Source organism: Globicephala melas, chromosome 3 (assembly GCF_963455315.2).
Source record: "Globicephala melas chromosome 3, mGloMel1.2, whole genome shotgun sequence".
NCBI classification, from domain to species: Eukaryota; Metazoa; Chordata; class Mammalia; order Artiodactyla; family Delphinidae; genus Globicephala; species Globicephala melas.
Window position 1 is genome coordinate 153103802 of NC_083316.1, and position 69946 is coordinate 153173747.

At 49.6% G+C, this 69946-nt stretch overlaps 1 protein-coding gene across 1 annotated transcript; it reads left to right on the top strand.

The window, feature by feature from the left end:
- Positions 1-21962: 21962 nt before the first annotated feature.
- Positions 21963-60259, top strand: FLT4 (fms related receptor tyrosine kinase 4). The gene is made up of 30 exons (XM_030844751.3): positions 21963-22037; positions 35864-35960; positions 36658-36902; positions 37098-37210; positions 37335-37497; positions 37704-37843; positions 38139-38307; positions 38596-38713; positions 41472-41626; positions 41716-41878; positions 43341-43467; positions 44573-44681; positions 45696-46058; positions 46335-46481; positions 46582-46713; positions 46882-46988; positions 47276-47411; positions 47886-47990; positions 48339-48452; positions 48651-48739; positions 48881-49031; positions 49515-49609; positions 50002-50124; positions 51250-51361; positions 52636-52735; positions 53095-53200; positions 53836-53987; positions 54938-55058; positions 56132-56217; positions 58401-60259. Exons 1-30 carry the CDS (start codon positions 21971-21973, stop codon positions 58594-58596), a joined length of 4101 nt encoding a protein of 1366 aa, XP_030700611.2. The 5' UTR covers positions 21963-21970; the 3' UTR covers positions 58597-60259.
- The last annotated feature ends 9687 nt before the right edge of the window (positions 60260-69946 follow it).

Here is a 69946-nt window from a genome sequence, read left to right on the forward strand (position 1 = left end):
AGCTCCTCCAGGCCATACCTGCTGGGTATGTGCTATGGTAACCAGTTCCGGGACCTCTGTTTTGCCCTCCTGGCATGCACCGTACAAAGCTATCTCTGGGAGGCTACCTTGGGCCTGTTATTGCAGGCATCTCCCTTGGGCCTCGCTTGTCTACTCTGCACAGGCTGGGGTGTCCAGCACTGTGCTGGACATGGGCATCTCTGTGGTGTCCACATTATTCCTGGGCCAGCCCCAAGCAAACAAGGCACTGCCTCTGTGCCCTGAGATATCCCCCCAATAATCATCTCGTGACCCCTTCCTGGGGTATGGCCCAAGTATTGGGGACATCAAGTCCCTCTGAGGACCCAGGACTCAGGAGACTCCTACTCCAGTCCCTCCTCTTCCTCCTGTCTACCTATGACACACAGACCTTCCCAGGACAGTGAAACTACCCTGTAATGGTGGATACATGTCATTATACGTTTGTCTAAGCCCATAGAATGTACACCACCACAAGTGAACCCTAAAGTAAGCTATGGACTTTGTGTGATAATAATGTGTCAATGTATGTTCATCCATTGTAAGAAATGTGCCACTCTGGTGGGTAATACTGATTATAGGGAAGGCTATGCAGTGCGGGAGCTGGAGGTATAAGGGAAATCTCTGTACCTTCCACTCAATTTTGCTGTGATCCTAAAATTCCTCTTCAAAAGTCGATTTTTTAAAAAATTAATCCATAAAAAGAAAGAAGAAATAAATCAACAGTAAAAAGATTAAACAAATAGAAAACAAATAGCAAGGTGGTGGACATAAACCTAAATATATTAGTTATTATATTAAATGTAAATGAACTAAAGTCAAAGATTGTCAGTCTAGTTTTTTGTTTTTTGTTTTTGTTTTTGTTTTTTTTGGTACGCGGGCCCTCACTGTTGTGGCCTCTACCATTGCGGAGAACAGGCTCCGGACGCGCAAGCTCAGCGACCATGGCTCATGGGCCCAGCCACTCCGCGGCATGTGGGATCTTCCCGGACCGGGGCACGAATCCGTGTCCCCTGCATCAGCAGGCGGACTCTCAACCACAGTGCCACCAGTCTAGTTTTTTTTAAGCTAACTATATGATTACCAAAGACATTTTATCTTTTACTTTTTTCACATCTTTATTGGAGTATAAATGCTTTACAATATTGTGTAAGTTTCTGCTGTACAACAAAATGAATCAGCTATATGTATATATATATCCCCATATCCTCTCCCTCTTGAGCCTCCCTCCCACCCTCCCTATCCCACCCCTCTAGGTCGTCACAAAGCATCAAGCTGATTTCCCTGTGCTATGCAGCAGCTTCCCACTAGCCATCCATTTTACATTTGGTAGTGTATATACGTCAATACTACTCTCTCACTTCATCCCAGCTTCCCCTTCCCCCCAAGCCCTCAAGTCTGTTCTCTACGTCTGCATCTTTATTCCTGCCCTGCCACTAGGTTCATCAGTACTGCTTTTTAAAATTCCATATATACGTGTTAACATACGGTATTTGGTTTTCTCTTTCTGACTTAACTTCACTCTGTATGACAGATTCTAGGTCCATCCACCTCACTACAAATAACTCAATTTCGTTCCTTTTTATGGCTAATATTCCATTGTATATATGTGCCATATCTTCTTTATCCAATCATCTGTTGATGGATATTTAGGTTGTGTCCATGTCCTGGCTATTGTAAATAGTGCTGCAATGAACATTGTGATACATGCCTCTTTTTGAATTATGGTTTTCTCAGGGTATATGCCGAGTAGTGGAATTGCTGGGTCATATGATAGTTCAATTTTTAGTTTTTTAAGGAACCTCCATATAGTGGCTATATCAATTTACATTTCCACCAACAGTGCAGGAAAGTTCCCTTTTCTCCACACTCTCTCCAACATTTATTGTTTGTAGATTTTTTGATGACGGCCATTCTGACTGGTGCAGGTGATACCTCATTGTGGTTTTGATTTGCATTTCTCTAATGATTAGTGATGATGAGCATCTTTTCCTGCATTTGTTGGCCATCTGTATGTCTTCTTTGGAGAAATGTCTATTTAGGTCTTCTGCCCATTTTTGGACTGTGTTGTTTGTGATATTGAGCTGCATGAGCTGCTTGTATATTTTGGAGATTAATCCTTTGTCAGTTGCTTCATTTGCAAATATTTTCTCCCATTCTGAGGGTTATCTTTTCATCTTGTTTATGGTTTCCCTTGCTGTGCAAAAGCTTTTAAGTTTCATTAGGCTCCATTTGTTTATTTTGTTTTTATTTCCCTTACTCTAGGAGGTGGGTCAAAAAGAATCTTGCTGTGATTTATGTCATAGAGTGTTCTACCTATGTTTTCCTCTAAGAGTTTTATAGTGTCTGGTCTTACATTTAGGTCTTTAATCCATTTTGAGTTTATTTACCAAAGACATTTTAAATATAAGGGAATAGCTACAGTCAATTGTGTTATAATGCTTGCTGTAAATATTTGACTTTGATCCAACACAATTGATATATTAGGGAAAAATTTGAGTATAACATGAATTTTGCATTTGCCCATGTATGATTTCATCTGCAAGAAACAAAAGTGAATGCAGAAAAGTATACCCAGTTTCAGCTGATTCAGTCATGTAGAAGTGCACAAAAAGCACAAATGCACATACCTCCATTGCCCACCAGCTGTGTTATGTGTATGTGTTATGAACTACAGCCATCCACATTTGGTATAACAACTCTCCATCCCATCTTATTTCAGATAACCTTCCTTCAACCACTTCCAGAAGCAACCTTAAAATTTTGTTCATGGTAAAATGCCATATTTATTATACTGTTACTTAACCATTTATTTCTTAACCATTCAATGTGTGTAAAACTGTGCTATTAATTCACATATCATACAGTTCATCCATTTAAAGTATATAATTCAATGGCATTTGTATATTCAGACAATTATACAACCATCACTACAGCCAATTTTAGAATATTTTCATCACTTTGAAAAGAAACCATGTAGTCTTTAGCTATCACTCTCCTATGCTCCCAACCCCCAGCCGTAAGCAACCTCTACTGTACTTTCTGCTGTTATATATTTGTCTACTCTGGACATTTTGTATACAAAGAGTTATATAATATGTGGTCTTTTGTGATTAGCTTTTTTCATAGAATAATGTTTCAAGGTTCATCCATGTTGCAGCATGTATCAGTACTTCATTCCATTTTAGAGCAGAATAACATTCCATTGTATGGATATACCACATTTCACTTATCCATTCATCAGTTGAATATTTGAGTTGTTTCCATCTTTGAGCTTTTCTGAATAATACTGCTCTGAACATTTGTTTACACAGTTTTGTGTGGACATATATTTTCATTTCTTTTGGATATACATCTAAGAGTAAAATTGTTGGGTCATATGGTAACTCTATGTTTAACTTTTTGAGGCACTGCCCAACTGTTTCCAAAGTGGCTGCACCATTTAATGTTCCCACTAGCAGGGTATAAGGATTCCAACTTGTCCACTTTCTCACCAAAACTTATTTTCCATTGTTTTGATTATGGCCATCTTAATAGGCATGACTTTGATTTGCATTACCTTGATGGCTAGTTATGTTCAGCACCTTTTCATGTTCTTAATGGCCTTTTGTAGCTCTTTTTTGGAATAGTGTCTATTCAGATCCTTTGCCATGTTTAATTAAATTATATGTCTTTTTATTATTGAGTTATGAGGTCTTTATAGATTCTAGATACAAGTCCCTTATCAGATAGATATATGATTTGCAAATATTTCCTCCCATTCAGTGGTTTGTCTTTTCACTTTCTTGGTAGTGTCTTTTGATGCACAAAATTTCTTAATTTTAATGAAGCCCAATTTGTCCATGTTTTTCTTCTATTGCTTATGCTTTTGGTGTTATAACTAAGAATCCATTGCCAAATCTAAGATTTATCCCTATGTTTTCTTCTAAGAGTTTTATAGTTTTGGTTGTTATATTTTAGTCTTGGTACGTTTTGAGTTAATTTTTGTATATGATGTGAGGTAAAGGTTCATTCTTTTGCATGTGGCTATCCAGTTATCTGAGCACCATTTGCTGAAGGGATTACTCCTCCCTGCATTGAATGTCTTGACTACCTTATCAAAAATCCACTGACCATGGATAAATGTTTATTTCTGACTCTCAATTCTATACCATTGATCCTTATATCTACCTTATGCCAGTGCCACACTGTCTGGATTACTGTTGCTTTGTAGTAAGTTTTGAAAACAAAGTTGTGAGTAGTCCAACTTCGTTCTCTTTCAAAATTGTTTGGCAATTTTGGGTACCCTGGGTTTTCATGTAAACTTTAATGTCAGCCTGTCCATATATTCAAAAGGGCCATTTGAATTTTGACAAGGATTACATTACAGTTTGCGGAGTACTGTCATTTTAACAATTTAAGCCTTCCAATCCCAGAACATGAAATATCTTTCTTTCCACTTATCTAGATCTTTTTTAAAGTTTCAACAATGTCTTGTAGTTTTCAGAGTATAAGTTTTCCACTTCTTTTGTTAAATTTATCCCTAAGTATTTTGTTTATTTTAATGCTATTGTAAATATAATTGTTTTCTTAATTTCATTTTCAATTGGTTATTGGTAGTTGATTTTTGTAGAGTGAACTTATAATCCCTTGTACCTTATAACCTTGCTGAACTTGCTTTTGGTTCTAATACTTTTTTTTTTTAGAAGAGTACTTAGGCTTTTCTATGTACAAGGTCATATCATCTGTGAATAAAGAAAATTTACATCTTCCTTTACAATCTGGATGCCTGTTATTTCATTTTTGCCTAATTTCCCTGGCTAGAACCTCCAGTACAATGTTGAATAAAAGTGGCAAGAGCAGACATCTTTCTCTTATTTCTGATTTAAGGGAGAAATTATCCAGCATTTCACCATTAAGAACAATGTTAGTTGAGGGATTTTCATAGATGCTGTTTATTAGGTTGTGGAAGTTCACATCTATTCCTATTTTTTTAGTGTTTTTATTATGAAAAGGTGTTGTATTTTGTCAAATGTGCATTCTGCATCTATTAAGGTGATATTGTGGATTTTGATTTTTAGTCTCTTTATATGTATACTACAACAATTGATTTTCAGATGTTACACTTTGCATTGCTAGAATTAATATCTCTTGTCATGGTATATAGTTATTTTAATACATTGATGGAGATGATTTGCTAGTATTTTGTTGAGTATTTTTGCATCTATATTTGTAAAAGACATTGGGGCATAGTTTTCTTTCTTTGTGATGTTTTTGTTGTTTGGGTACCAGGATAATAATGGCCCAATAAAATGAGTTGGTAAGTGTTCCTTCCTCTTCTATATTCAGAAGAGTTTCTGAACTATTGGTATTAATTCTTCTTTAAATGTTTAATTGAACTTACTAGTGAAGCCATCTGGGCTTGAGTTTTTTCTTTGTGGGTAGTTTTTTATTCCTCATTCAATCTCTTTACTTATTATAGGTTCTGAAGTCAGTTTTGATAGTTTGTGTCTTTCTGGGAAATTTTCCATTTCATCTCAATTATCTAATGGCATACAATTATTCATAATATTCCTTCATAATCCTTTTTTTCTTGTAAGTTCAGTGGTTATGGCCCATCTTTCTTTTCTGATTCTACTAATTTGCATTATCTCCTTTTTTCTTAGTCTAGCTAAAAGTTTGTCAATATTGTTGATCTTTTCAAAGAATCAACTTTGGTTTCATTAATTTTCTGTTGTTTTTCTGGTCTTAATTTTATTAATTTCCACCATAATCTTTATTATTTCTTTTCATCTTCTTGCTTTAGGCTTAGTGTATTCTTATTCTAGTGTCTTAGGGTAGAAGGTTAGGTTACAGGTGAGATCTTTCTTCTTTTCTAATATGGGCATTAACAGCTATAAATTTCTTTCTAAGCATTCCCTTAGCTGCACCCCATAAGTTTTGGTGTGTTGTGTCTTCACTTTCAATCATTTAAAATTAGTTTCTAATTTCCCTTTTGATTTCTTCTCTGACCCATTGGGTATTTAGGAATGTGTTGTTTAATTTCCACGTTTGTGAGCTTCCCAAATTTCTCTCTGTGATTGATTTTTAATTTCATTTTATTGTGGTTAGAGAACATACTTTGTATAATTTAAATCATTAAAAATTTTATTAGCATATCATCTCTTCTAAAGACTCTTACATCTGATCTTGAGAAGAATGCATGATTCTGCTGTTGTTGGGTAGAGTGTTCTATATGTTTTATGGGTCTACTAGGTTTATAGTGTTGTTCAGGTCTTTTATTTCCTTGTCGATCTTGTGCTTACTGGTTCTACTCATTATTGAAAGTAAGTTATTAAAATCATTAACTTTGCCATTAATAGTCCCTTTATTGCTGCCAGTTTTTTATTTATATATTTTGATGTTCTGATGTTAAGGGCATCTATGTCTGTGATTGCTATATCTTCCTGATGGATTGATTCTTTTTTTAAAAATTAATTAATTAATTAATTAGGCTGTGTTGGGTCTTCATTGCTGTGGCTTTCTCTAGTTGTGGCGAGTGGGGGTTACTCTTCATTGCAGTGTGCAGGCTTCACATTGCAGCAGCTTCTCTTGTTGCAGAGCATGGGCTTTAGGTACGCGGGCTCAGTAGTTGTGGTGCCCAGGCTTAGTTGCTCGGCAGCATGTGGGATCCTCCCAGACCAGGGCTCGAACCTGTGTCCTCTGCATTGGCAGGAGGACTCTGAACTACTACACCACCAGGGAAGTGCCTGGATTGATTCTTTAATCATTTTAAAATGTTCCTCTTTATCTCTGGAGACATTATTTATTGATATTTTAAAGTATGTTTTGTCTATTAGCATAGCCAGTTCAGCTTTCTTATGGCTGCTATTTACATGATATATCTTTTTCTATCCTTTACTTTTAATCTATTTGTATCTTTGAATTTAAAGCATGTCTCCTATAGATAGCATACAAGTGAATCTTATCTTTTTATATAGCCTGACAATCTCTGCTTTTGGCTGGATCATTTAATCCATTCACAATTAACATTATTATTTATACAATTGGATCATGTCTGCCATCTATTTTTTTCTATATGTCTCATGTCTTTTTTGTTCTTCTATGCGTCCTCTACTTTCTCTTACATTACGTGACTATGTTACGTTATGTAATATTTAAGTTACATGCTTATATATGTTACATAATTATGTAACATTTTAAGTTCTTTAATGATTTTTTACACTATATTTTTATTTCCTTAGTGATTGCCCTTGGGCTTACATATACATCTTAGTCAATCAGAATCTATTCAGATATATAGCAACTTAATTCCAATGAGATATAGAAATGTTACTATTATATAGCTCTATTCCTTTTCCCCTTTTTTATGGTATTATTTTTATACACAATTTCATCTATAAATATTAAAAATATAACAATATATTGTATAATTATTACCTTATATAATTTTATGTCTTTTAAACAAGCTGAGAAAAGAAAGGAGATCAAAGATGATATAGTTAATAGGGCTTCCCTGGTGGCACAGTGGTTGAGAATCTGCCTGCTAATGCAGGGGACACAGGTTCGAGCCCTGGTCTGGGAGGATCCCACATGCCGCAGAGCAACTAGGCCCATGAGCCACAACTACTGAGCCCGCGCGTCTGGAGCCCATGCTGCGCAACAAGGGAGGCTGCGATAGCAAGAGACCCGTGCACCGCGATGAAGAGTGGCCCCCGCTTGCCACAACTAGAGAAAGCCCTCGCACAGAAACGAAGACCCAACACAGCAAAAATAAATAATAAAATTAATTAATAAACTCCTACCCCAACATCTTCTAAAAATAATAATGATAAAAAGATATAGTTAATAGCTTTTGTCATATTAGCCTTCTAATTTACCACTTCTGGTTCTCTTATTTGTTCCTGTGGCTTCAAGTTAACATCTGCAGTCATTTCCTTAGCCCAACACAGATTTGTTCCCATACTCCTCCTGTGAGCTATTGTTTCTATATGCTAAAGGACCAAAACACAAATATATACACATTATTTTATACAAGTTTTTTAGTTCTGCTAGGAGTAGAAAGAAAAGGAAATATGCATTTATACTATCTTCAATATAATTACCTTTACCGGTGTTCTTTGTTTTTTCATGTGGAATTAAATTACTGTCTGAGATTACTTGCTTCCAGCCTGAGGAAATTCCTTTGGTATTTCTTGTAAGATGGGTTTTCAGGAAACAAATTCTCTCAATTTTGTTTATATGAGAATGTCTTTGTTATGTCTTCATTTTTGAAACATAACATTCTTGGGTATATGATTCTTGGTTGACAATTTTTTTTTTAATTGAACACTTTGACTATGTTATCCAAATGTCTTCTGGCATCCATTGTTTCTGCTGAGAAGTAAAGAAATCTTACTGAGGTTACCTTGTAAGTGATGATTTATTTTTCTCTTCTTGATTTAAAGATTTTCTCTTTGTCTTTGGCTTTCAGCATTTTTCCTATGATGTGTCTGCTTGTGAATCTCTTTGTGTTTATCCTACTAACAATTCATTGAGCTTCTCAAATGTGTAAAGTTTTTCCTCAAATCTGGGAAATTTTCAGCCATTTTTTCTTCAAATATTTTTTCTGCTTTCACTATCTCCTATCCTTCCAGCACTCTCATTACACATATGTTGATGAACTTAATGTGGTCCCACATTTCTATGGGCTCTATTCATTTTTATTCTTTTTTATCTCTATTCTTCAGCTGATATAATTTCTGTTGATCTATCTTCAAGCTCACTAATTTTTCTTCTGATAGTTCAGATCTGCTGTTGAGCCTACTATGGTGAATTTTTCATTTCAGTTATTATACTTTGCTCTAGAATTTCCATTGATTCTTTTTAATCATTTCTACCTCTTATTGATATTTTCTGTTTGATGAGATATTGTCAACATACCTCCTTTACTTTAAGCATGGTTTTCTTTAGTTCTCTGAAGATATTTATAATGGCTACTATGAAGTATATGTCTGTTAAATCAGACATCTGTCCTTTCTCCAAGCAGTTTCTGTTGCCTGCATTTTTCTCCATGTAATGGTCAGATTTTCCTGGTTGTTTTTTTCCATTTCATGAAATATTTTTTGTTGGAAACCAGACATTTTAGGTAATATATTATAGCAATTCTGGGTACTGATCTCTGTCCTCCGTGTCCCCAGGACTTGTTGTCATTACTTGCTGTTTATTTGTTTAGTGACTCACAATTATTTTAGTGAAAATTTCTCCCCTTCAGTGTGAAGACTTGGAGGGTGCAGCCTTAGGCATGTGCAGACTCACCCTGGGAAGATAATGATTTTAGCCTCTTTGTCTCTCTCCCTGCCCATACCCAGATGTTGAGCTACACTAATTGCTGACTGATTGCTCTGTTGTTTTTAATAATGCCCTGGGGTTTAAATTGCTGCACAGTCTGATCAAATTAAATTTGGGTTCCTGAACAGGGATAGATTTTGAAGTCGGTGTTTGAGATTTGTTCTGACAACAAAGAACCTAAGGAGAGCTATTCTTAGTGGTCTCATTTCCTGGTTGTCTCTGTTAAACTAGGCACCCTATGGCTTAGCTTATAGTTCTAATAAATCTAGCAGTGTCCCCTTTTATTGTTTTTCACCACAAGCTCTATTATTTTTTAGCATAATGCTAAACAGTCTTTAGACTTGAATAATCCTACTTTCTATTGCAAATAAGCTCAGTTCCTTTTGGACAAGCTTCAAAGTATTCTGTTTGACACCTACCTCTCCCTCTGAGAAAAATCTTTGAGCCTCAGCTCTAGAGCTGGGAGTGGGGACAGTGGCATGCTTTTCTCTGAGAAAAACATCTGCTTTAAGAAGAGGGTACTCCGTGGAAGAGGAGGGCAAGCTGCAGCCTCTGGTCTTGGTTTGCCTCTCCTGGTATGGAATCTGCACTTCACATGCTAGCTGGGGTGAGGGCCATTAGGGCCATTGTAATCTCAGTGGACCACACTCAAGGTAGAGCCCCTCTTGTACAAGTAGAGACTAAACAGAATATGGGAGCCCCCACCTCTTGACCACATTCACCAGGAACTTAGCTTCTACAATGGACAGCCAAGGGCAAGAAGAGAAATGTTGATGCCCTGCCCCTCCCGGGCCTCCAACTGGGGGATGAGGAAGAGGATGCCATGTGTTCTTGGCTGCACTGTCTGGAGTGGAGTTTCCACTGGGGGAAGGGAGCTGGGGGAAGGGAGGGAGGGAGCAGGTTGTGCTTCAGTTGCCATAGACTCTCACTGTTTTTACCAAATTTTAGCAGGTTTTCTTGAATAAATATTTCTTCCTTTTCTGTATGCTTCAGGCCATTTCTAAAGAATTTAAATATTTGTTTTAAAATAATTTTCAATAGTGTCCATAGAGCTCCTCATACTGCCATAACAGTGGAATCTGTGCTACCATTTTTACTAGGTTCCTATCTTTTGTATGTATCCCTGATGAAGTTTTTGAGTGTTATGCCCCTGTCCCATTTCCCCCATACACTCTATGGTTTCAATTGTGGAATTTTTGTATGGAATGATGAATTTTAAGAACCCATATGTTGAATTAAAACAGAGTTGATTGTGGGTTGGAAGTAAAAGATAAACCACACAAATTAAAACCAACAGAAAGCAGGTGTGGCTATAACAATGTCAGACAAATTATACTTAGTTAAGATGTATTTCAAGAGTTAAAAGTTACAAATATTATACACAGCTAAAAGGGTAAATTCAATAAGAAGATATAAACAATCTTAAATTTGTATGTCTCTAATAATATTCTTTCAAAATACGTAAAATTGACGATAGGTGCTACCAAGTCACATTGTAAAGGGCATGGATAGAGAAGTAGAGGATGGTGACCACCCTTGCCATCTATCACATTAATAGAAGAGAAAAAAAATAATAAAAAATACTTGATTAATCCATTAAAAAGCAAAAAAAACTTCATTAACTCATAGAAAACAAATACATATACATGTAATAATATAAATTGAAATTATGTAAAGCAAAAATTAACAAAACTAAAAGGAAAATTGACAAATCCTAATTATACTTAGAATTTTAGCATACCTCTTTCAGTAATTGAAAAGAACAAGAAAACAAATAGAAAGTTAAGGAGATAGAAGATTTGGACAGCATGATTAAACAACTTGATCTAGGAACGTGTATAGTGTCATGCTACACAAACAACCTTTTCAAGGTTGGTAAGTTTACCAAGATACACCACATACCGAGCCTAAAGGCAAGTTTCAACAAATTTCATAGTATTGAACTCAGTGAGAATACATTCTCTGATCACATAAAATTAAACTAGAAATAAAAAGTCCCCAAGTATTTGTAAATTAAACAACATACTTCTACATAACCCATAGTTCAATGAAGAAATAACACTGGAAATTAGAAAATTGTATGATCTGATTTACAATAAAATAAAGGAAAACTACAAGACATTATAGATATAAATAAAAGAAAAACTAGATAAATGCATGGGCATACCATATTCATAAGTGAAAACTGTTAAGATGACAATTCCTCAAAATTCCTCAATGTAATTCCAATCAAAGTTCTAGCATATTTTTCATTTTTTAAAATTGACAAGGTGATTCTATAGTTAATACAGAAATGCAAAAAGCCAATAAAAAGTAAGACACTCTGGGAAAAAAAGCATGTATTTCAAGGACCAACACTACTACATATTAAAAGTTATTATAAAACCACAGTAATTACAACTGTGTGGTACTGGGCAAGACAGGTAAGCAGACAAATGAAACATAACAGTCCAGAAACAGATTAATCCATATAAGGTGACATGGTTTATAATAAATGTGCATCTGCAATGCAGTGAGAAAAGGCTGGTTATTTCCAAAAAATAATCTAAATCAACTAAATAGCAATACAAAAAACTCTTGATACCAATCTTACACCATACACAAATCAATTCTAGATGAGTTGTCAATATAAATGTAAAAAAAGAAAACTAACACATTGAGGAAAAAAGTTGAAGAAAATACCTTTATGAGTTTGGAGTAAGCAGAAAATTTTTAGAATAGAACACACAAAAGTGCACAACAGAAAAAATTTTAAAATGTACTACATTAAAAATAACTTCCATACGCCAATAAAAATTAATTTAATAATAACTTCCATTTACCAAAGGTAATGTTAAAGTAATGCAAAGGCAAATCACTGAGTAGATAATATTTGCAATGTAAATGCTTAACAAAGCATTTGTATCCAGAATACATAAAGAAGTTCTACAGATTAAAAACAAAAAGACAACTACATAAGAAAATATTCCAAAGAACTGAACAGAAACTTCAAAACAGAGAGTATCCAAATAACCAATATACACATAAATGCAAATTCAGCTAAAATGAGAAGACTTCCAATTCCACCATGACAAATTATCCCTCTGACTATAAGCAATTAGAAAACCATACAAAATGTATCAAACAATGCTTTTCAAATATTGGACAACAAACCAGGTGAGTTCTACAAATAGTCCAACTGTCTGACTGGATGAGTCATGCAAAATTTTCAACTTTCTAGATCATGGCACAAGGAGAAGAAACCCAAATAAAGCACAGTAGACCTGCTGAGTTAAGACAACATACCTTAGAATTAGGGAGGCCAAGGCAGCTTGAATTTGTGGTACAGGGTTCAGGACAAGATTAAGTTATGCATAAGAAGTACTCCTTAAATCTGTAAATGAGTCACCTCAAGTTTTTTGCTGAGTGTTAAGCTGCTTTGCCTTTGCATAGGCAAAAATCCAAGAGGCTGGGAAGAGGGCTATGGGCCAAGCATTTCCAAGAACACACAAAGGGCTGGAAGCAACAGCCAGAAGAGACCTTTTTGAACACTTGAGACATTCAGTAGAAACCAGAAAATAATAAAGCCTTAGTAAGAGAATACTACATCTCCATAACAAAGCTTAAAAATAAGTGTCAAAAGAAACAAGATGATCTACAAATAACTTGACTGTCTACCAGAACAAATATTAATACCCTCAGAAGGAACATAACAAGCCCAGACATTCATAAGTATAATATATAAAATGTAAAACATCCAATAAAAATTACTAGACATGCAAAGAAGCAGAAAAATGTGACACAAAACCAAGAGAAAAACAGTCAACAGAATACAAACTCTTAAATGAGAGCAATGATGGAATTAGCAGACAGTGGCTTTAAAAGTTATAAATAGAGAGGAACCAAGATGGCAGAGTAGAAAGATGTGCTCTCACTCCCTCTTGCGAGAACACCTGAATCACAACTAGCTGCTGGACAATCATCGACAGGAAGACACTGGAACTCACCAAAAAAGATACCCCAGGGCTTCCCTGGTGGTGCAGTGGTTGAGAGTCTGCCTGCTGGTGCAGGGGACACAGGTTCGTGCCCCGGTCCGGGAAGATCCCACGTGCCGCGGAGCGGCTGGGCCCGTGGGCCATGGATGCTGAGCCTGCGCGTCTGGAGCCTGTGCTCTGCAACAGGAGAGGCCACAACAGTGAGAGGCCCGCATACCACAAACAACAACAAAAAAAAAACCGATACCCGACATCCAAAGACAAAGGAGAAGCCACAATGAGATGGTAGGAGGGGTGCAATCACAGTAAAATCAAATCCCATAACTGCTGGGTGGGTGACTCAAAAACTGGAGAACAATTATACCGCAGAAGTCCACCCACTAAAGTGAAGGTTCTGAGCCCCACGTCAGGCTTCCCAACCTGGGGGACTGTCAATGGGAGGAGGAATTCCTAGAGAATCAGACTTTGAAGCCTAGTGGGAATTGATTTCCCCCAGGACTTTGACAGGACTGGGGGAAACAGAGACTCCACGCTTGGAGGGCACACACAAAGTAGTGTGCACATCGGGACCCAGGGGAAGAAGCAGTGACCCCAGGGGAGACTGAACCAGACCTACCTGCTAGTGTTGGAGGGTCTCCTGCAGAGGCGGGGGGCGGGGAGGCTGTGGCTCACCGTGGGGACAAGGACACTGGCAGCAGAAGTTCTGGGAAGTACTCCTTGGCGTGAGCCCTCCCAGAGTCTGTCATTAGCCCCACCAAAGAGCCCAGGCAGGCTCCAGTGTTGGGTTGCCACAGGCAAAACAACCAACAGGGAGGGAACCCAGCCCCACCCATCAACAGTCAAGTGGATTAAAGTTTTACTGAGCTCTGTCCACCAGAGCAACAGTCAGCTCTACCCACCACCAGTCCCTCCCATCAGGAAACTTACACAAGCCTCTTAGATAGCCTCATCCACCAGAGGGCACATACACAGCAGAAGCAAGAAGAACTACAATCCTGCAGCCTGGGGAACAAAAACCACATTCACAGAAAGACAGACAAGATGAAAAGGCAGAGGGCTATGTACCAGATGAAGGAACAAGATAAAACCCCAGAAAAACTACTAAATGAAGTGGAGATAGACAACCTTCCAGAAAAAGAATTCAGAAAAATGATAGTGAAGATGATCCAGGACCTCGGAAAAAGAATGGAGACAAAGATCGAGAAGATGTTAGAAATGATTAACAAAGACCTAGAAGAATTAAAGAACAAACAAACAGAGATGAACAATACAATAACTGAAATGAAAACTATACTAGAAGGAATCAATAGCATAATAACTGAGGCAGAAGGACGGATAAGTGACCTAGAAGACAGAATGGTGGAATTCACTGCTGCGGAGAAGAATAAAGAAAAAAGAATGAAAAGAAATGAAGACAGCCTAAGAGACCTCTGGGACAATATTAAACTCAATAACATTTGCATTATAGGGGTCCCAGAGGAGAAGAGAGAGAGAAAGGACTAGAGAAAATATTTGAAGAGATTATGGTCGAAAACTTCCCTAACATGGGAAAGGAAATAGCCACCCGACTCCAGGAAGCGCAGCGAGTCACATACAGAATAAACCAAGGAGAAACACGCCGAGACACATAGTAATCCAACTGGCAAAAATTAATGACAAAGAAAAATTATTGAAAGCAACAAGGGAAAAACGAAAAATAACATACAAGGGAACTCCCATAAGGTTAACAGCTGATTTCTCAGCAGAAACTCTACAAGCCAGAAGGGAGTGGCATGATATACTTAAAGTGATGAAAAGGAAGAACTTACAACCAAGATTACTCTACCCAGCAAGGATCTCATTCAGATTTGATGGGGAAATCAAAAGTTTTACAGACAAGCAAAAGCTAAGAGAATTCAGCACCACCAAACCAGCTCTACAACAAATGCTAAAGGAACTAGAACAAATCATCTCAAAATTTGTATGGAGACACAAAAGACCCCGAATAGCCAATGTAGTCTTGAGGGGAAAAAACGGAGCTGGAGGAATCAGACTCCCTGACTTCAGACTATACTATAAAGCTACAGTAATCAAGAAAATATGGTACTGGCGCAAAAATAGAAACATAGATCAATGGAACAAGATAGAAAGCTCACAGATTAACTCATGCACCTATGGTCGACTAATCTATGACAAAGGAGGCAAAGATATACAATGGAGAAAAGACAGTCTCTTCAATATGTGGTGCTGGGAAAACTGGACAGCTACATGTAAAAGAATGAAATTAGAACACTCCCTAACACCATACACAAAAATAAATTCAAAATGGATTCTAGACCTAATGTAAGACTATAAAACTGTTAGAGGAAAACATAGGAAGAACACTCTTTGTCATAAATCACAGCAAGATCTTTTAGACTCACCTCTAGAGTAATGGAAATAAAAATAAAAATAAACAAACGGGACCTAATGAAACTTCAAAGCTTTTCCACGGCAAAGGAAACCATAAACAAGATGAAAAGACAACCCTCAGAATGGGAGAAAATCTATCTATCTATATATATATATTTTTTTGTGGTACCTGGGCCTCTCACTGTTGTGGCCGGAGCACAGGCTCCGGACGTGCAGGCCCAGCGTCCATGGCCCACGGGCCCAGCCGCTCTGCAGCATGTGGGATCCTCCCGGATGGGGGCACGAACCTGTGTCCCCTGCACTGGCAGGCGGACTCTCAACCACTGTGCCACCAGGGAAGCCCGAGAAAATATTTTTAAATGAATCAACAGACAAAGGATTAATCTCCAAAATATATAAACAGCTCATGCAGCTCAATATTAAAGAAACAAACAAACAAATCCAAAAATGAGCAGAAGACCTAAATAGACATTTCTCTAAGGAAGACATACAGATGGCCAAGAAACAAATGAAAAGCTGCTCAACATCACTAATCATTAGAGAAATGCAAATCAAAACTACAATGAGGTATCACCTCACACCAGTTAGAATGGGCATCATCAGAAAATCTACAAACAACAAATGCTGGAGAGGGTGTGGAGAAAAGGGAACCCTCTTGCACTGTTGGTGGGAATATAAATTGATACAGCCACTATGGAGAACAATATGGAGGTTCCTTAAAAAACTAAAAATAGAACTACCATATGACCCAGCAATCCCACTACTGGGCATATACCCAGAGAAAACCATAATTCAAAAAGACACATACACCCCAATGTTCATTGCAGCACAATTTACAATAGCCAGGTTATGGAAGCAACCTAAATGCCCATCGACAGACAAATGGATAAAGAAGGTGTGGTACATATATACAATGGAATATTTCTCAGCCATAAAAAGGAACGAAATTGAGTCATTTGTTGAGATGTGGTTGGACCTAGAGTCTGTCATACATAGTGAAGTAAGTCAGAAAGAGAAAAACAAATATCGTATATTAATGCATGTATGTGGAACCCAGAAAAATGGTACAGATGAACCAGTTTGCAGGGCAGAAGTTGAGACACAGATGTAGAGAACAAACGTATGGACACCAAGGGGGGAAAACTGTGGTGGGGTGGAGATGGTGGTGTGCTGAATTGGGCCATTGGGATTGACATGTATACCCTGATGTGTATAAAATTGATGACTAATAAGAACCTGCAGTATGAAAAAACAAACAAACAAACAAACAAACAACTAATACTAAAGTATCTTTGGGTTATTTGTATGGAAATATGTTAATATAAATGTTTCAGACATTACATGAAATTTCTAAAAATCTTACTTGTTCTGATATAATGTTATAAGTCTTAATTCTAGTTATTATGTTAAAATGCATATCTCAGAAATAACTAAATTTCCTTGACAAGGAAAGATATATTGACCATTACATTATTAATAACTTTCATGAATTCTTTAACCATGGTCATTTTTAAGTCTTTTGGCATTTACAGACAGTTCTGGGTGTATTCTGATGCTTTTGCAAAAATGTTCCTATAAAAGGGACAAGGAATTCATGGAAAAGACTCTTGACAAGTACAGGTGTCTGTTAACTGACTATACTGCTGAACTGCATGAATAAGCATTTTCAGAACTCTAATGGAAAACTGATGAATTCATAAAAGTGCTAACAAAAGATCAAGATGAAAAAGAAATTAATTACATGGGACTGAGTGAACTGATGAGGATGATTACAATTTCTGTGACTTTCTGGGTTTTTTTGTTTTTGTTTTTGTTTTTGCGGTACGTGGGCCTCTCACTTTTGTGGCCTCTCCCGTTGCGGAGCACAGGCTCTGGACGCGCAGGCTCAGCGACCATGGCTCACAGGCCTAGCCGCTCTGCGGCATATGGGATCTTCCTGGACCGGGGCACGAACCTGTGTCCCCTGCATCAGCAGGCAGACACTCAACCACTGCGCCACCAGGGAAGCCCTGTGACTTTCTGTTTGAAAAAAAAAAAAAATCCCACAAGGACTCATGAGGCAAAAAATATACAAATCAATTTTCACTGCAAAGTAAAGGAGCTGTTACAGTGGAGGATTACTGGACTGAATGTCAATATTATGACATAGTGTGAGCGTGTTTCATGATTGGTAATTGCAATCATTGTTGCTTTTGTTGTGGTCATCCATTTACAATGCTTGGTGTCAGTTTATTTATCTCTTGTAAAAATAAAACACAGTGTGTGTGTGTGAAAAAATAAATATACAAAATAAATTAATTTAAAAAAAGTTATAAATATGTTGAAGAATTTTAAAAGAAAAACAAACACAATGAGCATGGAACTCGAAGATATATAAAAATATCAATTGGAATTCTGGAGCTAATAATTATAATATCAGAAATGAAAAATTCGTTGGAAGGGTTAAATAGAAAATTAGCAGAAGGAAAAAACAGGGATCTTGAAAAACAACAATAGAAACTATCCAACTGAAACACTCTAGAAAAAAAAGGCTAAAGGAAAAACACACAACCCCAATTTTTAAGGTGGGCAAAAGACTTGAATAGACATTTCTCCAAAGATGTACAAATGGCCACTAAGTACAAGAAAAGATGCTCAGCATCACTAACCATGAGGGAACTGCAAATCACAATGACAAGAAGATAACTATCTCACACCCGTTAAGGATGGATACTATCAGGGGAAAAAAAAAGAAATAATAAGTATAGACGAGGATGCAGAGAAATTGGAAGCCTTGTACACTGTTGGTAGGTGTGTAAAATGGTGCAGCTGCTATGGAAACAGTATGAGGGTTCCTTTAAAAATTAAAAATAGAATTATCATAGGATCTAGCAATTCCTTTAGGAATTTAAAACAGGGACTCAAAGATATATATATATATATAAAATATATATCTTTGATATATATGTTCCAGTGATCCCACTCCTGGGCATATATCTGGACAAAACTATAATCCAAAAAGATACATGAACCCCAATGTTCATAACAGCACTATTTACAACAGCCAAGACATGGAAGCAACCTAAGTATGCATCAGCAGGTGAATGGTAGCAACAGGTAAAGAAGATGTGGTATATATATACAGTGAAATATTACTCAGCCATAAAAAAGAACAAAGTAATTCCATTTTCAGCAACATGGATGAACCTAGAGATTATCATACTAAGTGAAGTAAGTCAGGCCGAGAAAGACAAATATCATATGATATCGCTTATAAAGGGAATCTAAAAAAATGATGCAAATGAACTTATTTACAAAACAGAAATAGACTCACAGACATAGAAAACAATATTAAGGTTACCAAGGGGAAAGGGGGGAGGGATAAATTAGGAGTTTAGGATTAAAATATACACACTACTATATATAAAATAAATAACCAACAAGGACCTACTGTACAACACAGGGAACTATACTCAATATCTTGTAGTAACCTATAATGGAAAAGAATCTAAAAAAGAAAAAAAAATATAGATCACTTTGCTGTACACCTGAAACTAACACAACATGGTAAATCAACTGTATTTCAATAAAAAAATTTTTAAATAAAAATTGAAAAAAATTCTAAATTTTCTCTTTAGTGTATTTTACCACAATTAAAAAAAATAAAATGGTTAGAAAATAATGAAGAGACTCTCAGGAAACTATGGGATAATATCAAGTTATTAACATTCATAATATTCATATCATCAAAGTCCCAGAATATAGAAGAAGAAATACTTTTCAGACATACCAAAGCTGAAAGAATTCATCACTAGCAAACCCAGAGTAAAAGAAATGTTAAAAGAAGTCCTCCAGGCAGAAGGAAATTGATACCTGATGATACCTGATGAAAATATGAGATCATAAATAATAAATATATAATACTTTTCTTTTTATTTAAATGTCTTTAAAAGATAAGTAACTAGCTTATACAAAAGTAATGACACTATATTGTGGGGTTTATGATACGTACAAATAAAATGAATGACAACAATAGCATAAGGGCTGGCAGGGAAGAATGGAGGTAAACTGTTGTAAGGTTTTTATATTATACATGAAGTGGTATATCTATCAGTTTAAGGTAGACCACTATGAGTTAAAGATGTATACCATAAACCCTAAAGTCAGAAAACAAAGAGATGCACAGCAATGATAACCAGAACAATAATAATGAGAAGTGGCAAAAGACTCATATCCAGAATATATAAAGAACTACAAATAAATAAGAAAAAGGTAGTACTAAGAAGCAAAAGACTTGAAATCCAAATGGACCATTATAAAAATGTGCTCAAACTCAACATTAATTAAGGAAAAGCTAGCGAAAATCATAAAGAGATGCCACTACAAACCAACTAGAATGGCTAAATTTAAAAATTAAAACTGACAGTAAGTGTCAGCAAAGATGTGGAGCACAGGGAGCTAGTTATACTGCTGTGGAGTGCAAAATGATACAAATAATGAAAAAGATAGTTGGTACCATCTACAAAGTTGAAGATACATATACTACGACCTAATAGTGTCACTCCTAGACACATAACTTAGAGAAGAGGGCACATGTACACCAAAAAACATATAAAAGCATGTTTGTAGCAGCAAAAGTTGGAAACTGGTAACAACTCAAACTTCCATCAACAGTAGATGGACAAGTGAACTATGCTGTATCACACAGAAGACTATGCAGCAATGAAAATGAGTGAAGTATAGGTTTTCATAGCAGTACACATTAATCTCACAAAAGATGCTGAGCAAAAGAATATATGTGTGATGAATCCATTTAAGTAAGGTTAAAAAACAAGTAAAACATATTTGGGCAATAAAATGATAAAGAAAAGCAGGGAAAAGATAAAGCCAGGATTTGGGGGTTAGGGAGGGCTTCTGGAAAGCTAGTGCCATTCTATATACCTTGATCTGGAGGGTTGAAACATAGGTGTTTGCTTTAAAATTTACATTTATAATACATTGATATATACTTTCGGTATATTAAAACTAGACAAAAATTGAAAGAAAATCAATATATGGTTGAGAAAAAAAATCTAACTTCGTTTATTTGGTTGCCTACTTTCCCCAACATTACTTATTAAACCATCTATATGTGATTACAACTTAATATATTCCATTCTTACTTGCACTTGAGATTTGGTAACTGTTGTTATCAACAATAGTTTTTGGCAAGGATGAATGGACTTTTGCGAGGGGTGGGTAAAGGGGAGGGATAGTAAAAGTGTAAATAAAAAAGCAGGAGTGGGAGATAGTCATCCTCATGGGATTTGTTTTTAAATAGGAAAATTCTAGAGACAGAACCGAAAAGAGAGAGGAAGTCTGTGAGAGGTTTGCCAAGTCAGAGAGCAAAGTGTCACCTGATAACAGGACTTATGAATGAGCTCAGAGCAAAACTATTTGGAGGAAATCTAAAGAGGACATGCCTGCAGGATGGAGGTTGGTTATACTGGGTGCCTGGCTCAAGGGTACAGCCTCCATCTACACCACGTAGACGGTAACATAAAGTTTGCTGAATGTTCTCAAATATTTGATATATTGCTATTTTAAAATATGTTTATTGCTCATTTTTCTTACTTTAAACATAGTATTTATTTTTTAACATCTTTATTGGAGTATAATTGCCCTACAGTGGTGTGTTAGTTTCTGCTTTATAACAAAGTGAATCAGCTATACATATACATATGTCCCCATATCTCTTCCCTCTTGCGTCTCCCTCCGTCCCACCCTCCCCATCCCACCCCTCCAGGTGGTCACAAAGCACGGCGCTGATCTCCCTGTGCTGTGCGGCTGCGAGTGGCATGTACATATATACACTACCAAACGTAAAATAGATAGCTAGTGGTAAACATAGCATTTATTGATGGAAGAAAATCACAGAAAAATACGTAGTGCCACATCTTGTCCAACCTTGACAGCGGGATTCATTCCCTTTTTAGCGCACAATTTAAGACTGGTCGGAGCAGCCCCAGGGCCGGCATGAAGGGCTGCGGTTGATTTGGAAGTGGGGCACGGACCAGCCTTCCCTCCACAGTGCAAAGCCAGCAACCCTCCTGTCTAGGCGGGATTCTCCCTAGGCTGCAGGGCGGGACTGAGAGGTGCGAGGGCTGCTTTAGATGCCAGGCCCTTTCCCGGGAGCCCCGCCCAGGCCCCGCCCAGGCCCGGCCGCAGCCCCGCCCCGGCCCCGCCCGCGCCTTGCCCCGCGCCCACACTCAGAGCCCGAGCCGCGGTCGCTCATCTGACCCGAGCCACAGCGGCCGGAGATGCAGCGGGGTGCCGCGCTGTGCCTGTGCCTGTGGCTCTGCCTCGGACTGCTCGACAGCGAGCGTGGTGAGCCCTCCGCCTGCCCCAGTGTACAGCTGGCCACGAGGGGGGACATTTTCCCTGGGCAAACGGTGGGACCTCACCGATGGGAGACGGGCGGGGGACAGGGCCCGCGGGACCCTCCGGCACGAGACAGGGTCGGGAGCCAGGGATTCAGACACCGGAAGGAGCACGGCGAGTCGGGCCGGGCTTGCCGGGATGAGGAAAGGGCGGGGACGGGGCGCGGGGCTGCACCGCAGCTTAGAGGTGGTGCTCAGTCCCCGACTGCGCTCCACAGTCTGTGGCTCAGCTCCCTTGGACCTGGGCCCCTTCGCGCTGCACCCTCAGCCTGGATCCTTCGCTTGCTTACACGCTTTCCCGCGAAGTCCAGGCACCGTACTGTTCTGTCCTCGAACCCGAGAGCACTGGGGATTGTACCCCCGCGCAGAGGCTGCAATCCCCGCCGAGTCGTAGACCTGGGTGCGCACTTCCCGACACCTCTAGTCTGCGCTCGAGATTGGTCCTCCAGAGGGAACTCTGGTTGGTGTCTACCTTCCCCAGGCCAAGGACTGCGGGGGCAGGGGCTCGGGATCGTGGGAGATAGGCGCTGTGTGGCGGATTGGGCGCAGGTGCCTGTTGGAACTTGAGGAGAATCTTGAGTCGGCAACTCGTAAGTGATCAGCATGGCAGAAGAGGCAGAAGGCCGGCCCTCGCCGTGTTTGAGGGGTAGGACCTCGGAAGGCCAATCTAAGGATCTTGGATCATAAGGCAGGGGCCGACAAGGACGGGTCTTAAACACAGGAGAGGCAAGGTCTGGTTTGTGATGGGAACATGACTGGAGGTTGCTGCTGAGGGATTGGAGGGAAGAGAGTGTGGGGGATGACGGAGGGAGCAGAGGGGTATGGTTGTTCGGAGATGTCAGGATAAAGCAGCAGGAATAAGGGGAGGATGAGCTGGAAGCCCATGCAAGATCTGGTGACCGTGGAAATCAGAGGGTGGAGGAGGGGTAATGGGTCCCCAGTGGTTGAGGGAGGAGTTCTGGGAGGTCTGAAGGGAAAGATGGGGACCTCGCTATTTTTAAACACCATGGGCATTGAATAGTGGCTTTACATGCTTCATTTCTTTTAATCCTCACAAGGGAGTGTTAGACCCGTTTTACAGATGGGAACACTTAGACGAAGGACACTTATAACTTCTCCCAAAGTCCCCGGGAAGCCAGTAGTAAGGGAAATTGTCAACCCAGGTCTTTGGAATAACAGAGCTCTGTTCTCTGTGCCTATATGGGCTGAAGAGCTGAGGATAGTGGAGGTGAGGAAGGCGTGGGTGAACCTAGAGGGAGGAGGAGGGAGGAAGACATCTATCTGGCCTCCAAGTCAGGGCAGGTCTGAGCAGAGGGGCTGCCACTTGGCCCTTCCTCGCTTCCCTGCACCCTGCCCAGGACCAGGCTCTCACAGGTGCTCAGCATGTGTTAAGTGACTGAATGAGTGTGGGGAAAGAGTTGAATGGTGCCATGGCTGGGCTTTGGGGCAGAGGAGTGGGAGATCCCACCTTGAGGTGACATCCAGCAAGCACTGGGTGTAGTGTCCAAGGCTCAGGAGAGAGGCTGGGCTGGAGAGCTGGAGAGGAAGCAGACCAAAGGGTCTAGGATGGGAACCTCTCCCCCAAGGAGGGGACCAGAGAGGGAGAGGCTTCCAGGGAGACGGGAAACATTCGGCATGCAGGGTTTGAGGAAAACCAGGAGAGGCTTGTGTCTTGGTGCTCCTGAGTGGAGCAGAGTGGAAGGTGGAGGAGGGAGCGGGGATGAGGTCAGTCTTGCAGTGAGTGCAGGTGATTCTTACCAAAGTTGGGCAATGAAGGGGAAGAGAGAGAATGAAGCTAAGTGGCCCTTGGAAGGGGGGTGGACTAGGTCATGGCTCGTGGGGAGATGTCCCATGGAAAACAGACCATTGCCGCTGTCCCTGAGCCTTGCATTTGCACCACCCATTTCTGGGCTGAGGAGGGCCCTAAGAGCTGCCAGCCTGATGGGGGATACTGGAGCAGAAGCATAAACACTCCAGTGCAGCCAAGTGTCAGTGCAGCCAGAGTAGGAGGCCAAGTGCTGGCAGGTGAGCAGCCTGGCCGTGAAGCTGACTTCAAAGGTGTGATGTTGGTCCCAGAACGAGACTCTTGTCCTAACTCTACCCCTAAATTCCTTGCTATATCACCTGGGCTCCTCTCTTCCTTTCCTTGTGCGTCAGTTTCCCCATGCATAGGAGTGCAAGAAGCTGGCAAGCACTGAGGGGCTGTGCTTGGGGTTGGGCTTTTTGCCCCAGTAGTGTCCCTGTAGAGAAGGTAGAGGTGGCAGAGGTCACCTCCAACAGACTTTGTCTCTTGGAGCTTAGTCTAGAGTGAGGCTATTTGTGCCTCTGAACAGTGGGCAGTCAGCTCAGGGACATGGTGGGGAAGGAGGCAACTGCTGGGAAGCTTGGTTGGCCCAGCCTGAGGCTGCTGGCTCCTGCCATGGGCTGAGGCACACATGACCATCCCAGCTCTTCGCTCTCCCTGCTCCTCAGCCCTGAGCCAGACCCAGGTGTGGGGGTGGGGGTTGTGGATGCAAGTCAGTGCAGGCAGAATGTGGGGGCTGGGCCCATCTTACTTGGTGCCTGTGGATCAGTGGCTCAGTGCTCTGGGGACTCAAGTGTAGGTGCTGCTCACATCCCCAGCATGCCGGAGGCACCAGGTCAGTGTGGCTGAAGGCTCTCTGCCTCCCCAGAGCCCAGTGCCCACATGGCCAGGCACCAGACTGGGCATGAGGTATAACAAGGGGACTGTCTGGCCAGCTCCTTGCTGTGCCATCCCCACCCTGACCCCCAGGCAGTGGCACCCCAACCTGGGGAAGGGGACTGCAGTTCTGTGCAAGTTGAAAGGTATAGTGTCTGCTCTAGGCAGTCTAGGGAGGATTGGACCAAGCACATCCTGCAGGGGTTTCCTGAGCGCCAGACTAGCAGGAACACAAACATGGTATCGTAGCCCAGGGGCGAAAGTGCTCAGTGACCCAGTGGGGCCCAGCTGGTGGCTGTGGGCTGCTTCTAGCTTGGGGCTTCCTGGAGGGGTCTGCAGACTCCAGGGAAAGGGATTCCAGGTAGGGCAAAGACCCCCTCAAAGGCCCAGAGGCAGAAGAGTCAGATGGTGATCAGATGAAGCTAGACTCCTAGGGGCGGAGAGATGAGATGGAGGAGACAGGCAAGTGGAGGTGGCAGGAGCCAGCAGCACACCTGGAAAGGGCAGGTCTGAGCAGGGAGTCACCTGGTCAGATTCCCCTGAAGGCATCACCGGAGGGGTAAAACCAGATGCAAGCCCACAGCAAGGAGGCTGTGGGTGAACCCAGGAGATACGCCAGGGAAGGAGGTAGCAGGGGATGGTGGAGAGAAAGGGACAAGTGCCAGTCTCTGGCTTAAGCAACAGAACAGGTCATGAAATTGTTTACCAGATGGGGACCCTGAGAAGAGGAGGAAATGTGGGGAAAGATGAGACACTCCACTAGGGAGGCAGGGCCTCAAGTCGAAGGCAGGGAGGAGGAAAGTTGGGAGCACTTGAGTGTGATGAGGCAGAGGGGAGTCGGGGAACCCAGGGAAATTAAGTGGGGTCTCAGCCATTAGGGGAAGTTCTTCTCTATGTCTAGCTTACACCCCTCCTGCTGCCGCTTGGGTGTCCCCCCACCGCCCCGCCATTGTAGATTTCTCTCCACTAGGGCCTAGCCTGTGCCCCACAGCCCTGAGATACCCCTCAGAGAGGGGGGATGCGTAGGGAGAGGGGTCCGGAGAGCCTCTCACACTCCTTGCACCGACCTCTGAGCAAGACACAGCCGACGTGTCCAGCTGGAGCCAGGGATTCCTGAGTTTCGATCCTTTTCAGACACTGGCTTCCTCTGGGATCTCGGTTTTCCGGTCACGCCAAAGGGAGAAGCCTGGGAGCAGGAAGATGCGGGCTTTGGCGCTGGCTGCCGCTGAGGCTGGGTGTGGCTGACAGCAGGCACGCTGCTGCCTGGCTCTGGTGCCCCAGGCCACCCCCATCCCCGAGGCCTGGCTGGGGTGTGGGTGGCCCAGTGAGCAGGCACAGGTTTCAGGGTGGCAAGTGGGGGAGCCCCGCCACGTGGCCAGCGAGGTCAGCATGGGTTCATGGGAAAGGACTTGTCAGCCACAGGAGAGGACATCCTGCCTGCATTTCCCTCTTCCTGCAGCAGGAGCCCATGGCCCAGATTTAGCAGCGCTGGGGGGCCACCTCTGAGCCAGCTGGGCTGTCTGATAACACCACCCGTCCCGCTGCCACAGAGCAGAGCCCTGATCCCAGAAAGGCCAGGGCAACTGCCTGGCACAGTTGGCTGCACCCACAGCTGTGCTGCACTGGGAGCTCCACATCTACCAGGGTGCCCTTCCTCCCCATCTCACCCCCAGGGGGTACTCAGGCAGCCCACGGTCCCACTCAGCCTCTCCAACACTCCCTGCTTCCCAAAATTGCCTCTAGGCTGCTTCAGCAGGACCACTCTAAAACAAAGATCTGAGCCTTCCTTGGGCCACCCGCCCCCGCCGGCCCCTCTTGAGCTGATAGTACAGGCCCTCCTGCTAGGGTCCCAAGGGCAGCCGTATGTAGCCTGACATCCACCTAGCCTGCACCCATCACATACCCCAGCCTCAGCACATGACCTTTCTCCTGCTCCAGATACATGCAGAAGGCTACTGAGAATTCCAGGCAGAAGGTTATGCCGCTCCAAGTGGGAGGGGTCTACTAGGGCGGGAGGGGGGCTTCATTCCCACTCCCTGTGTGCCCCAGGAGCACAGAATCTAGGCTTTCAGGTAGGTTCAGGGGAAGCTCTTATCCTTATCCAACCTAAAGCACCATCCTCAAAGCTATCCTGAATTCTACCAAATGGAGTTTTGTTTGTATGAAGCAGCACTTATGTGCACACATACACGCACACACACTTGGAGTGTCTACCAGTGAAATGGTTAATCAAATTTCTTCACACTAGCATGTGTGAAGATTTTAACCTTGTGACATAGGCTATTGTGCCCATTTTAAAGATTAGAAAATTAAGGCCAGAGGAATGAAATGGCTCATTAGATGCTAGAGCAGCTTTGAGGGAAGTGACAAGTGTCTGGTGCCTGGTGCCAGATGGCATAGGGGCTGAGGGGCAAGAAGGGGCAGGCATGGCAGGTGTTGTCCACATTCTCCAGGGAAAGCACTAGAGAGGTGGGCATGTGGGGTCCTAAATTTCTGACCACCTCATGGACATTTTCACCTTGATGTCCTGTACAGCTTTCAAAAGCAGCATGCCACTAGACACATTGCTTTCCCCCAGGCCTACCCCTGGCAGATGTGCCTACTTCAGGGCAGGACATCTGCACCTCCATCCCTCGCCTCCACACCTGCCCACACACTGTGTGCTGTTGCTTTGTTCCCTGGATCCTCAAAGCCAGTCAAGAACAATCCAGGGTCAAGTCCATGCTGGGGATGCCACCCTGGAAAGGCTCTCATCCTTGCACTGAGGAACTGTCAAGTGCAGTGAGTCAAGCCGCTGCATGAAGCTGTGGAAACATGCAGAGAAGCTCCCAGGAGGGGACCTAAAATTGCGACCCTGGGGCTAGAGCAGGCACCAGGCAGGTGACGAGAGTGACTGGTGAGTCCCTTGAGAAGATCAGATTCCATCCCTAAGTAGCGGAGAGGCAGGAAATTGTTTTAGGCAGAAGAGTGATTTGTGTTCTAGAAGACTCCTTTGACCACTGGGAAAGGCCTGGACCAGTGGGGAGACACTGGTGTGGTGAGCCAGAGGAGGGATTTTGAGGCTGGCCAGGCAGTGGGGTGGCAAAGAAGGGGACTGGAAAAGGCAGCCCCAGAATGTCTAGGTGTGGCACTCGGGCCGGAAGGCATCTACTGCTAAGCGTCTGAGCTCTGCGAGTGCAAAGCACTTTGCCAAGTGGCAGGGAGAGGAGAGGGGCAGGCCTGGTGCTTCCAGCCACGCTGCTGTTGGTGCTGGTTCTGAGGAAGTATAGAGTAAATAGCAGCTTCCCATAATCCTGTCCCCCAAAGATAACCTCTGACTAGCAAGTTAACCTCTGTGCCTTCGTTTTCTCATCCGCAAAATGGTAAGAATAGTACCCAGGGGGGCAATAGAGGGGTGTGGTATGCACAAGTGCATAGGCTGTGCTGGCATACAGAAAATGTTTGCTCTTGTTGTCTGTTGTTGTAACAGGGTATATTGAGGTAAGCAGAATTTGGGGGTCAAAGTATATGAGCATTTTTTTTTAATTACTGTGAGTGCCTGTTTGTCCACATCCTTGCCAACACTGGGAATCCTCTATAGTTTTAACACTTGCTCATCTGGGTCGGGGATACTTCTGTGCCCTTTGGCTCATTGTTCTCCTCAGTGGGTGGTGTGGTATGAGGGCTGGGGGCGCCTGGCAGGAGACATCTGGGAAGCAGAGTCCTCTGGGGCTGGAGCTCAGGAGAGCTGCCAGGGAGGGTGGGGGGCTCAGAGGTAGGCTTGAAGCCATGGGGTTGTGCCACCTCCGGGAGGAAGGAGCGCACCTTGAGCAGCTCCAGTTAAATGAGCCACCAAGAGCCTAAGGCTGGGCCTGTAACCCGGGGCCTTTCTCTGGGGCCTCATTCCTCCACACCATGCTCCATCTGTTGCACCTACCTGACAGTCCAAGGTCACCTGCACTCTGGTCTTTGCACATGTCCCTCTGCCCTCTGTGCCCTCCTCCTGGGCCAGCAAGCTCCTGTTCAGTCTACAAAGCCTATTTCAACTCACAGGAGCACTCCCTCCCACTGGCAAGGCTTTCTCTGACCGTCCCCCACCTTGGCACTTTGACCAAAGCACAGAGTCACAGTGAGATGCAACTGCTGTGACATACAAAACAGTGGACAGACAGTGATAGTGAAGGTCTCAGTGTGCCTGAGCCAGCAACAGTTTATCCTTACAATGGTTCTTAGTGTGGTATTATGGTGGTCTGTGGTTCCCAATAATCTTGGGGACAATTCTCATTTCATAAGTTTGGAGCAGGGGAAGTGACTTGCCTGAGGTCATAGTCAGAATGACATTGTAGGGTGTGCAGCTGGGCTCACGGGGCTTCGGGCACTCTCTCTCAGTACAGCCCCTCCCATCTCAGCCCTGCAGGGTGGGAGGTAGGAGGACTGATGGACTATTGACCTCACCCTTGACCTCTGGAGGCACAGAGGCTGCCATCCAGGTGGTGGTGGGGGGGGACTCCAAGACAGAACACCCCTGAGCCTTCTTCCAAGGTCTATGCACAAGCCTGGCCCCAAGAATGAAGGGAGAGGGCCTTAGAGCCGGCTCTCCAACTCGGCCCACCCCTGGGACTGATGCATGGAGACCCCAACCTGGCCTCACCTGCCCCCAGTGCTTTCCCCTCAGCTTGCCTTCAATCTGCAGCCATGGGCCTGGCCCTGGCTGCCTCTGTCCTCCAGGGCACAGATGCTAAGGAGAGTGTGGACCAGACTAGCAGGACTGCAGTACAGCGCCTGTCACCCACCAGGTGACCATGACATTTCCTTGAAATAAGGAATTGCAAATGCAAAACCCACTACTGCTACACTCTGCCAGAGTATGTAGGGGCACCCCTGAGCTTACACACCATCCTGACATCATCCCTGGGTTGGTTGTGCTGAACCTGAGGACAGAGCCATGGGCCAATGACATCCTGGCCCCCAGGAGCCACACAAAGGTACAAACCTTCCCCATGTGGTGGGTGAGGGCCTGGTGTGCTCAGCAGGTGGATACTGGGTGTGGCTGGTGTCTTGACTGTGTGGCAGAAGAATTGGGAGGTGAAGCTGGTTAGAAGGGGGGGCCTGTTGGGCAGGGCATCACCCTGGAGGCCGGGCCAAGGGCATTCACAGCTCCAGAGGGCCACAAGGAGCCAGTGAAGGTGTCCGCTGGGCTGAGCAACAAATTGGAGGCCAGGAAGGAGACTGCTAGGGAGCAGAGAGGTAGGGAGACTGGCACTCGGGGTGGCAGTGGGAGAGAAGGAGATGGAGAGATGTGAGGGCTGAGTCCCAGGCAGGGATGGGCCTGGACTTGGTCAGACTTGGGCTCCTGCACAGCTGCTGGTTATCACTGATGTGGAGCCTGGAGCCTCAGTTTCCTCATTGCTGACTGGACTCGTGATCCCTCCCTCCCTCCCAGGCTACGTGAGGATCAAATGAGGCAGTGACTGCTGGGCTGTGGTTCAGTGCCTAACCCACAGGACTTCCCACCCCTCCTGCCTGCCCCTCACCCAGGATCCTGGTGTGCTGCTTCCACAGCCAGCGCCTGTGGCTGACCCCAGGGTCCCACTGCCCAAGGCTGCTGACAGCACAGAGAAGAGGAGGTATGCTCTCTGGCCTCCCTAACCTCGGCCTGGCGCCTGCCCGGATTGCTCTGCTCAGGCTAGGGGGCCAAGGCTGCTGGCCAGGGGAAGGAAGAAGCCAGTTCCTGGGTCAGGAACAGGAAGGCAGGGGGAGTGCGGCAGAAGCCAGGATGACAGTGCTTCCTGCTTCGGGAAGGGAAGGACAGCGGGGACAGACAACAGCCAGGCAGGAAGGATGCGCCTTCTTTGGGGTTTCAGGTGGGGGCTGGGCAGCACGGAGCCTCTGGGCATGGCAAACTAGGCCTGAATCTGCCCCAGCTGCTGAGCAGCCTGTACAGATGGTCACCAGGGAGCCTGGCCTTTAAAACCAGAAACATCTTTTCCAAAGGAACAACAAGGTTTGACAAAGCTCCAACCCAAAGAAAGACCTCAGAGGTTTGTTAGGCCAACCAGTCAGCCATTCATCCCTCCTTCCATCCACCCATTCTTCCATCCATCCATCCATTCATCCATCTATCCATCTGCCTGTCCATCCATCTAGCCATTCTTTCTTTTTTCCACCTTTCCATCCTTCCATCCATCCATCCGTCTGTCCATTCAGCTAACCATCTTTCCTTCCATATTTCCACCCATCCATCCATCCACTCAACCTTCCATTCACCCACTCATCCATCCATCCATCCATTCGTCCATCTGTCCATTCGTTTATTCATTCAACAAGGATCTATGGAGCCTTGACTCTCTGTCAGTGCTAGGCATGGAGTGGGGTAGAAAAGAGGACTGTTTGGGTCCCCACAGCCTGGAGGCCATGGTGGCTGGAGGACAAGAATAGGACGTGAGAGTGGACCAAGAGGGTGTGGAGGGGGGGCGGGGGCCAGGCCACGGTCAGAAGTTTGGATTTTCTTTAAAGTGTAGTGGAAAGTCACTGACGAAATTTAAGCAGGAGCATGATTTGTCTCCTTTGCGTTAACTATCACTGTCAACTGTGTGAAGGATTGGAGGAGGGCAAGAGTGGGCCAGGGGCTACTGTGGGGGTGAGTGCAGTTGGTTAGGCTCCAGCAGGAGAGTGGGGGCTGGCTCTGGGATGCTTTGGTGGTGGGTGAATGGGCCAGGGTGGGAGAGGTGGGCATCCACAGGAGCTCCCATCTGGGGAGATGGGAGCTATCAAGGAGATAGCTTTGGCAGGGGTGGAGAGGATGTGAGTCTGCAGTTCAGCAACAGAAATGTGGAACTCAAGGTGTCTGTGGGATGGCCAAGTGAAGTGGCAGCTGGATACTTAAGGCTGGAGTTGAGCAAAGGGGTCTGGGCTAGAGGTAGAGATTTCGCAAGTATATGGACGCTTAGGAGAGAGACTGGTACAGAAGAGAAAGTGAGGAGCTGCAGCACTTGGTGTTGGACAGAGGGGACGGAGGACGAGGGGAGAGTGAGCTCACAGAAGCTAGCAGAAGAGGGAACAGCTCTGCTCTCTGCCCTGGAGGGCCTCCCACAGCAGCATGGAAGTCACAGGATACCTTGACCAGTGGCTCCATGAAGCAGGGGAGGGGGCTGCACCCTGTGGGAAGATGAGCAAATGTGAGAGCAAGGAGTCAGCGAGCAGAGTTTTTGCTAGGAATGGGAATAGAAAAGAGGAAGGGAATATAGGATCAAGGAATTGAGGAGTTTTTGTTTGTTTATAAGATGCGGGATGATTCCATAGAGAAAAATTGGTAATCAGGAAAGAAAGAAATTATCTACAGTGGTCAGATCTGGGGGGTTGGGATCCCTAGCTCAATGGAGGGCTTTGCCTTGGGAGCAGGAATGTCAGAGAGTTTCCAGGGCCTAGGGCAAGGGTGTGGGATTTAGATGTGGGAAGATGAGGTGTCTCCATCTGATGGCTCTACTTCATTAGTGCTGAGAGTGAGAGAGAAGGGAACACCCTGAACTGCAGCCCGGGGGTCATTTAGGGTCTGCCAAAAGGAAAAGAAAGGGGAGGCAGCAGCATGGGGCTCTGGCTTTGTGCTGCAAGCCGAGCCACTGAGGGACATGGGTGCTGCAGGGTTGCGGTGGAGAGCAGGGGCAAGGGAGCATTCAGAATGATGGGCCATGGGACATGCAGTGCCAAAAGAGAGGTGAGGCCAGGAGGAGGTAGCAATGCAGAGGGGTCCTTGGCCTCAGAGTTTTGATGAGGTTGAAGAACTTAGCAGTGGTGGGACAGTGGCACCTGGCAGGAGGCAAGGAGAGAAGTGCAAGAAGATAGGCACTCAGTGATGGCACAGCTTCTGGTGGGGACCAAGTCCAGGGTATGCCCAGGAAGTGAGGGGCTGAAGGGAGGAGGGAGGACAATGGAGATGAGGACTGCAAAGGCCAGGGTGCTGGTGACTCACCCGTGTGGATGTCGAAGTTATGAGGAATGGCCTGAGTTGGGGTGGAGGGGCCTGAAGAACTCGGAGCAGAGAATGAGGGGAAGTGACCAGGACAGCAGCTGATGACAGCTTTAGTGGGGAGTGGCTGGTGCTGCTGGAAAAGGGGAAGTGACTGCAAGGAGTTCTCTGATGTGTGCAATGGGAGCAATAATCACCCCAGGGGCAGTGGTGTCCTCAGAAAGCCAGGTTTCAGTTAAGGCAGGAAGGATGGAGGAGGACAGTGATGTCTGCAGTGAAGACTACTGATCACACAGGGTCCAGTGGAAGTGACTGAAGAAAGAGAAGCACTGGGGAAATTCAGGGCACGTGGCAACAAAGGAAAGGCTCTCTCAGATGGGTGAAATGGTTGGCAAACACTATGGATCTTCCCGTTTAGCACACTGATGGAGATGCTTCCTTTGGTGGTATGGTGGCCTCTAGGGAGGAAACTCCTATAGGCTCCATCCCCCATCCATCCACTCAACCCACCCACCCTCCCACATATCCATCCATTTATTCATCTGATCATCCATCTTCCATCCGACCATCCTTCTATCCATACCCTCAATCTTTGGTGTGCACCTCTTTTGTATTAAGGTTAGAAAGATGAATAACATACAGCCTCTGTTCGGATGTGACCAGAAAACCACAGTTCAGTCCAATAAGTGTTCTAACACCATGAGCCTAGGAGGCCAACACTGCCTGAGTAACAGTGACTGCCCCATAGAGAAGGGACGCATGAACTAGACCCTAAAGAGGGAGCTCCACAGGAGGGAAGGAAGTACAAATGTCCAGGGCAAAAAAAATTAGCAGACAGAGACTTCAAGATATGAAAAACCTGGCACTTTGGGACAATGGTGAGAGGTCTGTTCCTCTCAGATGTGTCAGGAGTTGAAGCTGGAGAGAAGGGGAGTAGGCAGAAGGGAGAGGGCTGGGGTCCCCCACTTTATCTTAGAAGCAAAGAGGAGTTGCACAAGGAAGCTGGGCTGACAAATGCCATAGCTCTGTTGCCAGGGTGCCAGGTGTGTGCCCTGGAGGAGCACCCCAGAGAAGGGGACCCTTGCTTGGCCTCCCCAGGGGCCCCAGGGCAATGCTGCAGGCCTCACCATGCAGGCATACATAACCCAGGGCAGGTGGGTCCTGGCCGCTGCACCTCTCCTCTGGTGCCCACATGCCAGCCTCAGGCCGGACTCCTGACTGGTCCACAGGGACAGCCAGTTCTTTCATCCCCTCACAAGTCCAAACCCAAGTCCATCATTCCCCTCTCCCCCCACTTATGTAGCTCAGAGGCCAGTTTGCCTGGCATGGCTTTATTCACTTTCCACTGCCTGGAAAATCCTACTTCTCTTTCAAAGCCCATCTTAGTGGTGTCCGCCTCGGATTCCTTCCTGGCCCCTCAACACCAGAGCAGAGCCTACCCACTGTGGGGCTCCTACACCCCAGCAGCCCTGGGGGTACATGGTGGGGAGATGTGATGAGGGGGCTGGTACCACCCTGGGGAGGAGTGGACCTGGTGGCAGAGCCCAGGGCTACTTTCCCATCTCGGGGCCCCAGGGTGGGGCCACTGTCCTGAGTGCCAGGAGTGGGTGCACTGGATTCGAGTTAAGGAGAGACTTCAGTGTTCACAGCATCCGGCTAGATGAAGGGCTGCCTTCTTAGGGCTGTGGTGTAGTCCAGCTGGAGGGTCTCAGTTTCCCTGGCTGTACTAGATACTAGTGGGATTAGATGCTGGATGAGGGCCTTCTGCCTCTGACCTACGGTGGTGGGGTACCTAGAAAAGTTTGGCCAGCAGGAGGCACAGAGGGAGAGGCCAGCCAGGCCCTGGCAGCCAACTTGTCCAGGTGATGCTGAAATGAGACCTTGGGGTGCAGAGTGTGCCGTCCTGGTGCCTCTTCCTAGGGCAGCTTGGGGTCAGGGTGGTGTAGAACCAAGTATGGTGGGGATTCCCCCAGCCTCTGCCTCCCACAATTAGCTGCCAGGGCAAGACCCCAAGCCTCAGGGAGCTGGGCTGGAAAGGGCAGAGGAGCTGAACCTGTAGGACTGGGGGCTGGGGCAGGATAGTGGGCTGTGCCCCCCAGGAGGACAGGGACTTGGGGGAGGGACAGGACGCAGCCCTGGGCCTCCGGCCACACAGTCCTCTCTTCCTGTTGTCTCAGGATGGTCCTGGCAGGATGCATCTGCTAGAGTTCCAGGTCCAGACCTCCCCTGGGGCCTGCTCCCACCCTCCCCCAGGATCACACACACACACACAAATTCACATGCGTGCACACGCAGACATGTCAATGACACACACACAAAGTCACACACAACACTCACATATCAGTCCTATAAACACAGATCTATGCACACACAGAGACAACACACACGCGTGCATGTGCACACACACATGCAAACACTACACACACTATCCTGCTGGGAGGAGGATGGGGAGTAAGGAGCTGCGTGGGCAGCAGGGCCAAGGTCCTGGAGGGCCACAGGACGGTGTTTAACCAGGCGAGGCAGTTACCTGTTTGGGGATTAGCCCTTTTGGAGGAATGGGGGGCTGAGGCAGGGAGAGCAGGGAGAGGAGAGCTGGGGCAGCCAGAGGGCGCCTTGGGGGTGAAGAGAAACTGATGGAACCAAGGACATGTGAGCTGGACTCCATGGGACATGGGAGAGGGCGAGGTCACAGGCAGAATTCCAGGGAGAAACCGAGGCCTGAGTTCTGTGCATGTTTGGCAGTCTGCACTGTGCAGGTCTCCCTCACAAACAGTAGCTGTGCATCTGGGGGGAGGAGCCTTCAGGCAGAAATGTGGGGGTCACAATGCCGAGGAGATGTGCTCCAGGCCTCACCCAATGTAGGATGAGGCCTGTGGTCTCCCCTATTGACTTCATGTTGACAGCTCTGCTCATGCGGGGCTAGAGGTTCAGTCCAGGGCTCAATCAGGGCTCACTTGGGGCTGGGCCCAGTCTGCAGCCAGGGGGCAACCTGAGGTGGAGGTTACCAGTTGTCTTGGGGCCTTATAGGTACTGCTCAGGGCTGAGAGCCTAGGCAGCCCCTGCCCGGGGAGGGGCCCATCAGCACCGGATGGATGTCATCATGTGAACTCATGACCCAGTCCCATGCTAACCCTATCTCCCACCCCAGGCCTGGCGAGTGGCTACTCCATGACCCCCCCAACCCTGAACATCACGGAGGAGACACACGTCATCGACTCCAGTGACAGCCTGTCCATCTCCTGCAGGTATTCAGCCCTCAGCCAGGAGGGCAGGGGACTGGGTCCCTCCTACCTGGCAGGCCAAGGAGACTACAGAAGGCCAAGCAGATGGTGGCGGAGCACCCAGAAGGCAGCCTCTCCCCAGGGCAGAGGCCTCGAGGCTTAGGGTTGCTTCCAAGTGGCTTGAGTTGTAGGTGCCTGGAGGCATAGACCATCCCCTGCTCTGCAGACACAGGCACCCTGCACCCACCCCCATTTCACCCATACCCACCCCTCTTAATTTCATATGGACCACAGATCAGTCACCCTGCATCCACCCTTGGGTCACCCCACACTGACCCCAGGCCACCCCATGCCCATGCCCAGGTCATCCTGCATGGACCCCAGGTTGCCTGCACCCACCCTCAGCCACCCTTCACTGGCCCCAGGCCCACCCACACAGACCCCAGACCTGTTATCTTCCCTGCAGCCCCAGCTATAATCTGAGGCTCAGGCTTCTCTGCAGGACAGCCTGCCACATGCAGGCCCAGGAGCCAGGCAGAGGCCCCAAGGGTCTCAGGGAGCACCCTGTCCCAGGTTCATGGTATGTGCCCAAACGCTGGTCTGCCCTGACCTCTGGGTGAGATAAGCTATGGGCCAGGCTTGGCTCCTGAGGAAGTTCCACAGGGACTGTCCCCCAGGGCTGCAGCCTGGGCCCCTCTTGATGTCCTGCATCCTCTGCCAGGGGGCAGCACCCCCTGGAGTGGGCCTGGCCAGGGGCTCAGGATGCACCAGTCACAGGGGAGAAGGACGGCGAGGACATGGGGATCGTGCGAGACTGTGAGGGCACAGATGCCCGGCCCTACTGCAAGGTTCTGCTGCTGCAGCAGGCCCACGCCAATGACACGGGCAGCTACCGCTGCTACTACAAGTATATCAAGGCTCGCATTGAGGGCACCACTGCAGCCAGCACCTACGTATTTGTGAGAGGTGAGAGGGGTCCAGCACTCATCCATGCGGCCACTCAGGAGCCACAGGCAGGGTCCTGGGTCCTGGAGGGGTGGCTGGCACCTGCACCCCCACCCCCAGCCTTTGAACCCCATGGGGCTGCCCTGCAGCCTCAGACCTGGGCAGAGACCCCCTGAGCCCCGCCTTCCCCTCCCACAACATGCCCCCTCTCCTCAGACTTGGAGCAGCCATTCATCAACAAGCCGGACACACTGCTGGTCAACAGGAAGGACTCCATGTGGGTGCCCTGCCTGGTGTCCATCCCCGGCCTCAACGTCACGCTGCGCTCGGTACAACCCCACGCCAACACCCACCCTGGATCTGGCCCTCCAGTCCTGTCCCTGGGAAAACTGCTGTTTCTCTGGCCAAGAGGAAGGGGGCAGCTGGGCGCTGACAGCCACCATGTCTCTACAGCAAAGCTCAGCACTGTGGCCTGATGGGCAGGAAGTGGTGTGGGACGACCGCCGGGGCATGCGTGTACCCACTCCCCTGCTGCGCGATGCCCTGTACCTGCAGTGTGAGACCACTTGGGGTGGCCAGGCCTTCCTATCCAACCCCTTCCTCGTGCATATCACAGGTAGGGGCTGCCTAGGGCTGTAGGGCCCTCACCCAGCAACCACTCCCCATGTCTTGGGAGGAGAACTGCAGGAAGAGGACAGGGACCCCCCATTTCACAGTAATGAAGCTGTAGGTGCCATGGTTTGGCTGGTCTCAGTGGGTGCCCTGTACTCTGTGCACGTTGTCCTATGAGGGACATGGGGGTCACTGTGTGTGTGTCACCAGGAAATGAGCTCTATGACATCCAGCTGTTCCCCAAGAAATCACTGGAGCTGCTGGTTGGGGAAAAGCTGGTCCTGAACTGCACTGTGTGGGCTGAGTTCAATTCGGGTGTCACCTTCGACTGGGACTATCCAGGGAAGCAGGTGAGGTCAGCAGCCCTGCCAGGGGCTGTGACTGAATCATCCCCAGGAATCCCCATCACTACCCACACTCACCCTGGTCAGGCACACACTTACCTCTGTGTAGAAGAGGTGCAGGCTCAGTCCTGCCCCAGGAGCCCCTGTCTGATACAGAAGTTTTCCTATCCTGAGGAAAACTCTGGGTCTGGGTCCAAGGCTTCTGGAGCTATTGCTGGCTGGGCTGGGGTGTGTGCCTATGGGGGTTAGTTCTCTCAGAGCCAGCCTGCTCTGACCCTATGCTTCCCCTGGTCCTGGGCAGGCAGAGCGGGGTAAGTGGGTGCCGGAGCGGCGATCCCAGCAGACTCACACAGAGCTCTCCAGCATCCTCACCATCCACAACGTCAGCCAGCACGACTTGGGCCCATATGTGTGTCTGGCCAACAATGGCATCCAGCAATTCCAGGAGAGCACTGAGGTCATTGTGCATGGTACGGCCTGTCAGGTCATTGTGCCCAGCATGGCCTGGGCTAGGTCAGTTGTCAAGCCTGGGGAACAAGGGTTCTCGTGCAGTGTGGGCCCAGGGTCATAGGTCATGGTGCACCTGAGCAGTGTGGCGTCCAGCCAGAGGGAAGGGAGGGCCGTGAGTGGACGGACTGCCCGGTTCCCACACCACAGAAAGCAGGGCATCTGGCCACTGGGGGTGGCTGTGAATCCCTGGGTGGTGGTGGGTCAGCGATGCTGGACCCAGCTTTACCCTGATGCTTCCCGTCTGGCAGAAAAGCCCTTCATCAGCGTCGAGTGGCTCAAGGGTCCCATCCTGGAGGCCACGGCAGGAGACGAGCTGGTGAAACTGCCCGTGAAGCTGGCAGCATACCCCCCGCCGGAGTTCCAATGGTACCTCCCTCGCTCCTGCCCCTCACTACCCACCAGGTCCAATGCAGAAAAGAACCACAGGGAGGGAAGGGCAGCATTCTCCCCACCACGGCCTACTCCTTGAGACTTGGATGGGGAACTGTCCCCACTATCAGAGCCTGCACCCTGGGCAGGGAACCCTTATGAAGATTCTAAGGAATATGCACATAATGCGATATTTTGGCTAGAGGAAAGGTTGGCCTGAATTGCCGCTAAACTGTGAAAGAGTGTAAATACCGGTCTCCTGTTATGTGTGGGTGTGTGTGGGCACAACATAGGGCTTTATCTAACTGTTTCCTGCACCCACTCAGCCTCTCTGAGGGCCCCCGCTGGAGGGTGTCATAGAGGGATGACTTCAGGTTTCCTAGGCCCCTCTCCAAACAGGTTGCCACACCCAGGATCCTTCTAACCAGAATTTTGGAGATGTCACAGGGGTTTCACAAATTATTATGGTGCTGGGCCCTGGGCTGATGTGTGTGGCAGTGGGCTAGAACTTCTGGAAGGCCTTCAGGCTCCAGATCCCCAGTTCTGGTGTGTGACCTGAGAGTATGGTCTCCCTTGCAGGGTATGCCAAGTGTCAGTGAGGGGTCCCTCACTGGTGGCTTCACCCTCACCGGGCACTCCCAGAGAGCTCCCAGAGAGCTCAGGAAGGCATAGCACCCCACCATGCACCCTTCAGCCATCTGAGCAGTCCACTTGGCCTGACCCTGGGAGGTCACACTCTAGCCTGACCCTTATCGTACACATGAGGAAAACAGGCCAGGAAAGGGGAATGGCATTCCTGCCCAAGCCCTGAGCCTCCTGGGAGGAGTCTGCTCCATTCTTTCACAGTTGGCCAGAGGAGCCTTGCCTTCCCAGCCAGGAGCACCTCCCACCAGGCAGGATGACATTTGCTGAAAGCCTGGAGCTGGGCAAGCAGAAGCCCAGACATTCTCAGCCAGCATCCCACTTCATTGGCCATAGGCTGGAAACAGGCTTCTCCTGGGAGAGCGCCCAGATGCCCTGGGCCTGCGCCTTCTGTGACCCTACCTCTGAGGCCACAGGCTTTGGGGTCCATCAGGGGCATCTGGTGCAGGACTGGGACCCTTGAGACAGGGTCCAGAAGGGCGCTGATGCAGTCTGGAGCCTCCCTCACAGGTGCGGTCTCTTGGAGACGCCTAGGGCCCAGTACCCTGCCCTTCAAGGCCAGTAGTACTGACCCTGTCTAGGAGGGTGGCCAGCTCTGTTGCATCAGAGATCTGGCCCAGGCCTGATCCTCTGGCAGCTGACTGCCTCTCACCATTCCCACCACATCTGGCCTTTCTTTTCTCACTTGGCCAATACCTTCCTCCAAGAAGTGCTCAGCTGGGCCCACTGTTCACAGAGACACCTGCCCCAGGGCACTAACGGTGACCATAGCTCCACAGGGGCCAACTCTTCCAGGTAATCGTGTGATGATTATGAGTAAGTGAATGGATGGATATCTAGTGGACAGACAGACAGGCTGGTCCTGGTTCCCAAAGCAGCCTCTGTGTGGCCGGCATCGGGCTGACCCTAAAGGCCATATCTTGGGTAGGCCTGACGACACCTGCAAGAAGGTTCATTTGGTTTCCCTGGTTTTCAGATGAGGACACAGGGGCTTGGGTCAGTGAAGCAGTTCACCTAGGATCACAAATGGGGCAGGTGGCAACCAGGATTCTGCACCAGAGACCAGCAGGCCTCACAGCCTTGGTCCTGCTCTGCCCTGTTGTGTGACTCTTGGCAAGTCACGTCTCTTCTGACCGGGCTGTGGTGTTGCAGCTGAGGGTCAGACCCCCGCATCCCCCTCACTGTTACTCTCTGCCCCGAGGGCTGTGCTTCTCCTAGTGATTCTCTGGCTTAGTAAACCAGGGTAATGCACCTGCCTAAGGGAGGGCAGCTTCCAGGCAGAGTCCAGAGCTTGGGTTGCAGGAGCACTGCCTACAGTACTGGGGAGGAGTCTCCTTTGGGATGTGAGTTTATTTATTCATTCACATGTGCGTCGAGCACCTACTTGTGCTGGGCGCTGCTCTATGTGTAGGGGATATGGCAGTGAGGGGACAGTCCCTGTACAGCTCAGTAGGGGAGACGGACAGTTAACAGACATACGTGTGAACACTAGCATGCAGATGGGCAGGCACAGGCCCGAGGGCCAGCTCCCGGTTCACACAGCTTCTCTGACGAGTGGGTGATATGAATATAGGAGAGAGGGAGACTTGCAGGTGTCTAGCATCCAAGCAAGGCAGGACAGTGAGTTGCATAGCCCTGGGGAGGGGGCAGGGCAACAAGAAGTCCCCATATCTGGAGAGCTCCAAAAAGGGCAGAGCCAGGGTCAGGGCTCCTGGACCCCCATGTGGTAAGGAGCTGTGCCCCTTGGGGACTGCACCTCCACCCCTTCACAGCACACACTGGTGAAGCCTATGAGAGACAGACAAGGCCCCCTGGGGACTGCAGTTGTCCCTGAGCCTATAGGTGTTGTGAGACCCGGTAGGTTGAGCCTGGAGACCATCCCCATAGCCTTTAGGCCATCTGTTCCCCAGTCCAGAGTCAGTTGCCGCAGCCCACACCCCTACTACTCTTCCCAGCAGCCTGGTCTGGTGCAGGAGGGGCCTCTTGCTCCTGGCCACTCCTGCCTCCTGACAGTATATCTCAGTTGTAGGGGCTGGGGTGCTTCATGGAAGGAGTGCCAGGACAGGGCCAGGGTGGGGTCCGCAAAGCCCCCTGAACTCCCTTCCTGGTCCAGGTACAAGGACAGAAAAGCAGTGTCGGGGCGCCATAGTCCACACGTCCTGGTGCTCAAGGAGGTGACGGAAGCCAGTGCGGGCATCTACACCCTCGCCCTGTGGAACTCCGCGGCCGGCCTGAGGCGCAACATCAGCCTGGAGCTGGTGGTAAATGGTATGTGTGGGCAGGACAGGAGAGGAGATGGTGGATAGGCGGGTGTGGTGGGGGAGGCTGACTGATTGGCTGTCTGCCTGTGTCCCCAGTGCCTCCCCACATCCACGAGAAGGAAGCCTCCTCCCCCAGCATCTACTCCCGCCATAGTCGCCAGGCCCTCACCTGTACTGCCTATGGAGTGCCCCCTCCTCTCAGCATCCAGTGGCACTGGCGGCCGTGGACGCCCTGCAAGACCTTCACCCAGCGCAGCCTGTGAGTGTGGCTCCACCCTGTCTCCCCTTACTTCCCAGCCCAATCTCCAACCTCAGTCATAACCCCCACTTACTGTCCACAGCCGTCCCCAGACCCCTGCTCTAAACCCGAACCCTATCGCGATTCAGGGATTGTAGCCAATCCCTGACCTCACCTTGCCTGAGCAAGGCTCACTTATATCAGTCAGGCCGGGCTGGACACTGGGGATGGTCCAGCCCACCCACCTCCCTTGAAAGCAAAGCCCTCCTGACACACAATTGCATATCTGGAGAGGACCTCTGGGCACCAGGGAGGACACCTCTCACGAAACAGGCAGACCTAGGCTAGTTTTGTGAGACTTGTACCAAGCCCCAAGGCACACTAAGTATGTCCAATGCTCATCAGCTCATCTGTGCAGCGCTCACCATGACCCCTTAGAGAGGAGAAAAGTAAGGTCAGAGAAGGGATGTACCTTTCCTAAGGTCATGGCAAAATAAGCAGCAGATCTTGCCCCACTGCTGGGCCACACTGCCCTACCTGACTGGGCGCCAACAGGACAGTTTGGGAGAACAGAGAAAACTTGGACAAACAAGGACCTGGAATGGAGGGGCCAAGGTGGTCAGTGGTCTGGAAGGCACTAGAGAACCAGTGAATGGTGTTGAGCAGGGGAGTAACTAGTCACATTTGCCTTTTAGCAAGAGATCCTAATGGGCAGGGTGCAGGGTCACAGGCTGGGAGCTGGGAACCCAAGGGAGACAGGGTGGCTTATACCGGCAAAGGGGCTGTGGCCCTGGCATGATCAGTTAGGACGGTTCAGTCAGGGTGGCCAGTCCACAACATTCAAGGCTCATAAGAGGTTCTTCTAGACCACGAGGTTGCAGGTCCCTGGCACCTCCAAATGTGCTTCCCTCTTAAGCTCTACCGTTATGCTCTGCATGATTACAGAACCCTGGGGCCAACTCTGCTCCATTAGGGACAGACAAGAGCCTCCCTTGGGCCACCCCTTCCCCCCAGACCCCCATCCCAGCAGGAGACCAAAGGTGCTGGGATGCACAGCCAGCCCAGGGAGGGGCTGCAGCTCTAGAAGGGGTAGGGAGGGAGAGGGCTTCCTGTAACAGGATTGGTGACTTTGCTGCCCTAGGAGATCTGGGTGGACTTTGCAGGAAGGGACACATGCAGGTAGAAGCAGGAGGCACAGCAGACTAGAGGATAACCGCAGAGCCACGGGCTTGTGGTGCTCTGCAGGCGCAGGTCCTGGCTTACTGGGGAAGGCTGTGTCTGGCAGCTCATGCAGGATGGGTCGCCAGGCCCTGAACAGTGTCCCAGAAACAAAGCCTCCCCACCTCACTTCAGCCCAAGGGCCAGCCTTACCCACCATGATGTGAGATGAATCTGAGTAGGAGAAAAGCTTGACCCTACCCCCAGTGTGGGCCCTCTCTGCCTGTATCCCTGACCTGCCCTTGCCCCTTCTTGTCTTTCGCAGCCAGCGGCGGCAGCAGCGAGACCAAATGCCACAGTGCCAGGACTGGAGGGAGGTGACCATGCAGGATGCTGTGAACCCCATTGAGAGCTTGGACACCTGGACTGAGTTTGTGGAGGGCAAAAATAAGGTATGGGCCAACCAGGCCACTGAGTGGCTGGGGGAGAAGAAGAAAGGAGGCGGGGTGGGGCCCTCTCCTGGCCTTCTAGGTTTCCACTGGGCTTGCAGAACTCTTGCGATAGTAGCTGAGAGTCAGTAACCTTTCTGCAGTGTCTCTGGGCATCAGTTTCCCTGCCTGCATGTAGACTGTGGGGGCCAAACCTCCAACTGCTTCCCAGACAGGGAAGCTGAGATTCAAGGCCATGGGCCCAAGCCACCCAGGGCTAGGAGGGTTGGGGCTGGGGGCCGGCTCCATCCTTACCAAAGGCTGCTGAGCTGCTGGCTCAGGCTGGGGGCAATGCCTAGAAAAGGCCAGGCAGGGGAAGGACTGAACAAAGGCACCCACTTCCTACAGTCACTTCCTGTTTTCCTACACACCTCCAGAGCCTCTTCCTGTTCCAGGCTGGCCAGGAAGTGCCCGGCTTGGGGTTGGGGGGTGGGGTCTTTGGATGGTAGGCAGGGCCTATGGCCCTCTCTCCTCCTCTGCTTCCAAGCTTCCTACTCCCCCAGGCCAGAGTCCTTCTGGAGCCCTGGAACCCAGCCCCTCCCCTTGCCACTACCCAGGGCACTTGTGGGCACATCACAAAAGCCCTGGGGCGTTCATGGGCACATCACAAGGATCTCACACAGTGACCAGCTTCTCCCCTTGGACCACAGGCTGACCCTTGATGTGACCAGAGCATGAATCCTAACTCTGGCTTGGACCATCCCAGTGCTACCAGGCCCCTGTCCCCTCCTCGATATGGCCACAGCCTGAGCCCATCCACAGCCAGAGGTCTCTCTGGTCCTGCCTAATGCTGCCCTCTGACCTCAGCCACAGTTGAGGCCAACTGTCCATAGTGCTGTTCGTTGGGTTTTCTGGGGAGCCACCTCTTGCTGCTGCCCAAGGGTCTCACCACCTTTTCCCTGCCTCACCATTCCTGGTACTGTCTCTGAGCTTTGGTCATCTCCAGCTCAGAGCCTCAGTTTTCCCCATTACTCTGGTGGGCACAGCAACCTCCATGCAGAAAAGGAGGTTGGGGTAGGGGAACTCATGCAGGAAAGGGATCCTTATGCCTGACACATGTCCTGTCCAGACGGTGAGCAAGCTGGTGATCCAGGACGCCAATGTGTCTGCCATGTACAAGTGCGTGGTCTTCAACAAAGTGGGCCAGGATGAGCGGCTCATCTACTTCTACGTGACCAGTGAGTGACTTGGGCAGGCCTGGATGGAGGTCAGGAGCCAGGTGGGCACAGGAGGAGAACAGGCCTGGGAGAAGATGATATGCCTAGATTGGGGTCCATTGAGTTCTGGTGACCTTGAGGCACCCAGGAGAGATATCCAGTGTCCACTGGGCCCCTGGGTCTGGGCAGGAGGGATAGAGTTGGAGGTCATAGGCATATGGACTGGGGTGGTAATCCACTGGGATGGATTGGCACCGTCTGCCCCCAGACCTGGAGTGCCTCCCCTACGGGTGCCCTCTTGTTCCCCACAGCTCCGCCTAACTCCACTTCCCTCCCACCCTCTTCCTAAGCCCTGGATCCTGCACAGCAGCTGGTTCCTATGTGCATTTTGCCCTGGGGGGAAGGTCCATAGTTTCCTCAGATTTTCAAACTTGTTAGTGACCTCAGAAAAGCTAAAAAGATCATGGAAGGACAGTCACTGGGCCCAGAGGTGTAGACGAGGGCATGTGGAAGAAAGATGGATCCAAAGAGAACACTTTGGAGGGGAGAGGAGCCCGTAGGAGCTTGACAATGAATGGCCAGAGGGACAAAAGGAAATTGGGAGGCATTGCCAAAAGCTAATGAAACCAGATTGTTTCAAGGAGAGGACAGTGGTGGGGAGTGTGGTCAGCAGTGAGGGAGAATGGGGACTTAGGCCCCTGCTGAGCCTGGTAGCAAGGAACTCAATGATGATCTGGGATCCTGGGAGAGGTAGGGGCAGCAGCCAGTTGGGGCTTGTCTAGGAAAAAGCTAGAAGGAGGCAAGGCCGGAGGAGACCCTGGTGGAAATGACTTCAGAGAGCTGGTCTCTTGTAAGTGAGAGGGAAAAGAGGGCTCCAGAGTGGTGTCCCTGCCCCAGATACGTGTGATGTACACCCTTAGTTGAGAGCCGAGTGAGTCCAAAGGCCAATGAAAAAGGGAGAGAGAGCCCCTGGGCAGGGGGTAAGTGAGCCAACACAGTGACACAGCTTCATAGTAGTTCCTCCTCCCTCCCCAGCCATCCCCGATGGCTTCAGCATAGAATCGGAGCCATCAGAAGATCCTCTAGAGGGACAGGCCGTGCGCCTGAGCTGCCGGGCTGACAATTACACTTATCAGCATTTGCGCTGGTACCGCCTCAACCTGTCCACGTTGCATGACGCTCACGGGAACCCACTGCTGCTCGACTGCAAGAACGTGCACCTATTCGCCACGCCGCTGGCCGCCAGTCTGGAGGAGGCGGCGCCCGGGGTGCGCCACGCCACGCTCAGCCTGACCATCCCCAGCGTGGCACCAGAACATGAAGGCGACTACGTGTGCGAGGTGCAGGACCGGCGCAGCCACGACAAGCACTGCCACAAGAAGTACCTGTCAGTGCAGGGTGAGGCAGGCAGGGCCTGAGGGCAGGGCAGGGCGGCGCTTCCCAAGGAGCCTTCACCCCCAGCCCAGCATGCACCTGGGGGGTCCATTCCCGAGCCCGAGCCTGCAAGAGCGTCACCCTCCCCAGCCCTTCTGTGGAGGTGCGCAGCCCGGCCCACCCCCGAACTCAAATCCTGACCCTTCAGCTTCGAGAGTTCCCAGCCCTGGAGGGCCCTTTCCTGGAGGGCCCTCCCGCTTTCTGAAGCTCCAATTAGCTCCGTCTCCACCCCGCCCCCAGCCCTGGAAGTCCCGCGGCTCACGCAGAACTTGACTGACCTCCTGGTGAATGTGAGCGATTCCTTGGAGATGAGGTGCCCGGTGGCCGGGGCGCACATGCCCAGCATCGTGTGGTACAAAGATGAGAGGCTGCTGGAGGAAGAGTCCGGTAGGGGGATGGACGTGGGTAAAGGAGGGAGGGGGTCCGGAAGCTGGTAAGGCCAGGCCCCAGACCTACCTGAACTCGAACCTGCACCAACTCGCTGCAGGAATCGACCTGGCGGACTCGAACCAGAGGCTGAGCATCCAGCGCGTACGCGAGGAGGATGCTGGGCGCTATCTGTGCAGTGTGTGCAACACCAAGGGCTGCGTCAACTCCTCTGCCAGCGTGGCCGTGGAAGGTCCGGCCTCCCCTTCACGCCCCTCCACCCACCCTCCGCCTGCCCTTGGCGCCGTCTTCTTGTGGCCACCTCACTGCTAGTTGTGCCCACCAGAAGGGGCACTTCCCGCAAGGTGCACCCTCTCCCTCCTCACAACACGCACACACTAGCCTCTTTCTGCCCACTCAGGCTCCGAGGATAAAGGCAACATGGAGATCGTGATCCTTATTGGCACCGGGGTCATCGCCGTCTTCTTCTGGGTCCTCCTCCTCCTCATCTTCTGTAACATGAGGAGGGTGAGCACTCCTCCCCCAGCTGAGTCTCTCCCCAGCTCCTCATGTGGTCTCTCTCCACCCTGGCTAGCCCTTAAGTTAAGGAATATTGTTCCACGTGGAAGCCTTGTATCCTGGGAGGCCTCCCTGTCCCCTCCATGCTGGGCTCTTACAGGACCAGAGGTTGTCTGTCCATCTGTCCCCTCCTATATTGAAAGTCCCTAAGGAGCTCCCATCTGTCCCAGACAAAGTTTTACCCAAGCCAGGGTGGTATGGCCAAGTCAATGAGCTGTCCCCATCCGCACCCCCAGCCAACCCATGCAGACATCAAGACCGGCTACTTGTCCATCATCATGGACCCTGGGGAAGTGCCTTTGGAGGAGCAGTGTGAATACCTGTCCTATGATGCCAGTCAGTGGGAGTTCCCCAGGGAACGGCTGCACCTCGGTGAGACCCCGCACCCAGCCTACTTCACCCACCCTGTACTGCTGGGCAGAGACAGCTTCAGCTGCTATGGGGTTGGGCAGGCTAGAGCCTTGAAATCCCTCCATTCTCAGAACTCATGCCAGAAAGTCCCACCTAGCCCCCACCTGGCCCGACCTGTCCATCTAGGCATGCATCCCCAGAACAATGATTGGGGCTCTCAATTCCCAGGCCCCCAAGGTCACTTCCTGCTGCTCTAAGCAGGGTGGGCCCATCACACCTGCTGGGAGAGGATGCAGGCCTTCCTGTCTGCCTCTCCTCTCCCTCTCTTCCCACTCCCACTCCCCATGCACTTCCTGTTTGGCAGAGGGGAGCCCAACTTTCCTCTGCCTCCTGGGCCTTCCTTCCTGGCCCTCCACAGGGGTTGTCCCTTCTGCCCAATCCTCTCCACCCTCACCCCCATACAGCTCACCTGGAACCGGCTCCCTGCCCCCACAGGGAGAGTCCTCGGCCATGGGGCCTTTGGGAAGGTGGTGGAAGCCTCGGCCTTTGGCATCAACAAGGGCAGCAGCTGTGACACTGTGGCCGTGAAAATGCTGAAAGGTGTGGGGTCAGCTGGTAGAAGGGGTGGCTGAGCTGGTGAGGATCAGCAGCTCTGGGTGGGCTGGTGGGTCTGTGGTACAGGAGGGGAAACTGAGGTTCAGAACAGATTCTTACCCTAGGTTCTACAGGGAGTCCATGGGAATTAGAGCTGAGCCTGGGGTTCATCTCTGAGTAATACTTACCAGTTCCACCTAAACCCTTTGCCTCAGAGAGGCAGGTGGGATGTGCTGCGCCCACACCAGCAAGAGCACTGGCCATGCCTCAGCTAAGCTAGTGGTGCAGAAAGAGGGTGGTGCAGGGGCTGGGTGGTGGGCTGGGCACCACGCGAAGCCCCCATGTTCCCTCCAGAGGGCGCCACAGCCAGCGAGCACCGTGCCCTGATGTCAGAGCTCAAAATCCTAATCCACATCGGTAACCACCTCAACGTGGTCAACCTCCTGGGGGCCTGCACCAAGCCCAACGGTAAAGAGCTCGGGTGCCCTGGCGGGAGGGTGAGTCCCCCAGGGTGCTCTGTCTTTGTAGGTGCAAAGGGCCAGCTGGGCTGGGAATGGGCGGGGATGAGGAGGGGCGCAGGAGGGCTTTGGGGCAGGGCCGTGGCTGTGGTGCTTGCCCTCCAGCGTACCCTCAGTCAACAAGCTCCTGGCTCCTGCCCTGCCCCAGGCCCCCTCATGGTGATCGTGGAGTTTTGCAAGTACGGCAACCTCTCCAACTTCTTGCGTGCCAAGCGGGAGGCCTTCAACCCCTACGCGGTAGGTAGGCGCCCCACCAGGGGCCAGAGCTCTGCTGGTGAGCAAGCAAGGCTCTTAGATAGGCTGGGGAGAAGGTGTGGGGAGTGATTTTGCAGTAGATGGCCAGCCTCCTCCCCCTCGGACCTGCTTCGTGCATCGCAGGAGAAGTCCCTTGAGCAGCGAAGGCGCTTCTGCTCCATGGTGGAGGGTGCCAAGGCTGACCGGAGGAGGCCAGGGAGCAGCGACAGGGCCCTCCTCACAAGGCTCCTGATGGGCAAGGGTGGGGCAGGACGAGCCCCTCCGGTCCAAGAAGGTAAGAGTCTGGCTTCCCCTTGCCTGAGTTGGCTGGCACACTCATACCTCATGATCAGGGACCCTGGGATAAGCCAGCCTGGGGCCCTCCTGGAGAGAATTATGTGGGAGAGCATGTAATGCACTCTACCTTAGGAAGGGAGGACACCTCAGGAACAGTTTTCACAGAGACTTTTGATGTTTGATTTGGACATCTAGACATGAACAGGAGTTTGCCCTGCAAACATGGTGGGGAGCAGTCCAGGCAGAAGTAGCAGGAACAGAGGTCTAGTGTGGCAACAGTATTCATTGCTCTGGAAAGTGGTTAGTGGGTGTCACAGAGAGAATGGAAGCTGAGGGGCAGGAGAGGGGGCCAACATGCTTGTTAAGCCTGGCCAGGAGGGATGCAGCCAGGTTCAGTGAACAAATACTCCCTTTGGGGCTGGGTGGAAGATGGGAGTCATGGATAAGGACCCTCCTGAGCCAACCTCGCTTCTTTGTGCAGCTGAGGACCTGTGGCTGAGCCCACTGACCATGGAAGACCTTGTCTGCTACAGCTTCCAGGTGGCCCGAGGGATGGAGTTCCTGGCCTCTCGCAAGGTGACTGCCCCAGCAGGCTCTTCAGAGGGGAGAAAGGCCAAAACTCACCAGCATGTCAAGCTTGGTCCCAGCTCACCCCACAGCACAGCTATGATCAAGGCGCATCTCTCCCACTTCACAGAGTTATAAACTGAGCCCAAAGGGTGGAATTGACTTCCCAAGGTCTCCAGCTAGTCAGAGGCAGAGCTAGATATAGAATCAGTCTGTCCTGCTGCATAGCCTCTTCTGCTGTCCACACGGTTCCACAAGCTCTCTCCATGGCAAGTCCTGGGGGCACACAGAAATCTGTTCTCAAAGAGCAGGGCTCAGGTGGGGCACCCTGGAGCTCTAGGTGTGGGTGTGGCCCCAGGGGCCTGCACTGATCACTGCATTGCACCTCACTGCACCCCTAGTGCATCCACAGAGACCTGGCTGCTCGGAACATCTTGCTGTCAGAAAGTGATGTGGTGAAGATCTGTGACTTTGGCCTGGCCCGGGACATCTACAAAGACCCTGACTACGTGCGCAAGGGCAGTGTGAGTGCAGACCACAGAGGAAGGATGGGGGTTGGGGGCCATGGAGCAGGGTGGTGGACTCACTGCCATCCACATGGAAGGTCTGAGGGCCTGCGCCTACAGGGATTCTGGTGACCTTGCTGAGGCACCTGGAGCAGGTGAGTGGAGACAGGAGCTGACAAACAGGGACCACAGCGCTCCAACTGGAGCTTGTGTTTGGCCCCGTACCTTGGTCCATTAGGTGGGCACTGACTCCCCATGCCTGCCCACGAGGGGCTGGACATGCAGAGGTGGACCCTACATGGTGTCTGTCTTGGAGGTGGACAGACCTGGTGTAGCAGGGTCACAGCAAAGTACATGGGTGCTAGGTGCAACTTGTGTCTCATTGGTGGTGCTCAGAGGCAGGCATCTGAGCATCCATCGCTGATTAGAGTCTTGCCCCAGGGGAGGAAAGAAGAGGCTTAGAGGGAGGTCAACAGGCAAAATGGGTCCAGGCTATGAGAGGCCCACTGTGAAGGCTTTTGTCCTTCATTCTAACTGGCAGGGGTGTGGAGGTAAGAGTCAGGTGTGCCGTCCAGAAGCACCCCCCTCTGCAGGCTGTGAGGAGAGGGGAGTGGGGGTGCTGGGGTGGAGGCAGAGGCAATTCTGGAAGGGCCATGGCTCTCAGGGCTCCCAGGTAGAAGCCATAGGAGGAAAAGCACATCAGAAGCCACAGGTCAGGAATGATGTCATGCTTCCAGCTTGGGGACCAAGTGAGTGGAGAAAGGTGGAGCTGGTGAGGGTGTGCAGGGATACAGGTGTTCCTCAGGATGCTGGGCCGAAGGGTCTAGAGCTGGAGGAGGGCTGCAAGTTTTCCCTGGGAGAGCACAGAGGAAGAGAGGGGCCCAGATGGACCCAGGAGAACAGTAGCAGGGCAGAAGCCTTCAAGGGAGGAATGAAGGCTTCTGCATCCTACCTGCAGGATGGGGGAGGGGCAAATTGCAAGAGCCATCTGAATACACACAAGGTGGATGTAACCAAAAAGACTTTCTTGGGATGTGACTCCACAGAGTCCTGGGGAGACTGGGGGCAGGAGGAGGGCTGCCCAAGCGTTTGGCCTCTTCCCTCTCTTCCCTCCCCCACTGGGGACACATGTTCCTCCCATAGGCCCGACTGCCCCTGAAGTGGATGGCCCCCGAGAGCATCTTCGACAAGGTGTACACCACACAGAGCGATGTGTGGTCCTTTGGGGTGCTGCTCTGGGAGATCTTCTCCCTGGGTGAGTGCAGGGCAGGGTGCAGGGGAGGGGGGAGGCAGGATCACAGGTTCCAGGTCACTCCACCAGCCCCTCTGCACAGGGGGCTGTGCAAACCTGGAGCGAGCAGCCCAGGTCATTCTGAGGCAGGTGGTTGGAGAGCCCCCTGCCTCTCCCCTTCACCTCCAGCCTATGCCAGGGCAGAACCCTGTGTTCACTCAGCAGCCCCTGGGGTCAACACAGGTCACAGAGGGTAACACCATACGAGTTCCCCCAGATCTCTCCCTCCCTGGCTGAGCCCCTTCCTCACCTGCCATTAGGGATGCTGCTCCTGCTTTTGCAGGACTGGGAGCAGCTGGGAGGAGACAGGGTGCTCACTCAATGACCACACCTGCAAGAACCTCACATGGGAACCTGGGCCCTGCTGGGACCAAGGTGAAGCCCCCCCGCACCAGGGTAGGGGTGAGGCGGTAAACAAGTGGGAAAGTGAAAACACTGAATGGCAGCCGTGACTGATGCTGTTACTAAAAATAAAAGAGCATGGAAGAGTGCAGGAAGGACAGCACTGTGTGTGAGCCAGAGGGGCCAGGAGGGCCCAGGCTGATGAAGGTGGGTGGAGTAGAGGCAGGTGGGCCTGGGAGGATAGCAGTCCAGGGTGAGGGGTTAGCCATGGCCATGGTCCCCGCGTGTTGGAGGTGGACATGGTATAAGCAGGTGGCATCGGGAGATGCAGTGAGAGCTAGGAGAGGTGGCTCATGCAGCCTCTGCAGGCCTGCTGGGCTGAGGACCTGAAATTTAAGTCTACTGGGAGCCATGCAGGGTTTTGGGGGAGGGATAGAGCAGTCTGACTCTTGTCTTAAAAGGGTTGTTCCACTGCTGTATGGCTTGCAGGAGCTGTTTTTCCCGTGGTCAGGAGAGGCAAGGAGGGAGCGAGGCAGGGTTAGGTCCTGTTTGCTGGTACAGCCACAGGACTTAAGGAAGAATTAGAGAAAGCTTCTCCTAAGAGGGGTCATTGTGACAAGACAGCTCAACTGGCTTGTCGAAGCTCTACTGACCCTGATGATCCCAGGATGGGACATGTTTTCGCTAATGTGCCTGTAATAAGCGGTGATGCTCATGGCAGCTCTAGCAAGCGGGTGCCACCGTCCTCTTAACCAGATGAAGAACTAGCAGTGGGGGAGGGGAGCAGCAGGCCAAGCCCTCTGCCATGGAGGACCAGGACAGAGGCGATTTGGGGTCTGGGCTGAACAGTAGTAGCCTGCTCCCCACACACCCACCCATCCTGTTCCTGCCCTCAGGGGCCTCCCCATACCCTGGGGTGCAGATCAATGAGGAGTTCTGCCAACGGCTGAAAGAAGGCACCCGGATGAGGGCCCCAGAGCTGGCCACTCCTGCCATGTGAGTCTCTTGGGAAGCCGTGAGGCACTGGGGGGCCAGAGGAGTGGGTGGGCATTAGGAAAGGGGAAGAGGGGTTGTGTACGGGCACGGGAAGGGCGGTATGCAGGCAAGGGTGGGAGGTGGGAGGTTGTTCAGTCACAGGGGTGGGGGTGGAGGCCTGCAGACACAGTCTCTCACTCCACCACTAGTCCATTGACAACTCTCCTCCCTGCAGGCAGGAGGGACAGCCCTACCTAGGCCCTGGGGAGGGAGGGAGGCAGAGCAGGTGTGAGGGATCGTTAGGCAGGGGGCTTGGGGTTTGCTGGGGTAGGGTGAGGGGTGCACTCAGAACACAATCCAGCATCCGGCTGTACCTGCAGACGCCGCATCATGCTGAGCTGCTGGGCCGGAGACCCCAAAGAGAGGCCTGCATTCTCAGATCTGGTGGAGATCCTGGGGGACCTGCTTCAGGGCAGGGGTCATCAGGTGAGCCCCCACTCTCCCTGTCCTGCTACAGCAACCTCTGGCTCCAACCCAGGGACCATCACATGGATGGTCAGAGCCCAACTTTGCCCATGAAGAGCCCCAGGCTGGTCCTCAGGGAGCCTACAAGGAGCCCTGTCTCCCAGCAGAATAGTGATGTGTTCCTCTACCTCCCTCTCTGTCCCTCTGCCCCCTTCACCTGCCTTTGACTTGTATCTCCCCCCACAGGGGTGGGGAACAAAGGCAGCTCAGGGCTGGCTCAGGGCAGCTCAGGGCCTCAGCAAGTGCCCTGGGACCTGGAGGAGGGAGCAGGGAGCTGCTGCTGCCCCAGCCTCAGGGGCTGGAGACTGGCACTTGGGTCCACTTCTGCCCAGGAAGAGGGTGGGAAGCACTAGTGCTGGTTCTTGAGGCTGTGGAGCAGCTGGGGCTCTGGAGTGAGGATGCTCTTGTTGTGCCTACCTCCTCCTTTGATGGGGCACCTGGGAGGGCTGTGGAGAGAATTTGCCTGCTCCTTTAGTCCTTGGTGCCCTTGAGCACAGCACTTGAAGGGTGAGGAACTCCAGCAGTCCTGAGTGCAGGCGTGGGGCTAAGGGGGCACAGGGGCCTCTGACCCTGGCCATTTGTGCCATTCCTGCCAGGAAGAGGAGGACTGCGTGGTTTCCTGTGGCTCTCAGAGCTCAGAGGAGGGAAGCTTCTTGCAGGCGTCCACCACGGCCCTGCATGTCATGGAGACTGATGCTGACATGGAGGACAGCCCACCAAGCCTGCACCGGCACAGCCTGGCTGCCAGGTTAGCCACCCTCTCCAGGTCCAGGGGTCCCCCAGGCAAGGGGGACATAGTATGTTTTATCCTCATCAGTCATCAGGAAAAGTGAACTACAAGGACTTGAGAGGCCATTGTATACCAGCTCAACAAAGTGACATTAAATGACAGTGCCAGTGTCGGTGACGCCCTGGTGGACCTGGTCAGTCTCGGGGCCCCCGCAAGGCCATGCAGCCTTGCGACTTTGCTTTTCTCCACACCTCCTCAGTTCTTCCCTCTGCCATCCTCTGCTTGCCCACACTCTTAGCCCCTGAGAGGCCCTCCCACTGACAATTTCAAGGAAGTGCCCATCTCAGGCACAATGCCCTGGCCAGCTCCACATTGCAGGGAAAGAAAGTGGAGCTGGTGGGGAGAGGGGCGAGTCTCAAGAGCCACTGGTAGGGACCCTGGGAACAGGGCAGGTCACTCATTAACCTGTATTTAGGATTTAGAATGCAGCCTAAGTTCCCAGAGTTTGGGGTCAGAAGTCTCTTGCCAGTGTATGTCTACAGTCCAAGAAAGTCGTGTATCCACATTCCCATTGACATTGCTGGGAGAAGGACTCTGAGACTCCCCACCCCATCTTCCCCAGCATAGAGCAAAGCCAGGCCTGGAGGACAGGAACACCCAGCTGGTTCTTGGCAGGCTCCTTCCACCAGCCCCCGAACAGGCACTCGAATGTTCACACACATGCACGCACGTGCAGGTCAGGCAGTAGCTTGCAGCACCGGGACTGACTGCCTTGTACAGGGTGGCCCATCCTGGGGTGAAGTCCTCCTCCAGTCTCTCTCAAGTTCCATGTCACACATAAGCTGGGTGCCCTCCACTCACCTTCCACACCCTCCCCACTGGAGAGGGGTGCAGAATGAGAGGTGGAAAGAGCTTTCAGGAAGGGTGCTGGAGTGCGTTTCTCAGCACTTAACGTTTTCTCCCCACAGATATTATAATTGTGTGTCCTTTCCGGGATGCCTTGCCAGGGGGACTCAGACCCAGGGTCCCTTCAGGATGAAAACGTTCGAAGAATTTCCCATGACCCTGACAACCTACAAGGCCTCAGTGGTAAGTGGGGTGGGTGCACCTGTGCACCCCAGGTCAGGCCCACTGGGCTCTTTCCACAGGGAGTCAGATGTCAGGAAGTCCTGAGGCCAGCAGCAGAAACCAGCTTGAAAATGTCAAGTCCAGGTTGTGCCTCAGGCATGGTGGGGTCTGGGCACCCATGCAGTGCCACCATGTCTCTGCTGCTTTCACCTGTACTTTCACCTCCCTCACAGAGGGGCTCACCTCCCTAGCACCCCCTTTCTCTCCCAGCAAGGTAGAAACCCCAGTAGGAACCCAGTGGAAAGATGACTCCTTCTAGATGGTTCTCCTGGGATCGGCCTGAGTCAGGACCCCCCTTTGTTGGTCATCAAGCCGCATGGCCAGAGAGGAGGAGATTGTGTCACTAGAGGAGGAGGCTGGGGTAAGGGGCATGGAAAACCACCTGTGTTCTCAGATGCGGTCAAGCAGAGTAGACCTCTTACAGCTCCGTGAGGCTGAAGGCACAGACAGCCTCCCAGCCTCCCTCCAGATGGGGTTGGTGAGTGAGCGCAGGCCCAGGGGAGGCTGGGTGCAGAGGCGGCAGTGGGTGCCCTGGACCAGAGCCATGCAGACCTGGGCTCCCATTCCCAGGGCCAGATGAAAATGCTGGGGGACCCCCATCTTTGACAAGAGTGCAGTTCCCCTCCACGGAAATCAAAATGAAAACCACGCCAAGTCAGGTTAAAGGTGACCTAGGCCCCCTAAACCTGGAATGTGTCTAAGGATCATTCTTCTATACTATGAGCTGCCAGATCCTTTCGATACTTCCTTGTTTCTCCCCGTGCTCCTGCTCTGCCTGTGCCTTGAGCATGTGTATAGCCACCTTTTATGTCTCCCAGTGGGGTGTTCCAGTTTTGCCACCCTCCTGAGTAGTGAGGCATGGCCCCGCCAGGCCTCAGTTTCTCCCTCTGTGGTGGGGGCACGTGACCCTAACCTACAGGCCCTGGTGATGGAATGGATGCCTGTTTCCCACACACTTGGCGCAGGATGAGTGTCAGGTTGGCAGCGGGGCAGGTCCTTGGGGCCCACAGCCTTAGCTTGTTTTCTCTGCACAGGATAGCCAGACGGACAGTGGGATGGTGCTGGCCTCCGAGGAATTTGAGCGGCTGGAGAGCAGGCACAGACAAGAAAGTGGGCTCAGGTAGGGCTTCTGGAGCCTCCTCTACTGGAAGGGGCCAGGGAAGGGAGGCCAGGCCGGCATGTGCCTGTCACTCTCTTACCTGAATCCTTTCATGGCTCCATAGTGCTTTTCTGTGTGTTCAAGGCAGGCCACTCTGGGACTTGAGGCCTGTGTCCACCAGCCTTACCAAAGGCCCCCTCTCCCTGATCACTGTCCTGACCCAGTACGCCTGGTGCTGGTCCCCAAACCTCCCTGCCATTCGACAGATGCTCAGACAATATCTCTTTGTGAAACCAGGAAAGATCCACCATGCCCAATGCGTGTAACACCCTTCCCCCAGCCAGGGGAGGCCACAGATCATGTGACCTAGAGCTGGCTGGTGTCCTACCTTGATAAGAATATGGTTACAGAGAAATCCTCCTGTGTGCTTGCATGGGGGGGGGGGTGACCTGCATAAAACAGTGACCTCCATTTGCCCAAGAAAATAGCCCCCGTCTCTAAAAAAACAAAGAAACAAATGAAAAAACTGAATATTTAAACTTTTAAGGGTATATATAAAGTAGTTAAACATCTACTTATCCACTTTACTAGTTGACTTGCTCATAGCTGTTTAAATGACAGGACCTACCTGTCTATACCTACCTACCTACCTATATAAAGCTGTGCTCTTTTCTTCAGATCCTTGTGTTCAGACCGTTCACTTCCACCTTTGACACCTGTGTCTGTCAGGGTGTCAGGGTGAAAAAATAAGCACTATCCATATAAGAATAAAAAAGAAAATTAGAATTAAAAGTTTTCAGTAGCTGTAAACACTCCAAAAAAAAAAAAACATGGAAAAACTGTGATACAACACATCAACATGAATTAATTTATAATTAAATAAGCAGCTGCACAATGAATCATAAATTCAAAAATTCAGAATAGAAATGGATGAACAGTGTGAAGATATGAAATGGGAGCTGACTAAATTCATGGAAGAAATTGAAATAAAACACAAATCCTCTCAAAAATGAAGAGCAGAGTGCCCAAGGGACAATCAGATATGATCAGACTTACAGTGGAGGGCACATTTGATAGACACAAAAAGAAGTCAAGAAATTAAAACTGAAATAAGTAAAGAGGTAAAAAAGTGTCAGAAGGAACGTGAAAAATTTAGAAGTTGAATAGAAAAGATCCAAAATATGTACAATGGGTGTCTCTGAGGAAGAAGAATGCCAACAGTGAAATAGAACTAATATTTTAAATATGTAATTCAAGATAACTCTTAAATAAAAGGAGACCTGAATCTACATATTGGAAGGGTACCTGGGAAAACTGGCCCAAGAAGAGTAAACTCTGAGGCATATCCTAGTTGAACTATTAGACTTTAGAGATAAACATTCTGGGAATTCAGGCAAAAAGGCCAAGTCACTTAAAAAAAGAGAGAGAGAGAGAGAGATTGGCATCAGGTTTTTCAATAGCACCATGCAAAGCAAAAACAGAAGCAAAAGCAAAGAAACAAATTTTCAAAAATCTCAAAGAAAATGAGTGCTAAGGAGGGAGAATCATAGGGCCATCAGTGAGGCAGGTGGGGACTGGAAGCAGCAAGGCCTCCTGGGCCAGGGGGAGAAGCTTGGATTTTATTCTGAGGGTGATGGGAAGCCACTGAAGGGTGTATCAAGAGGAGGACACCATCTAACTTGAAGGATCTCTGAAGACTGGCCTATAGGGTGGCATGAGTGAGAGAAGAGAGATGTGCTAGGGCAGCCCAGAGCATGCAGTGATGGCAGCTCACTCTAAAGGAGGGGAAGAGCATGGATTGAGGGGCATGGATGCATTTTGGAATAGACAGGACAGGACTTCTGGGTGGGCTGGATATAAGGGATGAGGGAAAGGGAGGAAGAAAGGATGACATCCAGGTGCTTGAGTCATTGAATCAGCGTTGGTGTCATTTACAGAGATGGGCAAGACTGGGAGAGAAGCAGGTTTGGGGGGATGAAGTTGGGCTTTCTCCATTGTCCCACACCCAGGCTTGAGACAAAGAAAGCTCTGGTGTTTGCCAACAGTCACATCGGTTTGTTTTTGTATTTAAGTCAAGTCTGTGTGTGCTTCCATTGGCTTTTCTTATTGCTCCGGTTGTGTCTGGTGATTCCTATAAGACCCAACATGGTTTCAATCACTCTTCTCTTCTTTTCTTACTGACATCACCTTCCCTGTCTCAGCAGCTGTAAAGGACCAGGCAGGAATATGGATGTGACCATGGCACACCCTGACCCCCCAGGGAGGCGGCAGAGGCCAGACCCAGGGACCCAGGGCCAGGTGTTCTACAACAGCGAGTACGGGGAGCTGGCAGGGCCACCAGAGGAGAGCGATGGCATCCCATCTGCCCAAGTGCCCTTCTTCACAGACAGCAGCTACTAAAGCAGCTTCGGGCAAGGTCCACTGGACCCTGGGCTCCAACAGTTGATGGGGACCATGCCTGGCCAGCGAGCAGAAGGCTGGAGGCCCAGGCCAGGAACTCATCTCATTCAGTCTGGGGAAGAGTAAAACCCAGGCTTCAGGGCTCTCTTGAACTCCATCACCATGCCTGCCCAGGAGCACCCTGCTGATCCCTGGGGCCCTTCTCCCCTTCAGATTCAGATTCCACTTAGCTCAACATCCACAGGGGCCAGCCCTGGGTCAGGCACTCTCATGGGAAATATCTCTTTGGGTGCTTCCTCTTAGCATGGTGGGTGGTGTGATCCCTGATTTCTGATGAGGAATATGAGGGTCTGAGAATCACATAGTAATCAAGGTTCAGCTGTGTTCTCCCAGCACCCACCCAAAATGCTGCCCCCTCCATGCAGCCTCTCTTCCTGTGGGAATGGCTTTCTTCACTTGCCACTCCAAGGCTCAGGAGAAGATGCATATGGCTCAAAGATGCATTCCACCTCAAAGCAACAAATGAGAAATTTGTGGGGGGAATGGGGGTGTCCTCTCCTGAGCCTGGCCAAACAGCTCAGAGTAGCCATCTCTGCAGTGCCGAGCCAGTTACAGCAAGCCTTCTTCTCCTGCGTGTTGAGAAGTACTATTCAACATTGTTTTCTTCCTTAGAACTTCAGAGACTATTTGAGCTGCTGTGAAGAATTTACTTTAAAACTTCAGTCTGAAGGGATCCCAGGGAAGGTTTTTCTGAATCTGGATGATCCTTGCCTCTGACACCCAGTCAAGTGCTGTCATAACAGACCCCACTGTGGCCACCTCTTTCTGGAGAAAGTCCCCAGCCTCACCTGCCTACCCCAGAACTGGAAGAATCACCCGATGGTCTAGAGCTGCCCCATTTGAGAATCACCTGGTTCTTCCCTCTGGGACCTAGATCTGCCACCCAAGGCACCGTCCAAGCTGTGAACATCCTTATGAGAGGCAAACACTGTGGGTTCCACCAAGGAAGGCTTTGGGGCTGGCCCAGAGGACCCACCGGCATAGCTCTGTACCAGGAGGCAATCAGTGGATGTCCCTGTGGCCCCAGGAAGGCCCTGTCTTCTGCCCCCTGATCTGTACCTGACATCAGTGCCCTGGGGAGTGAGTCAGGCAGGTCGAGCCTCTACTCTCACAGAACAGCAGAGGACCATCTGGAGGCTGGAGCCATTCTGCCCAGGGCCCACCCCCCCAGCCCAGTTCACACTCCCTAGCTACCCACACCCCTAGCAGGAGAAAGATCCTCATCCCAGTTAGCACCACAATGTTTGACACCCCACCCCCACCCCATGAGACGCTTGCAGGACAGGCGGCCGTGCAGCGAGCAGGGGCTTGCCCGGCAGGAACCCCCCCACGTTGTGTATTGTTCCTTTAAGATATGGTGAATGCAGGTATGACTGTCCCCAGTGGACCTCCTCTGATGTCATCTGCCTGTGAGATTTGGGTCTCAGGTTTACCTGGTGGAAGTCCAGAGGCTGTTTTCAATCAGAGGAGCAACGCATGATTTGCGTGCAGGGGCCCAGGCCTGAGACCCCTCTCACATGTGTACCACCTGTTTGTGTCACTTATTCTCCTGTCACATAACTGCACACACAAAAATGTACTGGGAAGAAAATCTAGCCCCACCCCCCTTGTAGAACATATGCTCTGAAAATATAAAATATTTAACAAAAGATAATAATAAATTTGATGCCAGTCCTGAGTTACAGTGAATGGGTTCGCAGCTAAATCCCAGGTCTCTGTGATCAGCCTTCCTCCTGCTGATCATCAGCCCCACAAGGTCACAGGACTGGCCACGCAAAGGAAAGGGCAGCAGAGGCAGCTCAGCCCCCCTTCTCTGCCCAGTAGGCTGTGGAGTCTCCCAAAGCCACCAGCAGAGGGTGCTGGAAGCACCAGGACGCGGGGTTCCACTCAGGGCTGGGAAGCGCCCAGCTTGGCTCCCGACAGAGCCAGGAACGCATTCCCCTAATGTTTACTTTATGAATAAAGTGACAGTGCTTTGTCCCCACCTACTAGAACCAAATGCTGCCTCAGGCCCTAAGCACCGGTGGCCCATGGGCCTGAGAGCACAGCCCAGGCTGGGTCCCTGCCATCAGCTCCCCAAGTCTCACCCTCCACCCCAGAAAGAGCCTATGACCACCTCCATCACAGACCACAGACGGGGACAGGAAAAGAGGGGTTCAGCGTGCACCCAGGGTCACCTCCATGACTGAGTGCACTCCTGGACTCCAATATCAGGGGATTCTGAGCTAGGACCCTTACTTCAATCCCGACCCAGAGAGATGAGCTCCAGCCCGGAGAGTGTGGCAGGGCCCTGCCCTGGGATGTTTGTATGCCTTCCCTTCACAAGTGAGTGGCTGGCATAGAGGTGGCTTTAGATTGGGGTGTGACACTGGCCCTCTGGACACGGCCTCAGCAGGCTTCCCAAAAGAGCTAGCCCAGGAGTAGTCCCAGGGACTCAGGAAGGAAAACGGGCCATGTCACATGGACCCAGCTGTCAGCACAGCACAGCGGGCACCTCACCCAAGTGAGCAGACAGAAGCCCAGTAAAGGTCAGGAGCCAGAGGCCACTTTGTGGCCAGGCCCTGTGCCTACCCTGTTCAGGCCTCTCTCACTCCTCGGGCACCTGCTGTGTTGCCTATACCCCGTGGCTGCAATGCCCACTGTCCTGGCCTCGTTTTCAACTTTCATGGGCGAAGTCCCTCCCGACAAAGGCAGCTTTTGGCAGTAGCGGGTTTGCTGTTATTTTTACCCCTATAATAATTCTAAATGTGAATACGGAAAAGACCCCCACTGAGTTTGGACATTTTAACTTTACAATATCATTGGTTGAATTTAACCACTTTCCCTTGGCAAATGTCTCAACCCAGGTGTCAGCCATCCGGATGCCTGCCGGATGGAATCAGCAGAAGGGATCAGGCCAAGGGAACACTTGAGTGTCCCTTGATTCTGGCCTAATGTCACCACTGCTCCTTGGCATCGGGCCCTGCTCTGAGCCACGCATTGTCCTAGGCCCTGGGACATGGCAGAGTCCCTGTCCACAGTTCCCATTGTAAGTAGTGACATGTGGGTGGAGCTCTGCACAGGAGAAAGATTGGTGTGGAAGGCCTTGGGTCAGAAGGAAGGAGGGACCTGGGGGGATGGGTGGAGGTAAAGAGGAGAGGTTGGCAAGACCCCATCCTATGGGTCCTGGGAGCCCAAAATTAGGAGTTGGTTTCTTGTTTTAAGGTGAAGTTTAGAGAAAGTGGTGATGAGCTCTGACTTACATTTATGCTCTGAGAAACACACCTCTTGAAGGAGCAGAACAGGACCTCCTGGGAGCTGGGTGAGGCCTGGGTGGGGAGAGTCTGGGCTGTGAGGGGCAGAAGAGGACAGCTTTGGAAGACGCCAGAAGGGCAGAGGAATTCTGTTCTTAGTTGGGTCCTTATCCAGGTTAGATACGTGCAAAAATCCCTTTTCCTAAATGGTCTTCTACAAGAGCCAGTCCTAAGACCTGCTCCACCTACATTGCCTGAGGCCCAGGGTGTTCTCAGTCCAGGAGGAGGGTCTAGGCGCCTAAGTACCAAGTGAAGAGCCCAGAGGATGAGCAGAGGATGGGGACACAGAGCCTGACCCACACCCAAGGAAGGGTCTTCCTGGCTTCCTCAGGACTGGGAAGTCCAAATGGAAGTCCAAATGGAAGAAGAAATAGTTCAAAAGAGAGGAGAGAGCCAGCACTGGAAGCACCCAGGATCTTCTGGATGAGGTGGTAGTGCTGATGTCCTGGGGGAAGACAGAGGGACACCCAGAGTGGGTAGGTCAGGACTCCAGCCCTGTCAAGCTGGGCTACAGAGTCCCTGACCTTGATGTTCACTGTCAGTAGGTGGAACCCAGGAAACAGCTTCCAGCACAGACACTGGCCTCCCCCACCCCCATGGTGGATCCTCCAGGCCACTTGTCCCTAGGAGGCCTGGGCCAACTCTTGAGGCTGGGCACCTCAGCCCAGATAATCAGCTACAGAGAGTGTCCAAGGTGCTGGCCAGTGCCCATGTCATGGGGTCCACCCCACCAGATGTCCACATGCAAGTTCAGAGAGGGAACTTCAGCATCACCAAGAAGGAGGCCTGCCCTGTGGACCCCTGAGCAAGACCTGGGTGCCATGAGACTCCAGGTAGAGAGCCTGGGCCAGGCTGTGCTCTGAAGGCTGTTCACTGCTGAGAGTGGAGAATGTGGCACCCTGAGGCTGGGTGGCCCTGGGCCAGCCACTGCCTCTTAGGGCCTTAGTTTCTCATTTGTGACTTGCCACCTTGATGATGAGATAACAATTGAAATGCTCCTAGGAGTGACCACACTAAGGAGGAAGCCCTGCCCTCACCAAGTCATGTCCTTCAAAAGCAACATTAAAAGTCAACTGGGAAAGACACTGTCTGCAGTGGTATCCAACCCCAACACCTCCTCTCCATGGACTCACCCACCTACCCATCCCCCAGATACCCACTGCTCAATCCACCCACCCATCCATCCACCGACCTGTCCATCCACCCACCCACCCATGCATCCATCCATGTATCCATCCATACATCCATACATCCATCCATTTCCCCACCCATCCATTCATCTGTGGCTGAATAAACGGGAACTCAACCCACCCACAAATGCCCCTTTCAGGAATCCCAGAGACCTTTTGGGGCTTCAGCCAGGGAGGATGGGGACAGAGTGATTCTCAGCTAATCAGTGAGGGCTTCAGTGAGGAGAACAGACAGGGGAGGTGGAAAGCCTGTTTTTAGAAGGATTAGGGTCAACCTGTTGTTAAAAGAAGAAAATGTATCCCTTGTATGAGACCAAACTGGGGAGTTCAAGAAGTCAGTGAGCAGCCTCTGAGGATCTGCTGGAGCAACTGGCTGCAGGTACCACTGCAGGGCAAGTGAGTCGTTCCTGTCCTGGACCGCAGTGGAGTGGGTGCACCTCTGTCTCTTCAAAGCCAGATAGAAACCTCTTTACTTCCCAGCTGGAGCCATAGGCGGCAAAGTTTGTCATAAGCCAAATGTGGGGGGCAGGAGGGATAATGGAGGGGCTGAGGGAGGAACACAGAGAGGTTGGGGAGAGAGAATTGAGGGCTTTGGAAGGTGGTGGGGCAGCATCTTTGAAGGCCTCGGTCACCCTCCATGGGACACAGGGTCCAGTTAGGCAGGTCAGAATGGCTCCCAGGGTGATATCTCTGGGCTGCTCTGGGCTGCTCTGGGCTACTGCCAGAAGTCCATCAGAGCTGGTTTGCATGCAGCAAGACAGCCAGGTGTGGACCACCTGGAAGGAGGCTGCTCCCTCTCCCCAGAATGGAAGGCCTGGCCCCCTTGGGCACAGATAGGTATCATGGTTTCCTCCATGGCCTGGAGAGATGGGAGTAACAGAAGGGATTGCTATTAAACCCTTGGGTTTTAACCTGTTGAATCAGCTTCAAAGAGTCCTCACTTTGGGATGGCAGGGAACATTTCTGTCTGTGGGTTGGGCTTTGATCTGCAGTCTGGGCTGGGACATCCCCTGGGGTTTGATCCACAAGCTCCCATTCCTCACCTGGCAGGCAGCTGCTCCCAGTCCCAGTGTGTGGAGGCAGCACAAGGTGCTGGTCAGTGGGGGACCTTCCAGTCCTGAGGGGCAGTAGAAGGCATGGGAAGAGAGCCAGGTGTGCAGACACACCTGGAACTGGCCTGGGGACCCCTGGCAGGTCACTGACTTTCTCTGAGCTGCCTTTCTTCTGACTCGTAAGGGTAATACCATTCCATTTAAGGAATGACTGCTGGCTACACCTTCAGTCCATGGATTGTAGGGCCTCACTCTAGCCCAGGCTGAAACAGGTGGACTGGACTTAATTATACAGGACACAACTTGGCCACAACCACTGCAGTCAGCACAGCCACTTAGAGCAGTGCAACCTGGAGGAACCTCATGGGAGATCTCTGGGGATAGTGGCTTGTCCCCCAAGCCTGAAACAGTGTCTGAGGTTTGGTACTGCTGGCTGCCAGCTTGTCACCCCAGGGGAGACACCTATCTGAAAAACCAGAATTTCAGTCTTTGCTTAAGCCATCACTTTCACCAATGCCGGGAACCCACACAGCAAAACCATGTGGATGGCAGCTGACCCTGTCCACCCTACCCACAGCAGGGTTTTGCGGGGAGGAGTGCCGTGGACAGGAAAGAGGAAGAAGGAAGTAGTTGAGGGAGCCCGATCAGTATTGACCCAAGGGAAGCTGCCCATGGAGACAGGAATAGACATGTTGGTAACACAGTTCAGAGCCCCAGGGCCCAGATGACTGAGCTATGAGGAAGAGAAAGGAGCCCACAGTGGGTTATTGGGATAGATTCATGGCATGACCATGGGCAGGACACCACAGCTCTGAGCCCCGCAACCCTCCTGCTCTGGCCCTGCCCCCAGCCTTCTTACCTTCAGCCATTCCAACTTGTATAAGAGAAAACCCCAAAGCCTTGCTGGGATGACCTCATCTGGGCTCCCAGGAGAGCCCTGAATATGTCGACCTGAGTCATGGTGACTGCTCAGAACAGGAGAGGGAGGGGTCTCCTGGTTGGTTGGTGTGGCAGTCCTGGCCCAGGAGGACTTCTCTGAGAGGGGACAGGGTGGCCATATGGGCAGGGGGAGTCTCTGAGACCAGGCTATGGCAAAGGGGCCCCAGGATCCTGGGAAGCCCCTGAGGACTGCCCAACCATGCCCAGCCTCCGTGGGAAAGGAGCACAGAGGAATGAGGAAGGGCACCATGAGGGCTGTTTCCAGGCTTGTGTGTGCACTGGCTTCAGATATTGACAGAGGAGAAGTTTATACTTGAGGAATATCACAGGTACAAAGAGAGTACACCATAGTGAGTTATCGTAAAAAAAAAAAAAAAGTGGGCATTAAAGACCCTCCAACGATGTGCACTAACCAAGGCACCAGCTGCCCACTGGTGTGAAAGGTGCAGCTGGGTCCGCCGACCCAGAGTGTCCATACTCCTCACTGAGAGGTGGAATTGGTGCCCACAGTCCTTTCCATTTTTCTTAATAATTTACTTAGCCAGGTTCTCAGACGGGGCTCAGAAACACAGATGCTGGTCTGACAGAAAGAGAATGAGAAGAGAATAAGAGAGCTCCTGGGACCTCACGGGAAGTGGGTGCCTTGCAAGGTGGCCCCAGCCCAATGTGAAGGGGCTGCTGGCCTTGCTGCCTGTGGCACAGCACAGCGACAACTGCCAGACACCCTCCCCAGGTGTTTGCTGAAGTCAGAGCCACAGGGGAGGCCCAGGCAGATGCTGCTGGCTTCTGCTCGCCTCTGCACCCTCGCCCTGGGCCAAGTGGGCTCCAACATCCCTCTGGGCACCCTCTACTGACCTGGAGGGGAGGAAGTCATGCAGATCTTGGAGGATGTGGTGGCTTGAGAAGTACCCTCAAACTATCCAGCTCTTAATTCCTGAACCTTTGAATGTTACCTTATATGGAAAGATAGTCTTAGCAGATGTGCTGAAGTTAATTAGCTTGAGATGAGGAGATTATCCTGGATTATCCAGTGAACCCTGAATGCAATCACACGAAATCTTATAAGAGGGAGGCAGAGATTTCACACACACACATATAAAAGAGGAGGCAATGTGACCATGAGGCAGAGATTGGAGTGGTGTAGCCACAAGCCAAGGAATGCTGGCAGCCACCAGAAGCTGGGAGAGGCCCATAGAGCCTCTGTGACAATGTGCTAGGTGTTCTCCAGTTACTTCTACTCAGGGTGGATGGCTTCTCTGTGAGATACATGAGGCCCAGAGCTGAGGATCAGCGATGTACTTAGGGCCATGGAAAGGTTTTCATTTTAATTTCTCTTTAAATCAAAAAAATGTCAGAGTAATGAATACATGTATATAAAATAATGGATCCAGCCTGGATTATATTTTTTTAATTGAAGCACAGTTGATTTACAATGCTGTGCTAATTACTGCTGTATAGCAAAGTGATTCAGTTATACATATATACACATTATTTTTCAAATATTCTTTTCCATTATGGTTTATCATAGGATATTGAATACAGTTCTCTGAGGTATACAGTAGAAACTTGTTGCTTATCCACTCTATATATAAAAGCTGACATCTGCTAACCCCAACCTCCCACTCCATCCCTCCCCCAATCCCCTTCCCCTTGGCAACCACAAGTCTGTTCTCTATGTCTGTGATTCTGTTTCTATTTCATAGACAGGTTCATTTATGTCATATTTTAGATTCCACATATAAGTGATATCATATGGTATCTGTCTTTTTCTTTCTGACCTCACTTAGTATGATAATCTCTAGGTCTATCCATGTTGCTGTAAATGGCATTATTTCACTCTTTTTTATGGCTGAGTAGTATTCCATTGTATATATGTACCACATCTTCTTTATCCATTCATCTGTAGATGGACATTTATGTTGTTTCCATGTCTTGGTTATTGTGAATAGTGCTGCTATGAACATAGGGGTTCATATATCTTTTTGAATTATAGTTTTGCCCAGATATATGCCCAGGAGTGGGATTGCTGGATCATATGGCAATTCTATTTTTAGTTTTCTGAGGAAACTTCATACTGTTTTCCACAATCATCCTGGATTATATTCATCTTTATGCTAACACAGTCATAAACTGTATTTTTTAAACAGTTTTTATGGAGGAAGACACCCACTTACTAAGGCAAAAGTGCCCGGGGCCCACAAAAGACACAATGCAGGCCTTCCTCCTCTTATAAGTAATTGTCACGGGGGCTTCCCTGGTGGTGCAGTAGTTAAGAATCCACCTGCCAATGCAGGGGACACAAGTTCAAGCCCTGGTCCTGGAAGATCCCACATGCCATGGAGCAACTAAGCCAGTGCGCCACAACTACTGAACCTGTGCTCTAGAGCCCGTGAGCCACAACTACTGAAGCCTGTGTGCCACAACTACTGAAGCCCACGCACCTAGAGCTCCTGTTGCTCTGCAACAAAAGAGGCAACCGCAATGAGAAGCCCATGCATCGCAATGAAGAGTAGCCCCCAATCGCCACAACTAGAGAAAGCCCACGTGCAGCAGCGAAGACCCAACACAGCCAAAAATAAATAAAAATAAATGAATTTAAAAAAATTGTCATGGACGTTCCCATAGGGTATTTTTGTTGGCATGTCTGCTTATATTTGTAGGACTAATTTCTTGAATTAGATTTGCACAGAGGGAGAGTAATGAGGTCCGAATTTGAAGAGTCTAGATCCCTGAGGTCTCTTCAAATCTCAAGAGGGATTTCTATTGTCTGCAGGCCTTTGTAAACACTGGCAATTTTTTCCCCTAAAGTCTTCTCTTGTCTTCTATCAATAAATCATTGAAAATTTCAGGACAACTTTAGTCATTACTTGTTTGGGAAAACGTGGGTCTTGCTTTATCTGTGCTTGATTTGACAGTGGTCATTAGAAGTGAAAAGCTTTGCTCCCATCAGTGTGAGGAGAGCAGGAGAATGGAGCTGCTAGGGAGACACCAGAGACATTTTCAAATTTAATTCTTGTCATTTCCCATTAAGCATAGTAAATTCAACACATGTATTCACTTTACTCTCTCCCAAATTTCTACAGAAAATGGACTTAACAATAATTGTTTTAAGTTGTAAATCCACAAGGGCAAAGAAAATTGGAGATAAAACAGTGACAAAACATGCCAACAAATTCTTGAAAGATAAAAAGTGGATAGAGGTCTCTTCAACTGAACTGATTATATACATGCAAAAGAATGAAGTTGGACACATACGGACGTGTGCTCACTCTCTCTTGCGAGAGCACCAGAATCACAACTAACTGCTGAATGATAATTGACAGGAAGACACTGGAACTCACCAAAAAAGATACCCCACCTCCAAAGACAATGGAGAAGTTGCAATGAGATGATATGAGGGGCACAATGAGAATAAAATCAAATCCCATAACTACTGGGTGGGTGCCTCACAAACTGAAGAACAATTATACCACTGAAGTCCACCCACTGGAGTGAAGGTTCTGAGTCCCACATCAGGCTTCCCAACCTGGGGGTCCAGCACAGGAGGAGGAATTCCCAGAGAATCAGACTTTGAAGGCTAGCCAGATTTGATTGCAGGACTTCAACAGGACTGGGGGAAACAGAGACTCCATTCCTGGAGGGCAAACACAAAGTAGTGTGCACATCGGGAGCCAGGGTGAAGGAGCAGTGACCCTGTAGGAGACTGAACCAGACCTACCAGCTAGTGTTGGAGGGTCTTCTGCAGAGGTGGGGGGTGGCTGTGGCTCACCATGGGGACAAGGACACTGGCAGCAGAAGTTCTGGGAAGTACTCCTTGACATGAGCCCTCCCAGAGTCTGTCATTAGCCCTACCAAAGAGCCTGTAGGCTCCAGTGCTGGGTCGCTTCAGGCAAAACAACCAACAGTAAGGGAACTCAGCCCCACTCATCAGCAAACAAGTGGATTAAAGTTTTACTGAGCTCTGTCCACCAGAGCACCACCCAGCTCTACCCACCACCAGTCCCTCCCATCAGGAACCCGGCACAAGCCTCTTAGAGAGCCTCATCCACCAGAGGGCAGACAACAGAAGCAAGAACTATAATCCTGCAGCGAGTGCAGTGAAAACCACATTCACAGAAAGATAGACAAAGTGAAAAGACAGAAGACTATGTACCAGATGAAGGAACAAGATAAAACACCAGAAAAACAATTAAATGAAGTGGAGATGGGCAAACTTCCAGAAAAAGAATTCAGAGTGATGATAGTGAAGATAATCCAGGACGTCGGAAAAAGAATGGAGGCAAAAATCGAGAAGATGCAAGAAATGTTTAACAAAGATCTAGAAGAATCAAAGAACAAACACCTAGAAGAACTAAAGAACAAACAGAGATGAACAATACAATAACTAAAATGAAAAATACACTAGAAGGAATCAATAGAAGAATAACTGAGGCAGAAGAACGGATAAGTGACCTGGAGGACAGAATGGTGGAATTCACTGCAACAGAACAGAATAAAGAAAAAAGAATGAAAAGAAATGAAGACAACCTAAGAGACCTCTGGAACAACATTAAGTGCACCAACATTCACATTAGAGGGGTCCCATAAGGAGAAGAGAGAGAGAAAGGACCAAGAAAATATTTGAAGAAGAGATTATAGTTGAAAACTTCCCAAATATGGGAAAGGAAATAGCCACCCAAGTCCAGGAAGTGCAGAGAGTCCCAGGCAGGATAAACCCAAGGAGAAACACGCCAAGACACATAGTAATCAAATTGACAAAAATTAAAGACAAAGAAAAATTATTAAAAGCAACAAGGGAAAAATGACAACATACAAG

Excerpts from the sequence above, each read along its gene's own strand:
- FLT4 (XM_030844751.3), top strand. The coding sequence starts at position 21,971 with ATGCAGCGGGGTGCCGCGCTGTGCCTGTGCCTGTGGCTCTGCCTCGGA. Across the intron at positions 37,211-37,334 it reads TCAACGTCACGCTGCGCTCG|CAAAGCTCAGCACTGTGGCC; the intron begins GTACAACCCCAC and ends ATGTCTCTACAG. Across the intron at positions 50,125-51,249 it reads ACTACGTGCGCAAGGGCAGT|GCCCGACTGCCCCTGAAGTG; the intron begins GTGAGTGCAGAC and ends TTCCTCCCATAG.